The sequence below is a fragment of the Bos indicus genome, chromosome 5 (assembly GCF_029378745.1).
Source record: "Bos indicus isolate NIAB-ARS_2022 breed Sahiwal x Tharparkar chromosome 5, NIAB-ARS_B.indTharparkar_mat_pri_1.0, whole genome shotgun sequence".
NCBI lineage: Eukaryota > Metazoa > Chordata > Mammalia > Artiodactyla > Bovidae > Bos > Bos indicus.
In genome coordinates this window covers 6550622-6622710 of record NC_091764.1, presented here as the reverse complement: position 1 = coordinate 6622710, position 72089 = coordinate 6550622, and the positions used below count along the sequence as shown (strand labels likewise).

At 42.6% G+C, this 72089-nt stretch overlaps 1 protein-coding gene and 1 non-coding gene across 2 annotated transcripts; both read left to right on the top strand.

Moving 5' to 3' along the window:
• Positions 1-18274: 18274 nt before the first annotated feature.
• E2F7 (E2F transcription factor 7) lies at positions 18275-58752 on the top strand. The gene is made up of 13 exons (XM_019960211.2): positions 18275-18507; positions 19203-19292; positions 27440-27715; positions 29114-29282; positions 33553-33843; positions 35023-35181; positions 36640-36774; positions 44510-44695; positions 45153-45219; positions 47376-47883; positions 49996-50251; positions 51798-52219; positions 55866-58752. Exons 2-13 carry the CDS (start codon positions 19203-19205, stop codon positions 56034-56036), a joined length of 2730 nt encoding a protein of 909 aa, XP_019815770.2. The 5' UTR covers positions 18275-18507; the 3' UTR covers positions 56037-58752.
• Positions 58753-62333: 3581 nt separating this feature from the next.
• Positions 62334-62440, top strand: LOC139183394 (U6 spliceosomal RNA). The gene has a single exon (XR_011566982.1). It is a non-coding gene; the product is annotated as a U6 spliceosomal RNA (small nuclear RNA).
• The last annotated feature ends 9649 nt before the right edge of the window (positions 62441-72089 follow it).

Genomic DNA, 72089 nt, shown 5'->3' with positions numbered 1-72089 from the left:
AAAACAAGACCCCTATATATGTTGTCTACAAGAGACCCACCTTAAAACAGGGAATACATACAGACTGAAAGTGAAGGGCTGGAAAACGATATTCCACGCAAATAGAGGCCAAAAAAAAGCAGGAGTAGCAATACTCATATCAGATAAAATGATTTTAAAATAAAGGCTGTGAAAAGAGACAAAGAAGGACACTACATAATGATCAAAGGATCAATCCAAGAAGAAGATATAACAATTATAAATATATATGCACCCAACATAGGAGCACCACAATATGTAAGACAAATGCTAACAAGTATGAAAGGGGAAATTAACAATAACACAATAGTGGGAGGCTTTAATACCCCACTCACACCTATGGATAGATCAACTAAACAGAAAATTAACAAGGAAACACAAACTTTAAATGATACAATAGACCAGTTAGACCTAATTGATATCTATAGGACATTTCATCCCAAAACAATGAATTCACCTTTTTCTCAAGTGCACACAGAACCTTCTCCAGGATAGATTACATCCTGGGCCATAAATCTAGCCTTGGTAAATTCAAAAAGTTGAAATCATTCCAAGCATCTTTTCTGACCACAATGCAGTAATATTAGATCTCAATTACAGGAGAAAAACTATTAAAAATTCCAACATATGAAGGCTGAACAACACGCTGCTGAATAAGCAACAAATCACAGAAGAAAATAAAAAGGAAATCAAAATTTGCATAGAAACGAATGAAAATGAAAACACAACAACCCAAAACATGTGGGACACTGTAAAAGCATTGCTAAGGGGAAAGTTCATAGCAATACAGGCATACCTCAAGAAACAAGAAAAAAGTCAAATAAATAACCTAACTCTACACCTAACGCAACTAGAAAAGGAAGAAATGAAGAACCCCAGGGTTAGTAGAAGGAAAGAAATCTTTAAAATTAGGGCAGAAATAAATGCAAAAGAAACAAAAGAGACCATAGCAAAAATCAACAAAGCCAAAAGCTGGTTCTTTGAAAGGATAAATAAAACTGATAAACCATTAGCCAGACTCATCAAGAAACAAAGGGAGAAAAATCAAATCAATAAAATTAGAAATGAAAATGGAGAGATCACAACAGACAACACAGAAGTACAAAGGATCATAAGAGACTACTATCAGCAACTATATGCCAATAAAATGGACAACTTGGAAGAAATGGACAAATTCTTAGAAAAGTACAACTTTCCAAAACTGAACCAGAAGAAATAGAAAATCTTAACAGACCTATCACAAGCACGGAAATTGAAACTGTAATCAGAAATCTTCCAGCAAACAAAAGCCCAGGTCCAGATGGCTTCACAGCTGAATTCTACCAAAAATTTAGAGAAGAGCTAACACCTATCCTACTCAAACTCTTCCAGAAAATTGCAGAGGAAGGTAAACTTCCAAACTCATTTTATGAGGCCACCATCACCCTAATATCAAAACCTGAAAAAGATGCCACAAAAAAAGAAAACTACAGGACAATATCACTGATGAACATAGATGCAAAACTCCTTAACGAAATTCTAGCAATCAGAATCCAACAACACATTAAAAAGATCATACACCATGACCAAGTGGGCTTTATCCCAGGGATGGAAGGATTCTTCAATATCCGCAGATCAATCAATGTAATACACCACATTAACAAATTGAAAAATAAAAGCCATATGATTATCTCAATAGATGCAGAGAAAGCCTTTGACAAAATTCAACCTCCATTTATGATAAAAACTCTCCAGAAAGCAGGAATAGAAGGAACATACCTCAACATAATAAAACCTATATATGACAAACCCACAGCAAACATTATCCTCAATGGTGAAAAATTGAAAGCATTTCCTCTAAAGTCAGGAACAAGACAAGGGTGCCCACTTTCACCACTACTATTCAACATAGTTTTGGAAGTTTTGGCCACAGCAATCAGAGCAGAAAAAGAAATAAAAGGAATCCAAATTGGAAAAGAAGAAGTAAAATTCTCACTGTTTGCAGATGACATGATCCTCTACATAGGAAACCCTAAAAACTCCACCAGAAAATTACTAGGGCTAATCAACGAATATGGTAAAGTTGCAGGATATAAAATCAACACACAGAAATCCCTTGCATTTCTATACACTAATAATGAGAAAATAGAAAGAGAAATTAAGGAAACAATTCCATCCACCATTGCAACGAAAAGAATAAAATACTTAGGAATATATCTACCTAAAGAAACTAAAGACCTATACAGAGAAAACTATAAAACACTGGTGAAATAAATCAGAGGACACTAATAGATGGAGAAATATACCATGTTCATGGATCGGCAGAATCAATATAGTGAAAATGAGTATGCTACCCAAAGCCATCTGTAGATTCAATGCAATCCCTATCAAGCTACCAATGGTATTTTTCACAGAGCTAGAACAAATAATTTCACAATTTGTATGGAAATACAAAAAACCTCGAATAGCCAAAGCAATCTTGAGAAAGAAGAATGGAACTGGAGGAATCAACCTACCTGACTTCAGGCTCTACTACAAAGCCACAGTCATCAAGAGAGTATGGTACTGGCACAAAGACAGAAATATAGATCAATGGAACAAAATAGAAAGCCCAGGATAAATCCATGCACCTATGGACACCTCCTCTTTGACAAAGGAGGCAAGAATATACAATGGAGAAAAGACAATCTCTTTAACAAGTGGTGCTGGGAAAACTGGTCAACTACTGGTAAAAGAATGAAACTAGAACACTTTCTAACACCATACACAAAAATAAACTTAAAATGGATTAAAGATCTAAACGTAAGACCAGAAACTATAAAACTCCTAGAGGAAAACATAGGCAAAACACTCTCCGACATAAATCACAGCAGGATTCTCTATGACCCACCTCCCAGAATATTGTAAATAAAAGCAAAAATAAACAAATGGGACCTAATTAACCTTAAAAGCTTCTGCACAAAAAAGGAAACTATAAGCAAGGTGAAAAGACAGCCTTCAGAATGGGAGAAAATAATAGTAAATGAAGCAACTGACAAAGAACTAATCTCAAAAATATACAAGCAACTCCTACAGCTCAACTCCAGAGAAATAAATGACCCAATCAAAAAATGGGCCAAAGAACTAAATAGACATTTCTCCAAAGAAGACGTACAGATGGCTAACAAACACATGAAAAGATGCTCAACATCACTCATTATCAGAGAAATGCAAATCAAAACCACTATGAGGTACCATTTCATGCCAGTCAAAATGGCTGTGAACCAAAAGTCTACAAGCAATAAATGCTGGAGAGGGTGTGGAGAAAGGGGAAGCCTCTTACACTTTTGGTGGGAATGCAAACTAGTACAGCCACTATGAGAATAGTGTGGAGATTGCTTAAAAAACTGGAAATGGAACTGCCTTATGACCCAGCAATCCCACTGCTGGGCATACACACTGAGGAAACCAGAATTGAAGGAGACACATGTACCCCAATGTTCATCACAGCACTGTTTATAATAGCCAGGACATGGAAGCCACCTAGATGTCCATCAGCAGATGAATGGATAAGAAATCTGTGATACATACACACAATGGAGTATTACTCAGCCATTAAAAAAATACATTTGAATCAGTTCTAATGAGGTGAATGAAACTGGAGCCGATTATACAGAGTGAAGTAAACCAGAAAGAAAAACACCAATACAGTATACTAACGCATATATATGGAATTTAGAAAGATGGTAACAATAACCCTGTATGAGAGACAGCAAAAGAGACACAGGTATACAGAATAGTCTTTTGGACTCTGTGGGAGAGGGAGAGGGTGGGAGGATTTGGGAGAATGGCATTGAAACATGTATAATATCATATAAGAAACAAATCGCCAGTCCAGGTTTGATGCAGGATACAGGATGCTTGGGGCTGGTGCACTGGGATGACCCAGAGGGAGGGTACAGGGAGGGAGGAGGGAGAGGGGTTCAGGATGGGGAACACATGTACACCCGTGGCGGATTCATGTTGATGTGTGGCAAAACCAATACAATATTGTAAAGTAAGTAGCCTCCAATTAAAATAAATAAAATTTTTTTTAAAAAGGAATGTAAAAAGTATTTTTTTTAATTTTAAAAAAAGTTAAAAATAGAACTATATAATAGAGCAATTCCACTTTGGGGTACATATTTAAATGGATTGAAATCAGCATCTCCATGTGTTATTTAGGACCTCGGGGATATATGTATACTAATAGTCATAGAAGCATTATTCACAATAGCTAAAATTAAAATGCTGGGCTGGAAGAAGCACAAGTGGAAATCAAGATTGCCAGGAGAAATACCAATAACCTCAGATATGCAGATGACAACACCCTTATGGAAGAAAGTGAAGAGGAACTAAAAAGCCTCTTGATGAAAGTAAAAGAGGAGAGTGAAAAAGTTGGCTTAAAGCTCAACATTCAGAAAACTAAGATCATCTTAGTTTATGATCATCTTAGTTTATGATGCTTAGTCAAAAGCATCTGGTCCCATCACTTCATGGGAAATAGATGGGGAAACATTGGAAACAGTGTCAGACTATTTTTCTGGGCTCCAAAATCACTGCAGATGGTGATTGTAGCCATGAAATTAAATGATGCTTACTCCTTGGAAAGAAAGTTCTGACCAACCTAGATAGCATATTCAAAAACAAAGACATTACTTTGCCAACAAAGGTCTGTCTAGTCTAGGCTATGGTTTTTCCAGTGGTCATGTATGCATACGAGAGTTGGACTATGAAGAAAGCTGAGTGCCGAAGAATTGATGCTTTTGAGCTGTGGTGTTGGAGAAGACTCTTGAGAGTCCCTTGGACTGCAAGGAGATCCAACCAGTCCATTCTGAAGGAGATCAGTCCTGGGTGTTCTTTGGAAGGACTGATGCTAAAAGCTGAAACTCCAATACTTTGACCACCTCATGCAAAGAGTTGACTCATTGGAAAAGACTCTGATGCTAGGAGGGGTTGGGGGCAGGAGGAGAAGGGGCCGACAGAGGATGAGATGGCTGGATGGCATCACCGACTCGATGGACATGAGTTTGGGTGAACTCTGGGAGTTGGTGATGCACAGGGAGGCCTGGCGTGCTGCAATTCATGGGGTCTCAAAGAGTCAAAGGCGACTGAGTGACTGAAGTGAACTAAACTGAAAATTAAAAGTTATTCAGACCATAGATAACTGAATAAGAAAAATGTGATATATGCATGTATTGGAATATTATTTAGCCTTAAAAACATAGAAAATTCTGACACATGCCTCAATATGGATGAACCTTAAGGACATTATGCTCCATAAAATATGCTAATCACAAAAAGACAAATGTTGTATGATTCCACTTATATGAGATACTTACAGTAGTCAAAACCATAGAGACAGAAAGTAGAACAGTGGTTGCTAAGAGACAAAAGAAGAGGGGAATGGGAAGCTATCATTTAATGGGTATAGAATTTCAGTTTTGCAAGATTTAGAGTTCTGGATACAGGTGGTGGCAATGGTAGCATAAAAATATGAATGTTCTTAATAATGACTGAATGGGTTTACTGAAAATGGTTAAGATAATCATTTTTATGTTGTGTGTATTTTGCCACATCAAAGTTTTTTAATTATTTCAGGAAGCTGACACACTGTGAGAAAGGAAGAAAATGAAAAAGAAACAAAATACATGACATGTCAATATGTGGAATGTTCCAGAGAAAAATAAAACAGGGAAGAAAGATAGGGAATGCTGGGGGTGGCATGTAGGTGGTTGTCGTGGTCAGGGAAGACTTCATCAAGGAGGCGATGTCTGAGCAACGACCCTGTGTCACAGAGGGCTGGCTGTCCACAAGCATTTGCATTCTCTGTATTAGAGCAGAACTGTTGTATGAGGTGACCTCTGAGCCAGGATGACATTTTCCAGGTCCTCTCACAACCGGACACAGCCATGTAACTAATTCTCATCAATGGAATTTGAGGAGATGAGCTTTCTCTTACCTCTAAGCTGAGATTTTATGAATCTGAAGTGGCTCCTCCACTGTCTCTTTCCCTCCCTGCCAACTGATACACAAGAATCTAAAGCTTTAGAACAGGGCTGTCCAAGAGAAATAGAATATGAGACATATATGTTATTTTAAATTTTCTAGTAGCTACACTAATATACATATTATTCCTTTCCCTGGTAGCTCAGAGGGTAAAGCATCTGCCTGCAGTGCGGGAGACCTGAGTTCGATTCCTGGTTCGGGAAGATCCCCTGGAGAAGAGAATGGCAACCCACTCCAGTATTCTTGCCTGGAGAATCCCATGGACAGAGGATCCTGGTAGGCTACTGTCCAGGGGGTCACAAAGAGTCGGACACGACTGAGTGACTTCAGTTTCTTTCACTTTCTTACACAACATATGTATTTTAGCTTTGTGTAGTGGCAGTATCATAGCCAAGCAAGTTTATCCAAGATGTGATTATTGCTATTATAAATGGGTAAAATTCATTTCAAGAATGCATTTTTGAGCCTACATGTGCATGCGTGTGTGCTCAGTTGCATCCAACTCTTTGCAATCCTATGGACTGCAGCCTGCCAGACTCCTTTATCCATGCATGGGATTTTCCAGGCAAGAGTACTGGAGTGGGGTGCCATTGCCTGGGAGGTCTGTTTTTGAGCCCAGTGGGGCTCAAATAGAGAGGAGGTTACGCAGATCTTTGGTGGCCGGAGGGCGGTCTGTGGCAGAAACATCTAGCTGCCCCAGGAGTCCTTACTCCATGTTCACTGCATTAGATTCTTGCTGGGACATGCTACAGAGCCAGTGATTATCATCACAGCTCGCCTTGAATCCAGTGTGGCCCTGTCACTAACTGTTCTCCCAAGAGAAGCTGAGTACCAGTGATGCTTGCCATGTCCACTGTCTGATCTTCCTTCTACTATGGAGAAACAGAGGCCTCAGGGGCCTGACCAAAGACACTGTAGAGTCACACAGGGAAGGAGCCTACGCCCCCGAGTTGCCACTTACAGGAAAGTCACCTGCCATTCAGGCACCATTTTCAGCTGTTTCAGGAATGGGAGGTAGACTTGTGCTTTGGTAAAGGCACTGTAAATTGAAGGTTTCTTTGCTATAGTTGCAAACAGAACCCTAATTAACATGCTCCTGATAGAAGTGAAGGAGAGATGTAAGCAGCTCTCTGGGCAAAGAGCATTCCAGGCAGAGGGAGCAGTCAATGCACAGCCCTTGGGCAACAGAAGAAGTGTGTCCAGGGATCAACCAGGAGCAAAGTGTGGCCAAAGACAAGCAATAAGGGGAAGGTGATAAGATCAGAGCCATAAAGAGAAGCCAGATCCTCAGGACCTTGTCGGCCATTGTAAGGACTTTGGCTTTTACCCTGAATGCGTTGGGGAGCCACTGACGTGTTCAGAGTCAATGAGGAAGGCATGCCCTGACATTTCAGCCTGGATCACTATAGTGGGTGCTTAGGAAAAAAGTCCAGAGGGACAACAAATAGAGAGATCCATTAAAATGATTGAGGGAGGAGGTGAAGTTGGTTAGGAATCAGGAAGTGGTAGCGGAGGTGGGAAGCAGTGTTTGGATTCTGAGTATGTGTTTAAGGTAATGCCAAACGCTCCTTGTCTGAAATTGAGGCATAAATGATATTTATGCTTCCGGCTGGCTCATGCCAGACAACTATATATGCATGGAGAGCAGAAATTGGCTCTTGGCAGCTCATCAAGTACTTGGTGTCCTCTGTAGTGAAAAGGGCTCTTCCAATGCATAACCACATTATTGTTTCATTACAGGTATTAATAATTGATGTGTAAAAAACCAACAAAACTAACCGGAGTTCTTAGGAATGCTTTCTGAGCTACTCAGCCCATTAAAAACTTTTCATTGGGATTTAATGCTATTAAAATATATTCACCCTCAGTGCCATCATTAATATAAACTATGAAACTGTCATCAACCTGAGAGACAAGATTGCTTGGGGTTCTTTCCAACAGCCAGCTATGATTGTTATGAGACAAACAAACATGGCAAGCTACTTGAAACAGGAAAACTATCAAGACATCAGTCTGATAGCCATGAAATTCAGTGAAGCTTTACTCACGGACTGTATGGAGGGTTATTACCCTCTCTTACTTCTAATGATGAGAGCAAAATTAATTTTTATTACTATTGTACACATTTTAATCCATATCTTTTCCTTTTAAAACCTATATAATTTCCATCATTATACATGTGGTCTTCCTCACTAGCAATATTCTCTGCTTTCCTCTCTCTATAATATGTTCTCAGTTAAGCCTCAGCTGAGTTTGTCATTTTTTACTCCTTTAGAAGTGTCACTGGAAAAAAGGTAATCCTTTTACATAGCTGTATTGTTCTTCAATTAGCAACTTCACCTGGTTTAGGTTGACACTAAGGCAGAAATTTCTTAATATTTGTAATTTAAAAGAACATCACAAGATTAGAAAAGATTTAGGGAAAGAGCAAACACAAATTGCCCTGAGGATACTGTATATTGTGTCACTGTAATTGCAAACATCAATAAAACGTTTAACCATGAGACAAGAAATCGGTAAAATGGAAAAAAAAAATTCCATAGTAAATTTCAAAAGCTTGAGAAAATAATAGAAGTGGCCACATGGGAACATTTAAACAGTAAGAAATCCAGTAAACTGGGTATTGGAAACAGGTAGGAGTCTCCCTTGAGTCAAAAGGATAGGCAGGATTATAATTAAGAGACCAGTTTACTAAACAAGTGTAAGGCCTCCATTACTGTTCAGTCGCTAAGTCGTGTCTGACTCTCTGTGACTCCATGCACTACAGCACACCAAGCTTCCCTGTCCTTTACCACCTCTCAGAGTTTGCTCAAACTCATGTCCATCAGGGGAGAAATAAATGCAACAAAACAGTAGACATTATTTCAAAAAAAAAAAACCACATGATGAATAAGAATACATTCTCATTTTACTTAAACTACATAAAGTGTAAGATAAAATAAGAAAACTATGCTTTCTTACAAATAAGGACCTACAACTTTAAAAAACTGACATTAAACAAAAGAAACAATGATTTAGCACTCCTTTGCTCAAAACACAATCGCTTTTGATGGGACTTTTATAACAAACAACATGTAAAGAGGAGAGAAAGAGAACTTAATTAAGGCAATTATGGCATCATTAAAATGTAGACCAAAAGAATATGTGCTAATTTGCAGGACCTTCTGGGTTCCTGTGCTAGATGGTATCATTCTCTATAATGGGTGCAGCCAAATATAAGAACAAAACAAAAGTCTGTTCTACCATCACAGAAACAGCTGTTTATTTGATAGGCATGCTCTTTCTAGAGATTTCACCCACTACAGACTTTATTCATATATTTTAAATCTTCGACAAGAATAATAATCCAGGGATCCCGAATAATTCTATGAAGTTGGTCATACAAGCCTCTGTTTTCTCACACTCCTTTCTGAAACCTTCTCCCTTCATCAGGAGGCTCTTCCTCTTCCTACCCCGTTAGGAATGTAGAGCCACCTCCATTCAAGCTTTCTTCCTTGGAGGAAGGGACAACTCCTGTCCCCACTCTTACCTGATTCCACTCATATCTGTCCCTCTCAACTATGCCTGTCCTGAGTTCTCCCTCCTTACTGTGTACAAGTCTTACTGTACACAGACACTCTGATCAATTTCTCTGAGTGTAATGAGGCCATGAATACACACCCAAGAACTGACCCTCATAATCTGTGACTAGAGGAGGAAAGAGGAGCATTTGGGAAATTATTCAACCAAAGAGACCAAAATTTGACCCAGTCACAGCATCTCAGCCATTGGAGGGGGCAAGCAACTATATATAACAAAGTGCTTTTATAGATCTACTTCCCAGATCGGGGCCCCAGCCCAGGCCCCAAGACAATGCTTAGGAATAAGGATAAGAAGTGAAAAGTAACCACCAGGAGAGATTGTTCTCTGACTCCCTATCTTGGCACAGAAATGAACTTTGCTTGGGGGGTTGGTGAGAAGACGGTACAAGAAGGGGGCCAAACCCATCTCCCATCCTCTGTGGCAACAGCACCAGCAAAGATCCATATCTGGTTTTACTTGCTGGTGGCAGCAGCAGTAGCTGGCGCCTTTGACAGAGGACATGGTGGCATCATAGAGCATCCTTGACTTCATGGGTACCAACAGCTTCATTAGCCAGAGTAGCCAAGCTACATGGAGATATCTGGCATCACACAACCCCAGTGGGGGTAGAAAGAAATCAACATATGGCAGTAGAGGCCCTGGGTGTCAGGGAGGTGGGAAGGACTTGAGAGTATGTGTGACGAGGCGCCCCGAATTCAATGGGGAGGCAAAAGTGAGTCTCAGAACAAGGCTAGAAGGTTTAGTGTTTTATAGAAGGTATTATAGAGAAACAACATTTTGTACTTTAAGGTTAACATGATTTTTACCCCCAGGTATGATCTGAGGATAAATGTCTTAACATGATACACAAGTGATGTTAGTTAAGTGATTACTCTTTCCAGGAACAGTTTGCATTTCAAGAGGGATTTCTTGTAGACAAAACCTTAATATTTGTATACCCACACTTCCCCCAGTTGTTAACGGGACTCATGGGCTAATGTACCTCCACTTAGGCTCAATAATCTACTCGTCAAGTTTGTTCTAAGGCTGAAGGTTCCTGCATAGGATGAGGTGGTTAGGTTAGGGAAAGCTGATATTTTAAGTATTTCAAGTTTCCAGTTCCTGAGCCCCTCACCCCAAACTCTTCTTTCTACTTCATAATGAAAACATTTTCATTTGGTCCTACAGAGTATTATTAATGAAAAAGTACTATTAAAATTATGCTATTAGGGAGCATAATATATTTATTATATTCTATATAAACTGTGGAAAATTCTGAAAGAGATGGGAATACCAGACCACCTGATCTGCCTCTTGAGAAATTTGTATGCAGGTCAGGAAGCAACAGTTAGAACTGGACATGGAACAACAGACTGGTTCCAAATAGGAAAAGGAGTTCGTCAAGGCTGTATATTGTCACCCTGTTTATTTAACTTATATGCAGAGTACATCATGAGAAACGCTGGACTGGAAGAAACACAAGCTGGAATCAAGATTGCCAGGAGAAATATCAATCACCTCAGATATGCAGATGACACCACCCTTATGGCAGAAAGTGAAGAGGAACTCAAAAGCCTCTTGATGAAAGTGAAAGTGGAGAGTGAAAAAGTTGGCTTAAAGCTCAACATTCAGAAAACGAAGATCATGGCATCCGGTCCCATCACTTCATGGGAAATAGATGGGGAAACAGTGGAAACAGTGTCAGACTTTATTTTTCTGGGCTCCAAAATCACTGCAGATGGTGACTGCAGCCATAAAATTAAAAGACGCTTACTCCTTGGAAAGAAAGTTATGACCAACCTAGATACCATATTCAAAAGCAGAGACATTACTTTGCCAACAAAGGTTCGTCTAGTCAAGGCTATGGTTTTGCCTGTGGTCATGTATGGATGTGAGAGTTGGACTGTGAAGAAGGCTGAGCGCCAAAGAATTGATGCTTTTGAACTGTGGTGCTGGAGAAGACTCTTGAGAGTCCCTTGGACTGCAAGGAGATCCAACCAGTCCATTCTGAAGGAGATCAGTCCTGAGTGTTCTTTGGAAGGAATGATGCTAAAGCTGAAACTCCAGTACTTTGGCCACCTCATGCGAATTGAATCATTGGAAAAGACTCTGATGCTGCGAGGGATTGGGGGCAGGAGGAGAAGGGGACGACTGAGGATGAGATGGCTGGATGCCATCACTGACTTGATGGACGTGAGTCTGAGTGAACTCCAGGAGATGGTGTTGGACAGGGAGGCCTGGCATGCTGCGATTCATGGGGTCGCAAAGAGTCGGACACGACTGAGCGACTGATCTGATCTGATCTGATCTGGTATTATATATTTATTAAATTATGTAATTTTATAAGTATGATTTATAAAGTATATTATAAATATAAATTATAAAATATATATTTATAGAAATAAACTTATATAAAATAATCTTATTTTAACTTGTATATAAAGTTCAGTTCAGTTCAGTTCAGTCGCTCAGTCGTGTCCGACTCTTTGCAACCCCATGAATCACAACATTACATTTAGCCAATTTAAGCTTAGAAAAATGACAACGAACATCAGTCCTTGGCCTGATATTTTTTAACATTCTCATTATTCGCGTATATATGTACATAATGTAATATAACAAGTAGAGAAATGTGCCCACTATCACCAAATATGGAAACTAAAAAGTGACTTCAGCAAACATTCTTACATATCCACACTAAGTGATTAGGTGTCAGTGGCAACAGTTTTAAGAGAATATCCTCAGCATCCAATAAATACCTAGAATGACAGGAATGGACGACTCTCAAAGACCCTCCAAATCAGACTGGCAATTTTAAAGAGAAAATTAAGGCTAGGTAGGCAATATCTTTTGTTTCATGGCCAAGCTTAATCTGGAACCTATGCTCCTCCACAACTCAAAGTGTGTTCTTTCCCTTCTAGCTAAGGCTCTGGAGATTAACAGGACACCTACCCCCATTTCATTCAGAATCTGGTTTCCAGGCTAGTGGTCAATCCCCACTCTTACCCAGCAAACACTGTGGTTCCCCCCAAACAACCACACCCAAACCTGGAGCATAAAAGTAGCATTGCATAAAGAGGTGACCTACTATACACTCTCCAGGACCACGGTATTCCCAGACTCACCCAGCTCAGCTCAAAATCCATCCTATATGTTGTGGGCTGAAATGTTTGTTATAGCACAACCCATGCACAATCCTTGCCTAAAACATACACAAGTGCAAACAAACACACACACACACAATGTGTTAAATTTTAATTACATGAGGATGCAAGTCACACAATCTTTAAGCAAACTGACTGCTCAATAGTGCGAAGGATGACAAGGACTCTGTAAAGATAAAGAATTAATTTCCTCTGTTCCCTGTGGAACATGTAAGCACAGTTTAGGCACCTCTCTTTGGATAGCTGGACATCTGGATGTCGTGAGATGGGAGCCATAATTGCCCTTTGGTATTAATATGATCTTTTTAAAAAAATTGCTACTAAGGTCATGAGCAGGAACCAATCATGAACTGATTCTCCTTCTGACATTGCTTATGGTCAGCCAAGAGTAAATTTTCTGCCTTCTCTGAACCACAAGCAGTTAGAGAAGCAAATGTAACACATTCCCAGACCCAGGAATATCTAAAGACAAAGCACATTTTAAATGGTAGCCCTCAGTTTAAGAAGAACCATTAAACCGATCCACTCAGACACCTCAGAATTGCCAGGATGTGAAGTCAAGGTCCCTCTGTTATCCATGTGGTGAAAAATCAGTTTTTAATTCCCTTCTGTGACTGAACGTTTGCAAACGGATGTTACAAGATGACTGTGCTTGCAGTAGTGGAAGGAAAGGAAAATATCAGAGGAAGCTGACATATTAACTGGACAATTCATACTAAATGACATGTATTGTATCTCACCACAGTATATTTTCCCTGCAAAGTGTGACCAATTGAGATTGGGAACCCCAAAAGGGCAAAAGACCATCTGCAAGTTTGAAAAATCACGCAGTATCTTATATACGGAAGAATGTCAGTCATCTGCTGTGTTATCTTCCGATCACAGCCCCTGCTGCTCATTCGTCTATTAATTTCCACCCGCCCATCAGATTTCTCATTTACAACCTCAACTCCTTCTGAAAACCAGTGATGACATAGCCATACTCTTCAGAGACAGTACTCCAACACACTTACTTATACTGATGCTTTCAAGTCCCAGAATTTATAAATAATCTGTCAGTCACTCAGTTACTCAGTTGAAGCTAACAGTGGCTGGGAACTCAACTAGGGCATCAAGAATATGTGACTTCTTTCTGCCTTCACTGATGGAGCCTGAGGATCCATTTCTGAAATCACTGAGTCAGAAGCATCCAAAGGAGTCAATGAATAACCATACAATTAGCATATACAAAGAACATGACACTAGGAACTGAAAAAACATGTAATACCCAGGTCCAATTCCAGATCAAGTAAACTAGAAATCTCTTGAGTGTGTGGTTCAGATATAGGTTTTTGGGTTTTTTTTGTTGTTGTTGTTTTTTTTTGATTGGAGGATAACTACAATATTGTAATGGTTTTTGCCATACATCAACATGAATCGGCCACAGGTATCCAGTGTCCCCCCATCCTGAATTCCCTCCCACCTCCCTCCCCACCCTATCCCTCTAGGTTGTCCCAGAGCATCAGTTTTGGGTGCCCTGCTTCACGCATCAAACTCTCACTGGACATCTTATTTTACATATGGTAATATGTATGTATGTTTCAACGCTATTCTCTCAAATCATAACACCTTCTCTTTCTCACACTGAGTCCAAAAGTCTGACAAGAGACCGACCTCAAACCTAGGAACACATACAGACTGAAAGTGAGGGCCTGGAAAAAGGTATAAGTTCTTTTTAAAAAAATCTCTCCAGGTGATTTTAAAGCACAGACAGGATTGAGAACCACAGGCTTAACACAATACAGGACCCCGAGGCCTGTGGCCACAAAAGTGCACAGAGCACAGTTTCCACTTTGTCAGCTGGGAGAGGCATTGTGGAGCCCCAAGCCACCATGTAAGTCTAGCTAGCTTGAATCACCATGCTGTGAGGAAGATCAAGCCCCACGGAGAAGTCACATATTCTCGATGCCCTGCCTGAGGGCCCAGCCACTATCAGCTTCAGCTGAGTAACTGAGTGGCAGATTACTTATGAATTCTGGGAAGTGAAAACATCAATATAAATAAATGTGTTGGAAAACTGTCTCTGAAGTTGCTCATCAAACATTCATTTTCTAGTTTTCCTCTAAATCACTCTTGTTTAAGCAATTAATGAAATTACAAGTGTTTGAAGCCACATACTGAGTTTTTCATGTTTTGAATAGAGATTACATCCCTGGTGGCTCAGAGGTTAAAGCGTCTGCCTGGAATGTGGGAGACCCGGGCTCGATCCCTGGGTCGGGAAGATCCCCTTGGAGAAGGAAATGGCAACCCACTCCAGTACTCTTGCCTAGAGAATCCCATGGAGGGAGGAGTCTAGTAGGCCACAGTCCATGGGGTTGCAAAGAGTTGGACAGGACTGAGCGATTTCACTTTCACTTTCACTTTTCACTTTAATTGAAATAGGTGGATAAAATATTCAGAAAATGCTACGAGAAGGTCTACAACATAAAGCTGCCTAACTTCAAAGAGACAATACAGTATTATTTTGAAATATCAGAGAAATGAATAAACTATAACCATTGGAATGGTGATCTAGAAGGCTGAATGGGGGTCCCCCCAAAAAAGGCATGCATGCATGCTTGCTGCTAAGTCACCTCAGTCGTGTCCTACACTGTGCGACCCCATAAACGGCAGCCTACCAGGCTCCCCCATCCCCGGGATTCTCCAGGCAAGAACACTGGAGTGGGTTGCCATTTCCTTCTCCAATGCGTGAAAGTGAAAACTGAAAGTGAACTCTCTCAGTTGTGTCTGACTCTTAGCGACCCCATGGACTGCAGCCTACCAGGCTCCTCCGCCCATGGGATTTTCCAGGCAAGAGTGCTGGAGTGGGGTGCCATTTCCTCCTCCAGGGGATCTTCCCAACCCAAGAATTGAACCCATGTCTCTTGCATCTCCTGCACTGCAGGCATTTTTTAACGCTACACCACTAATCCCTGCAATCCGTGAATATTGCCTTATTTGGAAAGGTCTTTGCAGACATTAGTAAGGCTCTTAAGATGAAGTCATTCCAGATGATACAGATAGGACCTAAATCCAGTGACAAGTATCCTTATAAGGGGCACATAGGAGAGATTAAAGACGGACAAGGAGGAGGCACTGTGACCACTGAGGCAGAGATCTGAGCAAGAAAGCCATACGTTAGTCAGGATTGCTTATGGCCACCAGAAACTGGAAGAGGGGAGGAAGAGATTCTCCACTATAGTATCAGAGGGAGTGTGGCCCTGTCAACAACTAGATTTCAGAATTCTGGCCTCCAGAATTGTGAGAAAATAAATCTGTGGTTTACCACCCAGGGTGCAGTAATTAGTTACAATAGCTACAGGAAACTAATATAGTTGTAAAACAACATTTATTCATCTAACTTTCTGCTTCCACTACAATGGCAAAATTTAATAAACTGCAATTTTATTCTTTGTATTTGTCCTTATGCTTCTACCTACAAGACAGACTTCAGTTTAAAATACCATTTCTATTATAAAAGTGTCAAATGTTTATTACATTATTATTTTCGTTTATGTTTAATGTTTCCCATGCATTTTTTTTTTGTCTTTTTAATGTATGATCTAGCAGTGATTTTCACTCTGTATTTACCAGCAATCTTTTTTTTAAGATTTGTTTTTTAATGTGGACCATTTAAGTCTTTATTGAATTTGTTACTATAACACTTCTGTTTTGGTTTTTCAAAGACAATGCATGTGGGATCTTAGCTCCCCAACCAGGGATCCAACTCACACCCTCCGCACTGAAAGGTGAAGTCTTAACCACTGGACCACCAGGGATGTCCCCCTGGTGTACAAAGGTAAGCACTGATTGAGCATTCTGAACTCTGCAGATAGTTTGTTTAAAACATATATATATATACACACAGGTATATATATATATATATATATATACACACACATACACACATATAGGCGGCTTCCAGTTCTCAGTGGTAAAGAATCCACCCACAGTGCAGGAGACTTGCAGGAGAGATGGTTCTATCCCAGAGTTGGAAAGATCCCCTGGAGTAGGAAACGGCGACCGGCTCCAGTATTCTTGCCTGGGAAAAAAAACCATGGACAGAGGAGCCTGGAAGGCTACAGTCGATGAGGTTGCAAAGAGTCGGACACAACTGAGCAACTGAACAGCAATACATACATATATATATATGTGTGTGTGTGTGTGTATGTGTGTGTATATATATATACATACATATATATACTTGGTACATAAAGGATAATAATGAGAATGATATCTGTGCTAGAAAGTATATTGTTTGTAGGAAAATGTCTGTAGACATGGTTTAAAGCCTGGCAAATTTCCAACAGTGGAACGTTCTACAAAATGACAGTAACCCTCAACACTGTCAAGGTCATCTAAAATGAGCAAAGTATGAGAAATTGTCAAAGCCAGGAGGCACCTATGGAGACATGAAGACTAAATGTAACGCTGTATCCTGGAACAGAAAAAAAGGACATTGGATAAAAATTATGGAAAACTGAATGATTGCTTTAGTTAAGAATAATATAGCAATATTGGTTCATTAACTTAACAAACGTGCTATACAAATTTTAAGATGTTAACCAATAGATGAAACCGGGTGCCCCCCGTATGGGAATTCCCTGTACTATCTTCTCAATGTTTCTGTAAATTTAAAGCTGCTCTTAACAGTCACGCCTATTAATACACACACACACACACACGCACACACGCACACACACAGCTCTATCAACATTCGTATTTTAAGTAAGAAACTAAGGTTGAAGGAAGTGAAATATTTCATACAAATCAGCAATGTTGAGGAAATTTCCTCGATTGTTTCCCAGAATACTAGTGAGTTCTTTAATAAGGCTAATTATTGGCGATATTCTGAAAAGGGAACAACACCAATAAACTTTCCTGGACTTGCAAAGGAGAAAGAAAAAGCAGCTGGTCCTGCTGGCAGTCGAGTTTCCAGGGCTAACTGGCGTGCCATCTGCTCGCCGCAGCAGAGCGTGGTAACATGGTTCACGTGTCACTCCAGCGATCGCGTTAGAAGTCGGCCTCAACAAGCCTGGACAATTTCGCGGCCACGCAGGTTGCCGGAGGAGGGGGTGGCGGCGGCAGCAGCATCCAGAGTGTGTGTATCGTTTTCCCAAACTCCATCTGCTCCCTCGTCCCCGGGCTGTGCCCGCGGTCTGCCCGCGCGGCCAGCCGAGGGACGGGCGGGTATTTTGGGCACAACAAAAGAACGTTCGTCCTCCTCCCCACGCCGCCCCCGCCCTCGCTTCCCGCGGCCTCCCGGGCGCGCGTGCCCGGGAGGAATCAGCTCCCGGGCCCGAGGTTTCCAGGTACCCGGAAGGGGAGGGGGCGATGCGGCCACAATTGGGCGGGTGAGGCCGAAACGCGCGCCCAGGAGCGCCAAGACGCGGAGGGCGGCGAGCCCGGGCCGTGCCGCCGCGCGATTGGCCGGGGCCGGCCCGCCGGCCGCCGCTGATTGGCGGATGCTCGAATTCGGTCTCTAGGCGCCAGAGGAGGTGTTTTAGCCGGGACCGCGGTCCGGAGCTGGAGTCGCGCTCGGCGGGCTGGGACGCTGGCGCTCCGCGGACGCCACGGGGTCCCCGCTAGCGAAGGGTGCTCGGAGCGGGGAGCTGCTCGCCTAGCTTTGCCCGCCCGATGTCGCCGTCCGGTTGCTGATCGAGTCCCCCAGCTGATCCCGCTCCACTGTGGGGCTGCGGAGGTCCCGGGAGAGGCAGGAAGGCTCCTTCGCAGAGTGGGAGTAAGTAGCGCTGGCAGGGAGGCGGGAATTGGGGGGAAAGGGGGCCCTCCGGCTCCGGCTACCAGTCTGCCACCCCTCCCCTCCCCGACTGGCGGGGAATCGAGGCATCGCTGCCTCTGGACCAGGCGAGCGTGGGGTGTCTGGGCTCCAGCTCGCCCTCCGGTCGGGCGGTAAAAGAGGACCTGCCCTACCTCACGAGCTGGGGGTTTCGTTGCAAGAGTTTATCTTTGGGGTCTGCTCGGAAGCCTGGGAAGGGACTGCGCTAGGCACTGAGTGGGTTTGGTCTAGCGATCAGGTTTCCTTCCCCCCATTCAAACCCCCGTCAAAGCCGAATTCCTCCCAGTTCTTTGCGCCAAAATTAACTGACCTAGGAGACCCTGTACTTTCTGACAGATTTCCCCTACACCCTCTTGACTTGAAACTTCATTTTGTCTTGTTACTTTTCATTAAAAATGACTATTTTTATCGTGTTTTTTTTTTTCTTCTTACCAATTTCAGTCATTGCTAAGCACAACTTTGAGTGTTTGTGTTCATTCATGTGCGTTTTACAGACTTGGGGTAGCCACCACCCCGGAAATTCCCAGGATGAGTTTAGGGAGGGGAAGTTCATGTTCATGAGCAAGTAATAGATATTTCTGTTGACGGAAAGAATATCCAACTGTAAAGTCATTTTCTAATGTAACTGTATGTTACAGATGGAGGTAAACTGTCTAACACTAAAAGACCTGATCAGCAGGCCGCCCAGACTAGATTTTGCAATTGAAGATGGGGAAAATGCACAAAAGGTAAGTGAACTTAAATACCTTAAACTCTATCATATTTAGGATGGTAATGTCTAATTCAGTTAAGGATTCCAGCATCCCACTTGTGTTTGTCTTATAATAATCTTGGTGAACATTTTAGAACTATGCTTTTTTTCTAATGGAGGAGACATCCAACCATTATCCTTCAGTTTCTCAGTCATTGAGTAGTGGAAAGAGGCTAGGTTACATGTAATGCTGAAGTAAATTTATATGAATCAAAGATATGCTAGACACTGCAGTCAAAAGATTGTAGTGTCTACAGTTATCAAGAGTAGAATTAATGCAAATGAACTCACAAAACAGGCCTACAGACTTCCAATAGGAGCTTATGGTTGGGGGTGTAGGGAGAAGGAAGTGTTTAGGGAGTTTGGGATGGACGTGTACATAGTGTTATATTTAAAACAGATAAGCAACAAGGACCTACTGTGTAGTACAGGGGACTCTGCTCAATGTTATGTGGCAGCCTGGCTGGGAGAGGAGTTTGGGGGAAAATGGATACATGTGTATGTATGGCTGAGTCCCTTTGCTGTTCATCTGAAAACTATCACAGCATTGTTAATCAGCTATACCCCAATACAAAATTTAAAAAAAAAGTAGAATTAGCTAATGCTGGTCAGAAATGTTAAGTCTCAGTTCCCAGGAAAACTCTATGTGCTAGATTATTAAAGTATAGAGAGATGTTCTTCATACTGACGAGCCAGCTCCTAGAGGCTGTTCCATCTTCCCAAGAGCATGAGCAGTGCCTCCCGATAAAGTGACTGAGTTCCCCAAGACTGAATATTTTGCAGTGCCCCTGCTGGTTTTGCACTGAGGCCTCCCTTGTGGTTTTGCATGCCTTGTAATTTGTGAATCAGTGGCGCTGTGTTCAAGAAACATGACGAAGTAACCAACCATAGCAGTGTCTAAATAGGACTCGCGTCATCACAATGCCCTTGCCAGCCGGTGCCCTACTGAAAAGGTGGAAGAGCTTGTTAGTAATGAACACCTAAGCATTTTTAGGCAGAGGCAAGTAGATATGACATAGCCAGGTTTAGAAATTTTAAATATCAATTTGAGCACAGCCACATCCTCAGGCATTGAACTTCTCTCAGTCCCTGAGCTTAATTTTAGGCTTAGCGTGCATCCTGAAACTGCCTGCCTGCAAAGCACCTGTTATATGGGCCTTTGAAGAATACTTGACAACCATTAATTTTGGATACATGTGAAATTATATGCTTTTTCACGTATGATTTCCACCACCACCCCCCACCCCAGGATTTGATTTATTTTTGTTGGGAAAAGAAGTATACCAAAACATTAGTGTTTTTAAAGAGGACTTTAAAAAAATTCCATTTGCCATATGAGAGTGGCAATGCCCAGACTTTATATATTCAGAGTTTTGGTTTTGCAAGTTTCAGAGCAAAACTTTTTGTTTTCCTTCCTAATTTGGATGGAACAGCCTTGAAAGAATGTGTATACCTTTAAGTAAGTAAGTAAGTGTTAGTCACTCAGTTGTGTCTGACTCTTTGCAACCCGATGGACTGTAGCCCGCCAGGCTCCTCTGTGGGATTCTCCAGGCAAGAATACTGGAATGGGTTGCCATTCCCTTCTCCAGGAGCGCTTCCTGACCCAGGGAACAAACCTGGGTCGCCTGCACTGCAGGCAGATTCTTCACGTCTGAGCCACCAGTGAAGCCGTGTGTATACCTTTACATAGAGACAGAGCCAAGGGGCAAGAAAAGGCAAACCTGGTATCCACTTCTTTCCTCCCAAGTGGATGACTTTTTATTAAGTGCTTTCAACAAGCATGCTTCTCCTATTCTAGCCCAGTAAGTACTGTGCCTGGCTGAGCTTTCATATTTTAGTGGGTATAGAGAAAACTCCAAATGACTCCACAGAGATTTAGGAAAGTGACTAAAATATTTGAAATAGAATGCAGGGCTTATTTCACCTGTCAAAGAGATGGCAAAGGAAGAGATGAGCATCCAGGAGATGCTCGAAGGGGCTTTCATCTCTCTTTTCACCTTGCTGTAAAGTAAAGGAAAGAGGATTTCTGGGGATGCTGAGGATGTGGGATTTGGAGTCAGATCTGGATTTGAGTTCCTGTTCTACCATTTGTTAGCTCCGTAAGCTTGAATAAATTTATTTATTCAGTTTTTCGACAAATATTTATGTTCCAGTTGCTGGGGATACAGTGTTTTAATAAATCTCCTAGCTTCCCTAAGCCTATTTTTTATTTTATGAATTGGAATTAGTAAGTAGACTCTCTCCTCAGGATGTCTATAACCCAACAACCCATACTGTTCACCCTTACTCAATTGAACTGACAGCCCAAAGATAAATATGATGCAGGCCTGGCCCTCAATTATCTGAGAGATGTTTCAAGGGCTCAGATATTAACTCACCAACTAGCCTGTGATTTGTTAAGTGCTATAGGAGTGGGAACCAATTGCCCCAGCAGAACAGAAGAGTAAGAAAGAAATTCATGGGGAGTCTAGAGAAAGTTGGAAAGCTTCACGGGGGAGCTAATACTTGGGCTGAGGACTTCAGCTTGTAAGGGAACAAGAGGAATAAGATGGACTTTGTAGGCAGAAGAATCATATGAGTCTATGTGGTGTGGACATTCAAGAAATGTTCAAAATTTCCAGAGTGGCCAGAAGCTAGTGGTACTTCCTGAAACCCTCTGGTGGGTGCCTGGAACAGTGTCCTGTGGGTCAGTCAGCATGTAGAGGACTTATCTTTCTTGACTGTCTGATCTTCATCAGTCAAGGTCTATAGTACTCTATTAGGCATGCATATTTCTTACCACTCACGGGAAAACTTTTCTTTAAAATGTAAAGTTTACTGTGCCCAAGTCGTGAGATTATAAACAAGACTCTCCTTTTCAGTTGTCTGTACTGCATTTAGGAATGACAAAAGTAGAAAAAGGATGATTTGGGATGAAAGAGTGGACAGTAAAGATTGAGCTTCGGGAGGGCTATGTGAAGGAGATAACACTCGAGCTAGGTCTTGAAGGAATGAATGGTAAGACTTAGGCAAGTGGAAAGGAAGGATACTCATAAAGAAGTGGAAGCTAACATAGTAAATTTGGGAACCTCACCTAGACTTAGTGGGCATGGGTTTTCTTTGAAGGTCATTCATCTTTTGCATGCTAAGTTGCTTCAACTGTATCCAACTCTTTGCAACCCTATGAACTATAGCCCACTGGGCTTCTCTTGCCATGGGATTTTCCAGGCAAGAATACTGCAGTGGGTTACCATGCCCTCCTCTAGGGGATCTTCCCAACCCAGGGATCAAGCTCACGTCTTTTGGGAGTGGTTAAAGAAAGAAGGCGAGTTCAACTCGAAGCATTTATTTATACCCGTGTGCTTATAGGTAAATAAATAAATATGTGCAAGAGGCAGTTGGTTGCCTGATTTGGGAATTCATGGAAGGTTCTAGCCAGATACAAACTTGGGAATTATCAAATGCATGTTGGTTTTAAAGCTGTGAGTGGGTGAGCTGCTCCGGAGAGCAAACAGGGAAGTGTGGAGAGCTGAGGTTTCTAAGAGCAGAAAATGAGGAGCCTATGAAGGAGGCTGAGAAGGAACAGTCACAAACAGAAAGAGAACCAAGAGAGAAAAAGTGCTAGCTCAGAAAGACTGAGAGTTTTATAAAGCAGATAGTCAACAGTCTTAACCGCAGCAGTGAGCTCAAATGTGGTGTTTTGCCATTGACTTGTCAACTAAGATGTGATCTACGTGAGAGCAGTAGATCAGAGCAGACTGGTGGTTTGAGGAACCCCCAGGAGACGGGCAGGGGGAAGTCCTGGCTGTGGATTACTCATTCTGGAAAGTGTGCTCTGAAGGGGAGGAGAGTGTCGATGACTAAGAGACACCTGCGGATGTGCCTGTCATATTTGCGATGAGTAGGGTGAAAGATGAGGATGAAAGAGTAGGGTGGGTTTCAGCGTGACGGTGTGCGCAGCGGCTCAGGTGTGATAAGATGCAGGGCAGGTTTGAAGAAACACGGGGGAACTGTTTGGGCAAAATGTGGGACATGCATGAAGTGGGACTGGAAAAGAGGTTGGCACAGTATCACTAGGGGCCTTGAACGGGCTGCTGCCGATGTCCTCTTTAAAGTAACGTGATCAAGGCTGCATCTGAGAGAGAAGCAAGATTAGAACCCAGATCTCCTGATGACCAGGTCCTTTCTATGGCAGCTCAGTCATAATGCTGGTGTAGTAAATAATAATGACGATAAACATTTGTACAGCACTTGACAGATTACAAAGCACTTGCGCCCTCAGTATCTGGCCTGATCCTCACAGCAACTGCATGGCAGGTAAGCCAAGGTGCCTCACCTGCATTGCACACAAGAACTGAAGAATCTGTTTCCCGGGTGCTCTCTTCAGGACCGCTCTCACTGAAGAGGCCATTTCCAGGATGTGGCAGCTTCTTCCTGGCAAGCAGATCTGACATGGAGATTAGCGGTCAGGTGGTGTATCAGGGAGTGCCCTGGGGACAGTGCCCATTTAAGGGACAAAAAAGCAGCAAAATGAGACAGCGGGTGAAGTGGAGCAGTTGATCAGTCTCAGCGGAAGTCGGGTTCACCCTGAGGGAAGCTCTGGGATGACCCCCCTCCTCCGGAGTGGTTCTGAGTCTGGGCAAGAGGACCCGGCTTCTCCATGTCAGTGTGGCCTATCCCAGCCCCTGAGGATAGTACTGGTCTCTCAGGAAGGGGCATGTCCTGGACGAGTCAGTCCACTTCAGCCAAAGCATGAAGATGCTTACTGCTGGCATTAGTCCAGCAGCTGGGGAGATGAGGCATTCATTCTTCAAGAGAGCTGGGTACACCCCAGTATCTACCACATGGCTGGGCAGCCTTGCTGGAAAGCCTTGGAGATAGGTACTTTGATCTGAACCCTTTATATTATAGATCTGGAAACTTGAGTCCAGACAAAACCAACACTTTGTCCAGTATCAAAAAATAAAGTGGAGTCCAAAACCAGGTTTCTCAATCCAGTCCCTTCCTCCACCTTCCACAGTGTCAGGATTTGGGGATAGACAGACGGATGGAACACGGTGGATTAGGTTACAGCTGACTTTCTGCCCACCTGAAACCGCAAAACAATTTTCTGTTTTATTTTCTGTTGATGTAGAGGTATGGTAAGGATCGTAACCTACCACGTGACCTGACTCCCCTCGTACTTACCCAGGGATTGAACTTGGGTCTCCAGCATTGCAGGCAGATTCTTTACCATCTGAGCCACCAGGGAAGCCCCAAGTATTACTTAAACTGTAGTGAAAATACATCAAAGTGCTAGAGGAAATAATTGATCTGAATTGCTCCTCAGTAGGGAAAAGTAGGAGGAGCTCAATGTTCCTCGGAAGACAGCTACCACGGAGGCAGTGGAGAAGGAAGAATCTCTGCACCTCTGCAAGCCTGGGCCACACCTCCACCATGGGGAGACCTTTGGAAATAACTCAATAATCAAAGCCCGTTGTTCCTTTTGCACCTACGAGGGGCAAGGCATTGTGCCAAAAATAGTGAAGAATGAGACATGTGGAAGTAGCTCCCTGACCTCCAGAGGTGCACAGTCTCATTAATGAGACAAGACATAGGCCCAGGAAGTTAAATAGCAATACGATGTGCTTTGTTCTATTAGCTCTGAGCTTAAGGATGGATAGTAATAAAGAACGGGAAAGTAGGGGGAGAGAATAGCTAATTTGTATTGAGTGCTCAGTATATGCCAGGAACTATTGTCATAACTGGAGATCAGTATTTTTATGAACTTCGTTTTCAGTTGAGAGAATTAAAATACAGTGAGGAGAAGGAAGTTGCCTGCACTCACCCTGCTGATGAGCTGGCCCTACCAGCCTGCATGCAGAACTGCTCCCCATGCCACCTCTCCATAGATGCTTGTGGGGATCAGTGGCCTGCTGGGTACCCTGGAGCTGCGAAAAAGATAACTCCATCCCAATTCATACTCCAGACAAGCTTATTTCTAGACGTAGAATTTCGGAAACTGGGACACAGAAATTCGGAAAATGCTATCAGCTATTTCTTGCCCTACCCGTGACTTTTATACTGAGTGAGTTTGTATGTGACCTCAGGCAAGGTACCCTCTGTGTGCCTCAGTTTCTTCATCTGTCGGCTTGAAAAATAATAGTACCCAGGTTAGAGGATTAGATGAGGAGTTAGTGGTGTAAAGCGCATGAAACAGGACTTCCCTGGTGGTCCAGTGGTTACGAATGCACCTGCCAATGCCAGGGACGTGGGTTCGATCCCTGGTCCGGGACGATTCCACAGGCCACAGGGCAGATGAACCTGTGCACCACGCTGCCAAGGCCACCTGCTTAGAGCCTGTGTTCTACTGCAGGAGAGGCCACTGCACTGCGAAGCCCACTCGCTGCAACTAGAGAAAGCCCGTGCATAAGAACAAAGAGACAGCGCAGCCAAAAAAAAAACGTGCACGGAACAGGTATTGTCTGTAGCACATAATATGCATCAGTACTTTCGCTTGAGAGTTCCCCTGTAGAGAATTCATCAGAATTGCACACTAGTAGGGACTTGTTAAGAGATCTGAGGAGATACAGGCTGGATGCTTACTGCTGCAGTGGTATGAGAAATTGTCACCCCCATCTCCACTCCCTTCCTAGGACAGAACTCACTCACCATGGCTAGCTGGCAGCTTCCACTGATCCAAGGAACAAGAGATGGCCTGCTACCACGAATTCCAGTTTCTCCCAAACAATTCTGTTTTCCCTTTTCACGTGTTGCTCATTTATAGGAAAACGCTTTTTTAAAACCACTTCTCAGCCAAGATCCAAGCATCCAATAAGCTATAGAGTGATACTGTGTGCAGGAATATCAAATATGCAACTCACCCACCTTGCTAATTACGTCAGGCACAATTGCCTGGAGGTGAATTCAGCTATGGGAAGAGCAGAATCTTTTCTGAAAGGTTTTGAATGGCAAATCTTATTCTGCAGGAAAGAAATTTGTTTCAGAAACTAACTTGTAGTTTCAAATGTGAGTTCTGTGTACTCAGTCCTTTTTCTTAATGGATTAATGGACCCATCGTTAATCTTTTCTTATAATTAGCTAAGACATTTTATTTAAAGTATGGTCTGGGGGAAGGTGCTAGTCCACAAACTTCTCTTAAGCTGCAAAAAATCAATACCAGAACTTGAGAGTTTAGCATTTAGAAACCTCTATAGTAATTGGATCTTGCCCCTATAACATCTAAGCCTGTGACCAGTGGTCTCTTCTTGTTGGACAAGCTATAAATTGGGTTGAGTGGCAAACTCAAGGGGAGAGTCACGTGATGGGAGTTGCATGTGGGTCCTATGAAGGAAGACCACGTATCAGGCTGCGGGAGTTTGGAAGTGAAAGGCACTGGTCCTTCAGCAAGGGTAGTTTGAGAAGCACCACTCTAGGGGAGGGACCATACATTGCTGGGTGGTTTGAAATATGGCCTTCTGTGGATGCCCTTCCATTAACTGCTGTGTTAGCACTGGTGAACATTGAACAAAAACATAATCACTCTTCACTAGTTAGTGCAAACTTGTGAATAGTGTTTAAAAAATATGTCACTTAGAAGCAGTATGGATTCAACCCACATTGGCTGTTATTATCACCCCCGACTATTACAAACATCCACCAGTGATAGATACACTCATGCCTTCTTTCACAGAGATGCCATGAAAAATCGCCAGTCCAGGTTTGATGCATGATACTGGATGCTCAGGGCTGGTGCACTGGGATGACCCAGAGGGATGGGATGGGGCGGGAGGTGGGAGGGGGGTTCAGGATGAGGAACACATGTACACTCGTGGCGGATTCAAGTCAATGTATGGCAAAACCAATACAATGTTGTAAAGTAAAATTAATTAATTAATTTTAAAAAATAAATAAAAACTGATAAACTATAAAAAAAAAAGTTTAAAAGGAGTAGCCAGTTATAATCAGTTTCTCATTGGAGCTGCCTTTTGATTCCCATAGATCCTTCTGTTTATTTTCTTTTATCCTATCCTGGTATTTTTCAGCCCTGAACGTATGGTCTGTTTGCAGTTTATTGTCTTAGTGAATAATGGGAACAAGTTGCACTCTTACCTGATACCTGCCCTTTCTCATTTTTGCTAAAAGGTCTTTTTTTTTTTTAACTAGGAAAATATATTTGTTGATCTCTCAAGGATGGCCCCAAAGACGCCAATAAAAAATGAGCCAATTGACTTATCGAAGCAAAAAATCTTCACTCCAGAAAGAAATCCCATCACTCCGGTTAAGCTTGTTGACAGACAGCAGGTGGAACCATGGACGCCCACCGCTAACCTCAAGATCCTCATTAGCGCTGCCAGCCCAGACATAAGAGACCGAGAGAAGAAAAAAGAACTGTTCAGGCCCCTTGAGAACAAGGATGATGTGTTTACAGACTCTCTGCAGGTATACAGGCTGTGCTCCTAAGGGCTTTCATAGAATGGAAAATTTTTAACTTAATTATTAAAATGTCACAGAACTGTCAACTTTTTGGTTGTTATTGAGTTGAAAACACCATTCCACTTACTCCTTTTATTTATTTACAGCTGAAGTGGGACTCTCATTCTCTGTCTCATTTTTCATACTGAACGTTTTTGTTTTCTTCAGTTTTTTTTTTCTCTCTTTACCAGTATGTGTTTTTTAATGATAATTTTTAAGCCATGATATTAATTTTATGATAATTAAAATTATTGTTTTAATTATTTTAGTTATTAATAACAATGATATTAATTTATTATTTAAATTTTAATAATTTTGATTTAATGAAGAAATTCGGGTTTTTTAATGCTGCCATGAATTATAATTTTCACTCTGATTTAATAATAATCTAAATATTTGTGATTTGGGAAATTTTATCATTCTCCCATGTATGTTTAGTTCACTGGTGTAGTGCTTTAACATTAAGTCATCTTTAAATTACCTGTCCTGTGGGAACCAGAGCTCTTGAGCAAGCAGCATAGGTATACTTTTTTTAAAAAGTCTTTCTTGGGACTTAAATTGAGCCTTTTTCAAATGTGGTTGATAAGACAAGGGCACTCGTTTAATATGCTTAAAATAAGAATGAGTTAGGACGAGTAAGATTTAGCTGTCCTTAGCAGCTCCAGTCTGCCAGCTCTTGGTAAATTGTGAAACATAAGAGCTTGGTGACACAATGTAGGCAAGTCTGTCGCAGATTTTCATGTTAACAGGGATTACGGGGGGCTTAGGGAAAGATAGATTCTGATACATCAGGTCTGAGGGGAGGCCTGGGGTTTCTACAGCTCTTAACAGGCTCCTGCTGATGCAGATCTACAGCCTGATGAGCACACCAGTAGCAAGGGTGTAGCAGCCTGTAAATTATCGCATTGTTCATTCTTTAATTTAATCAGTAGACTCAGCCTCAGGGCTTCCCTGGTGGCTCAGATGGTAAAGAATCTACCTGCAATACAGGAGACCTGGGTTTGATCCCTGGGTCGGGAAGATCCTCTGAAGACGGGAATGGGAACCCACTCCAGTGTTCTTGCCTGGAGAATTCCACAGACAGAGTAGCCTGGTGGGCTGCAGTCCATGGGGTTGCAGAGTCAGACACGACGGAGCAACCAACACACACACAGAGACTCAGCCTCAAGTCACAAAGGAGGAAGAGTTCAGTTCAGAAAAGCAGTAGGTAAAAGGCTGAGAAAAAAGGTTAGGAAGAGTATTCTAACTAGAATCTGGGGTGGTAAGGATGAGGATGCTGCCCTCAACTCACCATGCCACCCACGCAGTCTCTCCTTCAGGACGTTAGCCGTGACATCTCCCGCCTCCCCTGTCTGCCCTCTGTAGCTTGATGCTGTGGATGACAGTGCTGTGGATGAGTTTGAAAAGCAAAGGCCAAGCAGAAAGCAGAAAAGCTTAGGACTCCTGTGCCAGAAGTTTCTCGCTCGCTACCCAAGTTACCCTCTGTCAACTGAGAAAACTACCATCTCCCTGGATGAAGTTGCTGTCAGTCTCGGTATGTATCATGGGGTCACCTGTCTCCAGTCACGGTGGGAAATCGATTCCTCGGGTGAGCCAAAGGCTTCAGATCACCTCCTCTACTAAGTGCAGAGCAGGCCCTCCAAAAGAGTGAGGACAGAGGAGCAGGTAGAGCTTTTCTTGTGTCATAATCATTACGCATAGAATTCCAGGGAGCTTTCCAGGCCTGAGGGTCAAACAAATATTTGGTTTCTTTAACCTCAAAAACTGTGTTTGCAAAAGACTCACGTTACAAATTAATAGCTAATACCTTAATTCTATCTTATTTCAGACAGACTCAAAAGATTTTTAGAAATATCCTGCTGTTTATTTTTTTTTAATGCTTCTAAGAGTTCAGAACTGCTGTTATTTCTGTTACAAAGCCAAATTTGAAAGCAAGAGAGTTAGGTTTGAAGCCCTGTACTGTGACCTTCACAGCAAGTCTGCCCAACTAGAAAAAGCACATCTGGATATAATTCAAACAGCTAAGCCTTGTAACAAAGAGGAATACATCCGTTCACATGGCGTGACCGTATGTCATGTACAGTGGCGTCTGGGCTATAAATATGCAGGCAACTGGTCCGAGTAGAGACTCCTAGTGGACATGGATTGCAGTTAGTTTCACAAGGAACATACTGTTGACAGTGAATAAGTAGAAATCACAATGATTTAAAGATGTCAGAGTGTCACCTTAACAAATTAGGACAATTTACATATAGGAAAAGGAAAAAAAGTCTCAAAGAAGTCAACCCAGTAGGCTTTATGAGCCTGGAGGAGGGCATGGCCACCCACTGCAGGATTCTTGCCTGGAGAATCCCATGGACAGAGGAGCCTGGGAGGTCCTTCAGGTCACAAAGAGTCAGACACAACTGAAGCAACCTAACATGCACGCATGCAAGGCTTTATGATAGATTATATTTTTAGTTGGTTTATTAGTTCTGTATCTTCCCATAGCCCAAAGAATGTGACTCAGTTGATCCTTGCCAATCTAAATTATTCAAACGGATGGTTAAAAAGATTTGCTGGAAATTGAAGTAATGAGGAGCCAGTGGTTGTGATTAGAAGACCATGGGTTTGACTTTGGGTAAGAGAGAACTGGATTTGAAGCCCAGGTTTCTAATGTATAGGCTGAGAGAGATTTAAAAAGTTAATTAATCTTTTCTCAGTCATAGCATAGAAACCATAGCACCTCCCTTACAGAAGCTTAGAAAAGTTACAGATCATGTCAGTAACATGCCCAGCTCAGGGCCTGGCTTAGTAACTTATTGCTCCATGGAACTGTTTCTACTCAGCTGTTATGAGAGGTTCCCCTTGCCCACTTCCATGATTCTCAAGCTGTCCTGTCAACCTGTACAGCCAGGAAGAGGAAGCAGAGGGCTTTGACAGGGAAGCTGTTTTAGAACCCAGGAATAGCATACAGTATTCTGGCTTTGGTAGCAATGAAATGAGATGTGAGCCAGCTGGACAGAAGCTTGGTGTAGACATAGCTGAGGCACTGGGTCCTAGAAACTAGTCCGAAGAGGCTGAGGGTAAAAGAACAGATCATACAATGTCTTTCTCATTGGGGTTCCTCTATACACCCATCCTTTATCAAGAGATCTTGCTGATATCAAAGCAGAAGAAAAAAGATTAGATGTTGGAAGGCTGCCTTACAGGTCCCAGGGAGGACAGGGCTGTAGGTCTCCTGTATAACCATCTAGAGCAGAATGCCAAGGCTTTTGCAAAAACTTCCTACTGTGTCATGATTTCCCAGGCCTGCCAAATGAACTTTCCATCTCTTCATGTGAGATAAGACGGGGTCCCTTCCTAGAAGCTATGTCCAGGGTAACCATCTCCTTGATTGAATCTAAACTCCTGGCTCTATCCCAGGTCACAAGCTGTAAGACCAGATTTTAACCAAGGATCTGCAGAGCATTCAAATTGCATTGTTTCCCAGTTTCTGGTCTCATGTAGATTTGATACTGATATTACAGGTAAGAAGTTAAAGAACTGGGAATGACTTTAGTAAATGGAAAATTACACAGCCTAGGAAAATTTACTGGGCCGAGATGCTCTTGATGAGCTCTGTGGGGCCTAAGGGAAGCGTGGTAACAATGAGTAAATGCTCAAGGGCATAACCAACACCATGACTAGGATGAATAGGATCGCCTTGAAGACAGAAGAAAAAGAAGGTCAGAGAATCTTCCTGACAGAGCAACCTGCAGGACTTGAGGCCTGTGAAATGGGACTTTTAGATGTGCCCAGCCAGTGGACAGTTAAACTCAATCCAGGTTGCAAAAGTGAGTGAGCAGTCAGGCAGCACACCTATTATTGTGCATGCCAAGCGGCATCTTATTGTCTTAAGTGGTCCGAATCGTCCTTTTAATTCTTATTTCTTCCTTTATTTCTTGGGATGTCTAGCCACTAGATGGAGACTTAATGGCTCCTATCTAATACAAAATAACAAAACAGTCGGGCATATGGCTGGCCCTGGGATATCTCAGTTGCATTCACATGACATTTCTAATGGGAAGGTTTATGGCGAGTTATGCTCTAAACGAGATGTGTTAATATATGGAAACAGACTGGAACCAGGGCCCAGGCAGATCTGGACAAGGGGCTGCTGACTGCTCCTGCCAGCACCTTCCAGCAGGCATCTGGCAGCAGAGCCAGAGCTTCTGGAGAGTGAAGAGCCTTTCTGGGTCATGAGCCTAAATGTTCTGATTGACTGTGAAATGCCTCTTCAAGCGGGGATAGCACTTCCTCTCAGCTCCACAGTATTCTTGTAATCTGGTCTATTTCTCGTGTTAAGTCTTTGGAAAGCCAAGAGCTGCATACACTGAGTCTGCTCTGATTATACAACAGCTGTTGGCAAGCGAAGGGGAAGAAGGCATTTTTGTTGCTGGGCCCTTTTGCTTGGAGATGCCTGGCAGCATTTGTTACGGATACTTAGGCGAGAGCAAGAAGGGCCAGTGAGTCCCAAAAGCCTAAGTGTCTATTGCATAACAGGATGAGACACAGATGCGAGGTTTAAAAAATCTGTTTCTACTGTCACCTTGAATGCCAGCAGGAATTTTAGGTATCTCCCACACCACACAGAAAGTACTTACAAAATCATATACAAAGAGCAGATAAATTCACACCTATCAGAATCCCTTTAAGTTTATTGTTGCACTGAATCCTCCTCATTTTATGAGATAAATACCCAGGCACAGAAAGAGTAAGTAACTACCCAGACTCACCCAACTAGTAAGGGATAGTGCAGGGATTCCAGTCCAGGCAGTCTGACCCTGAAGACCCCACACTTAACCCATGAAAATATTTTTAGTAAATTCAATAGACTGCTCATAATCCTGGCTCTTTAGGGAGTGTGGCATAAGTGGGCAGGGAATCCATGAACTGGACGGTCAGCCTGTGCAGGACTTCCTGTGCTTTACTGACGGGCTGTGTGGCAGGACATGGTGCGTGAGAGCACAGGGAGAATTGTCCGTGGCTGTGACGAGCACACGGAGGTCTGTGTGCTCCAGCCCTGGCCCTCGCTTCCTCCTGCAACCTGAGAAGGGTGCCCAAGCTCTTGACTCCTAAGTTTCCAGCCCAAAATAGGAAAGAATATTTACCATCTGTTTTCCCTACTGGCCATTACAAGAATTAACAGGACAATTTTTTCACATCGTTCAAACTCCGGGAAGGAGAGTATGGTCCGATAATGAGGTTACAGTTATTGGACACAGCTTTATAGTCTGTATACTTAGGACTAGCTACAAGTCAAAATCAACCGTCCAATCTTCATCAAGCCTTTATTACTGTGATGCAGATTGCTCAATCCCACCAGTTTTAACATGTTGAAATGTTCATGTGGTTTGCCTAACAGGTTCAAAGAAAAGTTGCTCTACTATTTATGTAATACAGATGGAACTATCATCCATCTCAAGGTGGATGTTCACCCTAGATCTTATCAAGAGTTGGATCCCAAGAAGAAAAAAGAAAAATAATTTCTGTTGCTTGCATTCTCATAGGATGAATTTGTTGAGCAATTATATTTGCTGGGCAAAGCATCACACAGAATAGTTCACAGACAAGGCCCAAGCCTTCATGGACTTTATACTCTTAAGTGTTCTTCGGGGCTTCCCTGGTGGTCCAGTGGTTAAGATTCTGCCCTTCCACTGCAGGGGGCCTAGGTTTGATCCCAGATCGGGGAAGTTCAGCCTGCCATGCAGTGCTACCAAAAAAAAAAAAATTAGAAAAATGTTCTTCAGCATGACAATGGTCGGCTTCTATTTTTCAAACAGGCGTTGAAAGGAGACGCATCTATGACATTGTAAACGTGCTGGAGTCACTGCATCTGGTCAGCCGGGTGGCCAAGAATCAGTACAGCTGGCATGGTAGGCACAGCCTGCCGAAAACCCTAAGGAACCTCCAGAGATTAGGAGAAAAGCAGAAATACGAGGAGCAGATGGCACACCTCCAGCAGAAAGAGCTCAACCCGATAGATCATAAATCCGGAGAACGCAGAAGAGATGGTTGTCCCGATTCCCAAGATCCACAGTTACTGGATTTCCCTGAACCAGACTGTCCCTCCTGTGAGTCCCCTGGGCCCACACCGGTCTCTTCTGAAGATGGGGAGGGCCAGATGGGCCACCCTGGAGGCATGTGGCCTCCCGGTCTCCCTCATGAAGATGGGCAGACAGATGGCTCCCACCTGGGCTGCCCACTCCACCTCATGGGAAACCTGTGTAGCGGCGGTCTCACTTGGTATCTGGTGTGTTTGGATCATAGGTGGCGAATGGCCTTCCAGTTTCAGACTGACAGTCCCACGCTGCTTCCTCTTTGTGAGCCTTTAAGGAAAATTTACTTGGAAAGAATTTCTGTCTTCAAAAGATTCTATTTGTTCAATTGTATATTGGAGTGGATGACTTAGAAAAGAACCCAATTTGCAGAAAATGCTGATTAGGAAGACAGATAGCCTTTCGTTTGATACTGAATTTTTTTTTACTTATATTGTATTGCATTGTTCTTCCCTTTCCTAGCTCCTATGTATGCTGTCCCTCTTTGATCTTTATTCTCACCCTAATCCTCCTTGCTAAGATGATAAAGTGCAAATATTCCTTATGTTTCACTTGCAAATATAAGAAATAGATATGGACGGGTGGGCCTGACTTTCATTCCATTCACTACCTCATGCCTTTAATTTCACCCTCTGAACCAGTCTTTATCCGAATAACCAGAGGAGACAGCCATCTATCGGGGATGATTTGCCTGTCATCTATGGCAACACACATCTAAGCAGTGTCTCTTACTTACTTATTGTTTATTTCTTTACTTATTTCCAAAATGCAGTGGAAGAGGTGAGCACCTCCTATGTGGATGGTGTATTCTAGTTCTTGTGGGCTCAGAGAAATACAAGTGGAGTCCTTGCCTTTGAGGGAAGAGCTGATGTTCTGAAAACAGTTCCAGATCCCCACTCTATCCTTTCACTCTTCTACTTTAATCTTTTCCAAAATTGCTTCATAGATTCTATTCAGTGGAGTGTGAGTGTAAAGCATTGCAGAATTTATACCAACTATAGAATAATTTTAGGACCCCCCAAAAAATCTATCTTATTTCTTTATGAACCATCTTTTTGTGATGTGTGGCCAAGTGGTGATCAAAAGTGATCTTTCCATCTGCTGATAGAGTTAGATAGGACTGGCAAAGTACAAGTACAGTCTTTCTTGTGGTAGATTATATGTTTTGATGCTTTCGTTTCATTCCCTTTGTAGCATCTGCAAACAGTCGGAAAGACAAGTCTCTGAAAATTATGAGCCAGAAGTTTGTCATGCTGTTCCTGGTCTCCAAAACCAAGATTGTTACTCTTGATGTGGCTGCCAAAATACTGATAGAGGAAAGCCAAGATATACCAGACCATAGTAAATTTAAAAGTAAGCATCTTCACTTAAATCCACTTAGCAGCACAGAAAGGGTGGGGTTTCACATGATGTTTGCAGCCTTGGAGATAATTTTTTTTTAAATTATTTTGTTGAGATGTGCACTCCTTCTTGCCTTCTTTAAGCTTCTTGGTGCTGTAAGAGGTAAGCTGATCACATACTAGAATTCCTGTGAAAGTTCTGCCTGATGCCTTTTCCTCGGCAGAGTGGTTGCTGGAGGCAGAATGGCATCCCACACATGCAGGTCAGGGAGGGTGTGAGAGGCTTTGAATTTCTCTTTGGTATCGCTGCATCCCAGATGGAATGTCTGAGTTTTCTCTCCCTTTTCTCCTCACCCCCCGCATACTCTTCTGATGTGGACATGAAAGTTGTCTACAGGTAAGAACCAGAAGAACAGCAGGGGAGGGGAGGGGGGCGCGGTGGGACGTGGATGCTGGACAAGAGAGTGTTTCGAGTTTCACACCCAGAACATCTTCCTCTTCCTTCAAGCCTGGGTCCTGAGCCAGAGGCCCTGGCTGCTGGTAGCTCATTCAAGCCCTGGAAACCCTGAATTCAGCATTTGCTAGCTTTTGTTTGTTTCCAGCTGGAAGTATAGCCACCCTGTGGGAGAAATGGCTAGATAAAATCCAGTTCTATCAGGATTGGGAAGAATATTGCATCTGGAGTGAAAGCTTGATGATTCAGGCCCATAATCAGAGCCCTTGGCTTATCCTAGCCCTGAATTCAAGTGGCTTTCCTCCCTGTAAGTTGACTTCTTGGATAGAGCTTACTTTGTGGGCATCGTCCTGCCCACCTAATGTGTTACCGCCCACCCCTCTGAATTTCTCCTCCAGTGCATGTGTTTTCAAATGTCTCTCCCTGGACCTCTCAGACTCACGGAATGCCCACCCAGCCCTCCCCCACTGGGTGTCCACCAGGGTTAGAGCCGAGGCGCTGACTGTCTTCAGCAGTCATACCTCGTGACCTCGAGCCCTGGACAGTCTGTGTGCCCGGCAATGCAGCCTCGCCGGAAGCTCCAGGGAACCCCTGTCACTGTCACAGCCCAGCTGCCTGGGAGAGCAGGTGCCACCGTGTCTTGCAGGGAGAGACTCCAGGCAAGCTTCTGACAAGCCGTGGATCAGAATGACATTTCCTACACCTTTAATTACAGCCCGTTTGCCTCCCTCGGTGTTTTTGCAATCACAGTGATCCCAGCTTGTCACCAGGTGCCTCTGGTACGAAGCGTGAAGCTGTGAAAGCAGAAGGACACACTGACCTTCGCTGAGTGAGATGATCAGACACTGAAATCCTTAGTGATTTCACGCGGGAGTCACTGGCCTCTCATGCTCCCCCACTGCTCTCTGCTGGAGGCTTCTTTGGTGGCTGAGAAAGTGACCCATCACACAAACTAAAAGGTCGTGACGTCCCGGACCGAAGTATGGTGTGACCACAGTTGTTTTTTATGTCTTCAAGCAAAGGTACGACGCCTCTATGACATAGCCAATGTGCTGACCAGCTTGATGCTGATAAAGAAAGTGCACGTCACGGAAGATCGAGGCCGGAAACCTGCCTTCAAGTGGATCGGCCCTGTGGATTTCAGCTCCACAGGTAAGCGCTGTTGCTCGGGACCATCTGATGTATAACCCCCAGTTGCTTTTTCAAAGCGTACACCTACCACACTGCGAGATTAATCTTCCCCTTCATCTCCCATCACCCACGTCACATTCAAAATTAGACTCGTGCCGCCAGTCTGGGAACAGTGAGCCTTAGCCTACAAGTGGTTGTGCTGGCGGCTCACACACAGAGAGCTTAGAACCTGGCAGTTTCTGAAGCTATTAAATTACAGCTCGTTGGGTTTTTTTTAATTTCATTCCAAAGTTCCTGGAAGTTTGGGCCTAAGGATTAAAAATAATGCTTCATTTTAACAAGTTTTTTTTTTTTTTAAATGACACTTTTTATGATCTCTGGTTGTTCTGCATTAGCAGAATAAAACATTGTTTTTCTTTGAAATTCCAGATAATGTAAAAATTATATAAGTTACTGTCACAAAACTCATAGGTGGTAAGATGACACTTAAACATAGGATGGATGTAATGAACACCTTTTCTGTAATTTATTTAAAAAGTCACAAATGTCATAATTTTACTAAATTAGAGCAAAAGAGGGTATTATCTTCTACTTATTTTACAGGTAGTATTTGTGCAACTGGGGACTGGATCTTTCTGTACCAGCTACATATGTATAGCCATACTGCCAGGAAAAAAGCCATTAAAGTTATTTTTAAATTGCCCTTCCAATTTTAGTCTTAGTAGTATAAATTCTCACACTTAGCCCAGGCTTATAAAAGATATAGCTCTCTACCTCACTTCGTAACACATTATTCACTTAGAAACTAGATGAAGCCACTTAGAACCAAGTATGATTAACTCAGCAAGTCCTTACTGCATGTGAACTATGCAGGCAGTTCATTCTATTGCACTGAGCAGGTGATGCATTTTTCACAAATTGAACATTTGTGGCAACTGTGTGTTATCAGATGATGCTTAGTATTTTTTAGCAATGATGTGTCTTTTAACTTAGGTGTGTACATTATTTAGATATGACGCTATTGCACAACACAGTATAGCATAAACCTACCTTTTATATGCACTGGAAAACAAAAAAGTTCATGTGACTCATTTTATTGCAGTGGCCTAGAACCAAACCCACAATATCTCTGAGGGTTGCCTTTAGTAACACCGAGGAAAACCCAAAGAGACATTTATGATAGAGTCCCTGCCAGTATGAAATGTACAACTTTGCCACTTTCTACTCCTGTTTTTGGCTTATCCTTGGGTTTTCACCAGTGAAGCTCTCTTCCCCGTTTCAACATAAAATATTCTACTCAGCCTTCAGTCTGGCTCACATGTCAGCTCTTGCATGAAGTTTTCCCCAGTCACCCCAAGCAAGAAGTATCTCATCGGAAGGACTGTAATTTAGTATCTTGCCATTATACCTGGGGATGATATCATGGTATTGTCCCTGCTGTACACATTTGAGGCAGACACAGTTTTTATTCGCCTTTAATTAAACTCTAGCATCCAGACCAGTGCCTTATCTACTTCAGTTGGTTAATGAGCTTCTACTGAAGGTGTATAATTAATATACCTTTGAAAATCAGAGAACTCTTAAGCACTGCATATGATAATACTGGCTCTGTAGGAATTCAGAGATGATATGGATTAAGTTCTGATGGACTGTTAGGTTTTGGACGGATGGAGAGCTTTTTTTTTCAGTTGAAGGAACAGATACCTAAGAACAGATCTGGCTTGTGTCAGAGAACTCAGGCATCCTGACTTAAGTGGAGGACCTAGGATAGGAATAATGAGAAGTAAAGTGTGATCATTTGGGACCACATTTTGGAAGGCCTCAAAAGTTAGCCAAGAAATCGGTACTAGTGGGCAGAAGTGACAAGGGGTCTTTAGATAAAGAGATTGAAAGAGAGGAGGGATTCAAAGTTGGTGGTGTCACTGAGGAAAACAAGATAGCCAGAGAAGTGAGCTGGTGTTGAGAAGTCGAGGAGTTTGTGGATTTATGTAACCAGTGGGTCGGCCCCTGGGAGCGCTCTGATGTGTCATGGGAGAGGGGACTTGGCACTAGGTCAGGAACCTCAAATTGCACTTTCTTCCTCTATCCTTCAGAAACCTGGTCCTCCTTCTATATTCCCTATTTCCATTACTGACAGCACAATTGTCACGAGCCCAACAATTAAACTTGGAACATCAAGTTACCTTTGATTTCTTAATTCACTCCCCTTCACTCCTCAATTAGCAATCCACCTCTTTACTCTTTTCCTTCCCCACCATAAGGACCTTTCCTTCCTTTTAACAGCTTTATTGCAGTATCATGACATTCAATAAACAGCACAGTGGTTAAAGTTATAGTTTGATAAGTTCTGCATCATAAGCCTCAGTGAATAATCACTGCAACCAAGGTAGTTAACCCATCACCCTCCAAAGCCTCCTTCTGTTCCTTTGAATACCTCCCTCCCTTTCCCCACTCCCAGCAACCAGTGATCTGCTTTCCTTCACTCGAGACGTGTATCTTCTGAAATGTCTAATAAGTGAATCAAACACAGTCAGTGCTTATTATTGGCAGATTCCGTATTTGCGAATTTACCAACTCATGAAAATTTATTTGAAACTCCAGAATCAATACCCACAGCATTTTCTGAGTCATTCACAGATTGCAGAGTGGCAAAAGCTTTCATTTGCCATGGCGTGTGCTCCCAGCTGAGGTCAGACAAGGCAACCTTGTTGTTTCCCACACTTGTTTCTTTTGACTCACACTGTAAACAAGCATCCTTTTCATGGTCTTTTTAGTGCTGCGTTTTCACGTTTTTGTGGTTTGTGTTGGTGATCTTGCTGTTTGAAATTGTCCACAAGTGTCATACTGAAATGCCGTCTAGTGTTTCTAAGTGCATGAAGGCTGTGCTGTGTCTTACAGAGAAAATACACGCGTTAGAGGAACTTTGGAGAAGGCAATGGCACCCCACTCCAGTACTCTTGCCTGGAAAATCCTATGGACGGAGGAGCCTGGAAGGCTGCAGTCCATGGGGTCGCTGAGGGTCGGACACGACTGAGCGGCTTCACTTGCACTTTTCATTTTCATGCATTGAGGAAATGGCAACCCACTCCAGTGTTCTTGCCTGGAGAATCCCAGGGACGGGGGAGCCTGGTGGGCTGCCGTCTATGGGGTCGCACAGAGTCGGACACGACTGAAGCAACTTAGCAGAGGAACTTGGTTCCGGCATGAGTTCCAGTGATTTTGACTGAGTGCAGCGCTAATGGATCAACAAGATGTTCTAAATGTGTCTTAAACAGACTCATGAAACAGGGTTATGTACTAATCAGTTTATAAAATGTTTTGACCAGAGACTTGCAGAAAACTAACCCTGTATTTCCTTTGGGAGTGATGGTTCAGTATTGACTAATTTCAGTGTTCACGGTGACTTTATCGAGCTTTACCACAAATAATGACAATCAGCTGTAGTGTGAGTACTCTTTTTATCAGACTTCTTTGATTCAGCATAATTATTTTGAGATTAATTGCATGGTAGTGTGTATCAATGGTGTATTCCTTTTTATTGCTGAGGAGTATTCACTGTATGGATATACTATTCTCTTTTTTTTTATTTTTTTTATATTTTATTTTTTAATGGATATACTATTCTTTATTCATGCACTTAAAAGTGGACTTTTGAATTATTTTCAATCTAGAGCTATTACAAACAGCTGACTCGTTGGAAAAGACCCTGATGCTGGGAAGGCTGGCGGGTAGGAGGAGAAGGGGGTGACAGAGGAGGAGATGGTTGGATGACATCAGTGACTCGGTGGACATGAGTTTGAGCAAACCCCAGGAGACAGTCAAGGACAGGGAAGCCTGGCGTGCTGCAGTTCGTGGGTGGCAGAGTCAGACACGACTGAGTGACTGAACAACAGCAAACAAAGCTGCAGTGGCTATTCATGTACATGTCTTTATATGCAAATATGCTTTCATTTCTCTTGATTCATATCTAGGAGAATAGGTGCATCACACGATAGGTGGATGTTTAAGGTTTTAAGAAACTCCCAAGCTGTTTTCCAAAGTAGCTGTAACATTTTACGTTCCCACCAGTGGTATATGAGAGCTCTAGGTCAGCCTTGGTTCTAGCTGTTCCAATGGGTGTGTAGAGGCATCACTTGTTTTACTTCGTGTTTCCCCCCGGTGCCGTTCAATCCAACCATCTTGGTATCATTTGTCTTCTTTTGATGGGCTTTCTTTAACACTTCTTAGAGTGCAGGTCAGCCAGTGGTGAAATCTTCCAGTTGTTGTATGTCTAAGAACGTCTTTATCTCACCTGTGTTTTTGAAAAATATTTCCCTTGGGTAAGGATTCTAGGTTGGAGGTTTTTTTCCTTTTGGTACTTTAAAGAACTGCTTCCACTGTCTTCAAGCTTGCATTGTTTGTGACAGGAACTCTCCCATCATCCTGTTCTTCCACATGTAATGTGTCTTCTTTTTTCTCGGTTACTTTTCATATTTCTTTATGACTGGTTTTAAACAATTTGATCATGCGTGGGTTGTTACAGTTTTCTCGGTGTCTCTTACTTCGATTTGTCGCGCTTCATTGGATCTCTGGATTTAAACTTTTCATCAAGTTTGGTGAATTTTTGGTCATTATTTCTCCTTTCCCCTTCTGTCCTTTGGCAACTCTAGTTACACTCATGTTTGGCTGTTTGAAGTGGTCCGACAGTTCATTGATGTTTTGTTCATTTCTTTGTCTCTTTTCTGTCACTTCGGATAGTGTTTATTGCTCTTTAAGTTCACAGTTTTTTTCTGCATGCATGAATTTTTTTCTAAACTGCCATGCATTCCACCCATGGTGTTTTTCCACCTTCAGCATTGTAGTTTTAATTGCTAGAAGTTTGACTTGGACCTGTATAAATTATTTTAAATGTTCTGTTTTGTGGCTGTGCTGGGTCTTCACTGCAGAGCACAGGCTTCTCACTGCAACGGCTTCTTGTTCCAGAACGTGGGCTCTAGGGTACGCAGGCTCGGTAGTTGTGGCACATAGGCTCAGTTGCTCTGTGGCCTGTGGGATCTTCAGGGCTCTAACCAGTGTCTCTAGCATTGCAAGGTGGGATTTTAACCACTGGACCACCAGGGAATCCTGGGCCTTTGTAGTTTTGATGTCTCCACTTAACATGTTCAATTTCTTGAGTTCACGGAATACAATCATAATATCTATTTTAATGTGCTTGTCTACTAATTCTATCATCTATGTCACTTTGAGGTCCATTTCAACTAATTTTTCTGCTCATTGTGGGTTATAATTCCCTGCTTCTTTGTGTATAATGTAATTTTTGACTGTATGCCATGCGTGTGTGCTAAGTTACTTCAGTCGTGTCCCAACTCTGCGCAACCCTGTGGACTGCACCCACTGGGCTCCTCTGTCCATGGGATTCTCTAGGCAAGAGTACATGCCCTCCTCCAGGGGACCTTCCCAACCCCAGGATGGAACATGCATCTTCTATGCCTCCTGCATTGGCAGGTTGGTTCGTTACCCTCAAGCCACCTGGGAAGCCCAATTGTATGCCATTATATGTACACTGAGAATTATAAATTGTTATGTGCTAAATAATTCTCTCTTCCTAAAAATGTTCTTGAGCTTTGTTCTCTGATACAGCAAAGTTACTTGGAAACAGTTATCCTTTCGGCTCTTGCTTTTAACCTTTGTTAGGCAGAATGGCACCCCACTCCAGTACTCTTGCCTGGAAAATCCCATGGATGGAGGAGCCTGGTGGGTTGCAGTCCATGGGGTCGCTAAGAGTCAGACACAACTGAGCGACTTCACTTTCACTTTTCACTTTCATGCATTGCAGAAGGAAATGGCAACCCACTCCAGTACTCTTGCCTGGAGAATCCCAAGGACGGGGGAGCCTGGTGGGCTGCCGTCTCTGGGGTTGCACAGTCGGACACAGCTGAAGCTACTTAGCAGCAGCAGCAGGCAGAACCCACCCTATCAGCAATTAGTCTTGAGTACACTGTCCCCACTACTGAGGCAACACCCTCTTTAGCATTCTAACCAAAGACCATGAAGTATGAGATTTTTTTCCCACTGCATCTATTGGCAGTCAGCACTGTTCTCAGCCCTGTCTGAGTGCAGACACTGTTCTGTCTACTCCTTTTGAGGGCTCTTTCCTTGGCCTTGGGGAGTTTCCGCCCATGCATGAGTACTCCACTGAATACAGTCAGCCCTTTGACTCTCTGTAGGTTCCATATCTGTAGAGTCAACCAATGATGGATCGAAAGTATTTTTTTAAAAATACAGAAAGTTCCAGAAATCAGAACTCAAAATTTGCTGCACACTGGCAGCTACTGAGATAGCATTTACATTGTATTAGGTACTACAGTAATCTAGAGATGATTTAGTATATAGTGCCTACAAAAGTTTACTCAGTATCTACACAGGATTAAATCTATGCCATTTTATGTAGGAGTCTTGAGCATCTTAGGTGAGATGCTCAACTATCCATGTGGGGACTGGAAACCGATCTCCTGTGACTGCTGAAGGGCAGCTCTACCAAGGAGGACCCTCTGAGACCTCCAGCATTCCTTCTGCTTGGCTGTGCTCTTCAGTACCCTGCCCCACCAGTGCTAGCTGCCTTGACTTTCCAGGTCCCCCAGCTGCATCCCCAGACCTGCAGGCTCTGCCTAGAGCTCCTTCTCTGCCCCTTAGCCTGGAAGTGTTGCCCAGGCAATAAGCTGGGCTAATCAGAGCCTCTTTTCAGGCCCTGTCTCTAATGGATCACCATCCTTCGTGGCCTAGTGTCCAGCATCTTGAGAACCATTGTTTTATATACTTAGTTCAGTATTTTATTTCTTTCAGGAAGGAGGGTAAATAATACTGTCTTGACCCACTTTCTTCTAGTTGATTCTATAACTTCTGATTTTCTAAAGAGAGAATTTGTTGGGGTTTTATTACAAGAAAAAGAAAACCGTAGGTGGTTTTCTTTTTCAATATTTGCGTATTTTAGAAAAATGGAAGTCTAGCTGGGCCTTTCAGTTTATTAAATCCGTCTTACAATTAAAATGTGCATCCCTTGAACTTAAAAAAGATAGCACAGATGAGCAGGGTAGGCATGACTATCTGAACAATGGTAAGTATTTCTTTATAGAACATAGACCTGGTTCTATATAGAGATTTCTGTCCTGATTTCACAGAGGCTTATTTAAGCATAAAATTGGCCTCAAGGCCCAGTCTTCTAATACCCTCACTGTTCTGCAGCATTTCAACCATGAGGTGTCTGCTGACCTTATGCCTTTGGTCACTTAGTAACTGAGCTTCCTGCTGCATAGGAAAGAAATAATAAAGCATAATAATAGGAAATAGAGATTCTTATACTCATTGCCCTGGGACTGTGGCATAAGAGGCCAATCTCAATTAATGTTAAAATCTCTAAATATTCATGTTGGGCTGAGTACGATTGGGTTTTCCTTCGATATCTCTGCCCAAAGAAAGCATCTGAAATGTCAGGTGCATTCTAATTTGGGTTACAGAACATCCTGCTCTACTTTTATTGCAGTTTAGATAATTTTAGAATATATATGGATTCAGTCTTTAAAGTCACTAACTTATTTAAAAGATTAGTACACTGAAAGAAATTGGGGTTTGAGACAGGGTTCATGAAATTCCTTTGTTTTCATTTTTAATTTATAGGTAGCTCCATTTTGAGAGGTTCTCAAAGCCATATCTTAAAAAGGCTGAAATTACCCTGAATTATAGCTGTATAACAACACTACCAGTTGTCTTATTTATTTAGATGATGATCTCGTGGATGTTTCTACACCTGTCCTACCAGAATTGAAAAAAGAAATATATGGCCACGTTCAGTTCTGTGCAAAACAGAAGCTTGCTCGACACAGCTCTTTTAACTCAGAGCAGGCTTCCGAGAGGACACAGAGGAAAGTGAACTCAGAACCCAGCAGCCCTTACAGACAAAAACAAGGTATCTGCCTTTACTTACCCACAGCGTCTATCAGTCACCATGTAATGGTAGCCCTGCCCGTGCAGTGACGTTTTAGTGAGCTGACTGTAGGCTCTGCATGAGATGGTGAGTTCACAGGGTATACACATGGCCCTCAGCCTGAAATTGATTCTCGTTGGCCTTGAAGATTGAAGATTACTTGGTTTGCCATGGTTGACCTGTTTGATGCATCTCAGCAATTCACCAGATTTATAAAGCAATACTAGCTTTGTTTTGTTTTCTTACTAATTTTTAATGAGACCTACATTCACCACTTAGAGCTAGCTTCTGGACATGTCTCTCTCTGAATCAAAACCAGGATGGATTTGAGATAGTCTTATAATCCTTGAGCTGTGAATAATGAACCCTGCTGTATATAACTGCTGTTATAAGTCCCTTGCTGTATTTGGTAGAACTTTGTTTTCCTTTTTCGGATTAGGAGTCTACTCCTTGGAAATTGGAAGTCTGGCAGCTGTCTCCAGACAGAAAATGGAAGACAACTCAGAGTAAGTAGTTTCTGTCCTAGTTTTAACTGTGACTGAATTCAAATGCCACCCATCGAAAGGTAAAGTGTAGCAGTCCTGCTCAAAAATCAGCCATTTGTTTATTAAGGATTTTGTAAGTTTCCCCCTTGTGCCCAACACTGTGCAGGATTTGGCATCTGGGACCCAAAATTGAAAATTTTTATGAAAAATGTATCCCCTAGGCTATGAAAGCTTACAAGGAAAAATAAAAAGACAAGTCACTACTAATGTGACAGAGAAATGACATATCATAGTCCCATGAATCACTTTGTCATTATCCTAACTAATGTCATTTATGAACTACCGGGTACTATTCTTAAAGTTTTATGTATATTATCTTATCTAATTACAACAACAACCTTTTGATGTTGGTACTATTATCCTAATTTACAGGGAGGCAGCTGACATCCTGAGAGATTAAGTAACTCGCCCAAAGTCACAGAGTTAATAAGTGAAAGAACCTACACTATCTGAATCAGATTTGGGGTTTGATTTTGAAGGAAATCACATATTATCAGAGGAAACAGAGGAAATGCTGGAGAGAGAACAGAAAAGGTTTATAATGACAGACAAGGGAGGAAAAAAAACTGTTGAGCCCGAGTCAGGGAGTGGATGGGAAGTAAGCCATAGTGATTTGTCCAAATAAGATAGAAGAAGAGCTTGGGGTGTTGGAGGTGAGTAGGTCAAGTTGGCAGAATGCTCTGAAAGCCAAGGCGTAGAGTTTAGATTTATCAAATGGACAGTAAAGGGTTCCTGTAGATTCACTGGAGACCATTCAGGCTGCTTTGAGCAGGTAGGGTTGGAATTAGAGAAGGACTGCAGATTAGGACATCGCAGAATAGAGCATTCCCAGTCTTTCTGCTCTGCTGTGGTGCCAGTCCAAGCCGTGTCAGCTGGCGATGGAAAGAAATGCAAATCAGTATAAGACAGTGAGTCAGCACAACTTAATTTGAACGTGTGCTGTGCTGTGCTTAGTCACTCAGTCATATCTGACTCTTTGTGACCCCATGGACTGCAGCCCGTCAGACTCCTCTGTCCATGGGGATTCTCCAGGCAAGAATACTGGAGTGGGTTGCCATGCCCTCCTCCAGGAGATCTTCCCAACCCAGGGATCGAACCCATGTCTCCTGAACTGCAGATTCCTTACCATCTGAGCCACCAGGGAAGCCCAAGAACACTTGAGTGGGTAGGCTGTCCCTTCTCCAGGAGAGCTTGCCAACCCAGGAATCGAATGGCATGTCCTGCATTGCAGGCAGATTCTTTAGCAGCTGAGCTCACCAGGAAGCCCAATGTGAATGTGTGCTGTTTGAAAATTCTGTAGTAATACAGAGTGGAATGGGACGAGAATGACAGAGAATAATTCTGTAAATACATTTACTTCCCCGCTCGCTGATTACTTCATTTATCTCACAGTGAACGTGAGGTAAACAAGATGTGCCCTTTAAATCAGCATCTGGCCTCGTCTCTGTTATCTGCCCGGCATCTCTCAGGGACTCCATGTGCAGACCCCACTGGGTGGCCTTCCGTAATTGGATGAGCCTCTGGGCTCAAGTGTTCCTCCCTCATGGTCGGAGAGGGGGCTAAGAGTAGCTCCTGTTAAAGAATGATGTAAAATTGTTACCATATTCTGCTGGTCATTATAGCATCTGTGTGCCTGGGAAGGGGTACTTGCTGGCCAGCCAATGACTACTGGCTGTGGGAGAGGTGGAGGGGAGCCTCTGAAAGCCCCTATCCTGTTGCAAAGCATCCATCCAGGTATAATACGTGGTTGTCTGCTTCTGGGGTTAGCTCATGATCTCAGGGAGCCCACTTTAATAGTGGGCGTGGGGGACTTCCCTGGTGGTCTAGTGGTTGAGAGTCTGCCTTGCATTGCAGAGTACGAGGGTTCAATCCCTACTCGGGGAAGTAAGATCCTACTAAGATCTTACATGTCGGGGAGCAACTAAACCTGCAAACCACAGCCTGGAGAGACCGCAACTAAGATCCAATGCAGCCAAATTAATAAAAAAAAATTTTTAAGTAGCAGGAGTGAGCAGTGTTCCCTCAGTCCTGCTTTGGCTCATCTCTCTAGGAAAGCAGAGCTGGAGGTCAGTAGACTGTGGTGACTGCATGGCCCCACTCTGTTCCTTTTGTTACAGGACGGTAGCTTTTGCCAGTCAGAACATGATGCCTCTGCCGAGCAGCCTGGACCCTGCAGCTCCTCTCCCCAGCTCATCCGTTGACTCAGAATACCGTGTTAGCCCCTTGTGCCACCAAGCCCTCTCTGCGGCCCAAACAGACTTGAAGGCCTTGCCTGCCCAGAACGGTCTGAACGGCCAAGGAGGCATTTCCCTGGCCTCCATGGCGCTGGATGTGGAGCACCAGCCGCAGCCCTTGGCGGCTGCCCAGCCCCTGCTATACGTGCCTCCCGCCCCTCTGTTCATGCTGTGCGGGGGCCTGCAGGAGGGACTGTCTCCAGGGTCGGGCTCAGGATCAGGGAGCGTCGGCGGAGGCTCCGAGGTCACCGCAGCAGAGCAGCCCCCCATGCCCTCAGGTCAGAAGCGCCTGAGCAAGGAGAGGAGGCTGCAGGAGGAGGAGGAGGAGCCAGCCACCAAGAGACAGTGCAGGGACCACGAGGACGGTCCCCTCTCCCTTGTCATGCCCAAGGTGAGTGGGCAGCGCGTGTGCCGACTGACGGCCTGTTGACCCGGTTTCTTCCTAACTGAGATGCGCAAATAGACACAAGCTACTGAGTCTGCAATAGGACGTGGTGCCTGTATCAGTTTTATAATTAAGCCCAGGCCTGCCTCTTCCAAGTAACCTTTCCATAAAGTTCAGTTCAGTTGCTCGGTCGTGTGTCTGACTCTTTGTGACCCCATGGACTGCAGCACCCCAGGCTTCCCTGACCATCACCAACTCCCAGAGCTTGTTCATATCCATTGAGTTGGTGATGCTATCCAACCGTCTCATCCTCTGTTGTCCCCTTCTCCCGCCTTCGATCTTTCCCAGCATCAGGGTCTTTTCAAATGAGTCAGTTCTTCGCATCAGGTGGCCAAGGTATTGGAGTTTCAGCTTCAGCATCAGTCTTTCCAATGACTATTCAGGGCTGATCTCCTTTAGGATGGACTGGTTTGATCTCCCTGCAGTCCAAGGGACTCTCAAGAGTCTTCTCCAACACCACAGTTCAAAAGCATCAATTCTTCAGTGCTCAGCTTTCTTTATAGTCCAACTCTCACATCCATACATGACTACTGGAAAAACCTCTGTCAGCAAAGTAATGTCTCTGCTTTTTAATATGCTATCTAGGTTGGCCCAGAGAAGGCAATGGCATCCCACTCCAGTACTCTTGCCTGGAAAATCCATGGACGGAGGAGCCTGATAGGCTGTAGTCCATGGGGTCGCTAAGAGTCGGACACAACTGAGCAACTTCCCTTTCACTTTCCACTTTCATGCATTGGAAAAGGAAATGGCAACCCACTCCAGTGTTCTTGCCTGGAGAATCTCAGGGACGGAGGAGCCTGGTGGGCTGCCATCTATGGGGTTGCACAGGGTCGGACACGACTGACGTGACTTAGCAGCATCCAGGTTGGTCATAGCTTTTCATCCAAAGAGCAAGCATCTTTTAATTTCATGAGTGCAGTCATCACCTGCATGATTTTGGAGCCCCCAGAAATAGTCTCCCGCATTGCAGTTAGATTCTTTACCAGCTGAGCCACAAGGGAAATCCAAGAATACTGGAGTGGGTAGCCTATTCTTTCTCCAGCGGATCTTCCCAACCCAGAAATCAAACCAGAGTCTCCTGCATTGTGGGCGGATTCTTTACCAACTGAGCTATCAGGGAAGCCCTGGCCATAAAGTAGTCCTGTAATAAAAGTAATTTTTAGAAAAATCACACTTAGCATAAAATGCTAAAAAGTATAAAGAAAAACAAAAAAGAGGCATTCACTGTTAACACGTTTGTATATCCTTTCCCAGTCTGTTTTGCCTTATTTTTTTTAACATGTCAATGAAATAAGCTCTACTCCAGGGTGCCCCTGAGGTCCAGGTCAGGAACGGGGTGCCACTGGCTCTGTGTCTGCATCAGTGCGCATGCCACTGCTCAGAGAGCCCATCTTTCTAGAATAAAAGAACAAAACTCTGAGCTGTCTGCATCCCCTGCTTAGTGGCCTTTTGGAGGCTAATGCGATATGACCAGTAAAACTCTCAGAGAGCAGAAGCACTGTCATCACAGCCATTTGTAGGAAGTCAGCGAAGCACACTTCATGGACATCAGTCCCTTATTTAAGACCCTTCCTCCTCTATGCATTCCTCTTGCCAGAATGAATTTTCCTAGTTTTGTGTATAGCCTGTGGCTGCAGAACAGCAGGGAAAGACTGACTGGTATGTGTATATATGTGTTTCTCAGATAAACAGGATGGCTTTGGGTCAGCCCTGCAATTCTTATCCAGCCCCTAAAGCCTACTGCATCAACACGCTTTGTGTATCCCAACTCAGTAATTTATTTCACCTTCTAAACACCATGCTCCCTTACTCATCATTAAAATCTCCCATCATTTCTATGCTTCAGAAATCTTAAGCCTACAGAAGCCCATGTCATGACATTGACCTTCAGACCATTCCTCTAATTACACCAGAAATGACAGACATACACAAATCACGGGGCACACAGTGGTGCCTGACCTTTTCATTTTATGGGTTAGCTATTTGGAGAAAACTGTTGTTATGATTCACTGCTGGGAATTTGATTTGCTTTTCTATTCCTGGTTGGGTTGTGCTTAGAAACCTTCAGACTCTGCAGACATCGCCTCTCCCAAGACCTCAGAAAACAGGGCATCTGCACCCCATGAAGACATTCACATGAACGGGCAACTTTCTGCTGCAAAAGCAGTTTCGGGAAAGGCTACCACGAACGGCTTTGTCTCTTCCGAGTGGGGAAACCCTTGTAGTAATACAGAGATAGAAAAGCCTTCGGAGGAAAACGAAAGCACCAAAGGGCCGTCTCCACTGCAGTATCTCTATGTGCAGCCTCCAGCAGGTAAGAGGTGTCACGCCTTCCAGTCCTTTGGGTGCTCGGATTATACATTGCACGTTTGCATTTTTCTTTACATCATGTGACCACACTGATGTCTTGAGGAGCAGTCTCTGAGTCATTTCACTCCAGCCCCTGGCTTTCTCCATCAATGAAATGAAGATGGAGCCTGCTTGCACTTTCACCAACCTCTCAGATAATGAGAAAGTAATTAGGGCAGGTAATTTATTTTTAATGCATTCAACTTTCCTTGGTAAAAAAAAAAAAAAAAAAGCACAAATATTCAAATGACATTTCTGTTTTTATCATTCAGCTGAGTCTGGCATCGGTTCAGTTTCGCAGTATGAACCCCTTGGCCACCACGTGCGGCTCACGTGCCGGCCACTTACATATCCCGAAGTGCTGGCGTGCCCTTGTGGTCGAGTGCCAGGACTGCAGTGAGGGGGCTGGACATTAAGACCACTTCTGATCTGTGCGAACTTAAGTATCTAGCCCTCCTGAATTGGTAAAACAGCAATAATAAGAGCACCTGCTTCTTGGGGGTGCTATGAAAACAAGATTAAATTTAATAAGCTAATACATCTGGAGCACTTAGAATAATAGTGCCTGACACTTAGAAGACTCAGTAAATACTCTCTTTTGAAATAAAGCTGAAATATAACAGTTACCTAATTTTTTAAATATGCACTGTGTACATGAAGCTGCTCTTGATACAAAGAGACTTAAAGTTATTTTCTTCAGTTTCTTGTTCCTGTCACAGGTTAGGTGGGTATCCCTTATTATTCGTGATCTAGAACACATTCTTTATTCCTTCAGCCAATATTTTGTGAGAGCTTCACGTAAGCATGATAGTGTTACTGATACCTTAATAAACAAAAAACAGACCTAGCTTCTTCAGAATGAAAATGTTAGTCCAGCAGCTTTTTCTGGGCCATGGGTCCTTGGACACTATGCAGAAGCCTGTGGACTCCTCCTTAGGTTGTTTACAAATGCAGAAAATTAAATACATAGGATTACAAAGGAGGCAAATTACGTCAAAATCCAGCTAGGAGAATCATTTTAAATTATAGTAATAAGATCTGCCAAGCCTCTCATAACTTGTGGGGAGCTTTAGACTCAAGAAACCCACCATCAAGGTAAGATTATATGAATTCACCTGTGCTTTTTACTAGTGACAGTGTCAAGGTACTGTTCATTTGGCTGTGATTTGTTGCCTGTGATCTTAATTGAGGGAAATATAAATTTCAGTTAGAAGTTGATCAAAAGAAAGATATTATTTTCCTCATCCAAGTTCACTTTTCTCCTCAGTTTGGGTTCAGTGGAGCTCATGCTAACAAACTCTCCTGGGAGACGTGAGCATCCACCAAATTTTCACACGAGTAAAGGTGTCAAGGAAGTGAGGGGGTGCTGGAAGAGCACAGAGTGGGTGGCCTGGTCTGGAGGTGGATAATTAATTTACTGTGGGCTCCCATTTTAAAAGGCCCTGAACGTGGGTGCTTGGATGGCATCTTCGCTTTGCACTGACTTCCACCTTGCTCTGCTTGTGTTGCAGGATTAAATGGTCTCAGTGTGCTCCTACCTAGCAGTCAGAACCCTCATGCTGTGGGACTGCCTGTGGGCCCGCTGCCCTCACTCAGCATTCAGTACATGGTCTTGCCCTCGCCAACTCTCAGTGGTTTTCCTGTTCTCTGCTCCCCCACAATGCCCGGGCCAGTGTCCTCTGCTCCCAGCCCTCTCCCAAACGTGGGACCTGTGAATTTTGGCTTGCCTGGCCTCGGATCAACAGCTCATCTTCTCATCGGCCCTGCCGCCATGGTTAATCCAAAGTCGTCCACACTCCCCTCCACAGACCCTCAGCTTCAGGGTCCATGCTCACTTCACCTGAGTCCGGTGATGTCAAGGTCCCATGGCAGCGTCCAGCCTGGATCCCCTGCTTATGGAAGTCTCCCAGCCGCCACGGTAAAACTACAACAGGTGAGTCCTAAGGGTTCCCGTTGGCCTGGCACGTGGACAGCGCATCGAGCCGTGATGGGGTTTGCCTGCATCGAATCAGGCTTCCCAGGAGGTGCTAGTAGGTAAGAAGCCACCTGTCAGTACAGGAGATGTGAGAGGCACAGGTTCAGTCCCTGGGTGGGGAAGATCCCCTGGAGGAAGAAATGGCAACCTGCTCCAGTATTCTTGCCTGGGAAATTCCATGGACGGAGGAGCCTGCCAGGCTACAGTCCATGTGGTCGCAAAGAGTCAGACACGACTGAAGCCACTTAGCACAAACACAATCAGACTTCAGTCAAACCACTTTCCGACAGGGATCCAACACCAGATTCTAGCTAGTGTCCACTCTAGACCCGGAGGCATCTGCTCATTTCATTAAGTAGTGAGACTCAAGAGATCCTGTGCTTTGAAAGCAAAAATAGTTTTAGAATCAGGAGGGACTTCATCGTTCAGGGGGATTTTTGATGCATGCTGACTATACAGATGATTTTTCCAAGCTTATTTTTCATTTCATTAGGTCAATCAAGGAGACCATCCTGAATTTTAGTTGTGCAGCTAAAGAAATAGTCAAGGGAAATGAAAGTCTTAATACTAGCTCAAAGATTGTTAGCATCTATCATTTCTTAAAATGCATTGTTTAGGAGGCAGTGGATATATTAATACATATGGGAAAGACTAGAGCTCTCTTCAAGAAAATCAGAGATACCAAAGGAATATTTCATGCAAAGATGGGCTCGATAAAGGACAGAAATGGTATGGACCTAACAGAAACAGAAGATGTTAAGAAGAGATGGCAAGAATACACAGAAGAACTGTACAAAAAAGATCTTTATGACCCAGATAATCACAATGGTGTGATCACTGACCTAGAGCCAGACATCCTGGAATGTGAAGTCAAGTGGGCCTTAGGAAGCATCACTACGAACAAAGCTAGTGGAGGTGATGGGATTCCAGTTGAGCTATTTCAAATCCTAAAGGATGATGCTGTGAAAGTGCTGCACTCAACATGCCAGCACATTTGGAAAACTCAGCAGTGGCCACAGGACTGGAAAAGGTCAGTTTTCATTCCAATCCCAAAGAAAGGCAATGCCAAAGAATGCTCAAACTACCGCACAATTGCACTCATCTCACACGCTAGTAAAGCAATGCTCAAAATTCTCCAAGCCAGGCTTCAGCAATATGTGAACCGTGAACTTCCTGATGTTCAAGCTGGTTTTAGAAAAGGCAGAGGAACCAGAGATCAAATTGCCAACATCCACTGGATCATGGAAAAAGCAAGAGAGTTCCAGAAAAACATCTATTTCTGCTTTATTGACTATGCCAAAGCCTTTGACTGTGTGGATCACAATAAACTGTGGGAAATTCTGAAAGAGATGGGAATACCAGACCACCTGATCTGCCTGCCTCTTGAGAAATTTGTATGCAGGTCAGGAAGCAACAGTTAGAACTGGACATGGAACAACAGACTGGTTCCAAATAGGAAAAGGAGCACGTCAAGGCTGTATATTGTCACCCTGTTTATTTAACTTATATGCAGAGTACATCATGAGAAACGCTGGACTGGAAGAAACACAAGCTGGAATCAAGATTGCCCGGAGAAATATCAATCACCTCAGATATGCAGATGACACCACCCTTATAGCAGAAAGTGAAGAGGAACTAAAAAGCCTCTTGATGAAGGTGAAAGTGGAGAGTGAAAAAGTTGGCTTAAAGCTCAACATTCAGGAAACGAAGATCATGGCATCCGATCCCATCATTTCATGGGGAATAGATGGGGAAACAGTGGAAACAGTGTCAGACTTTATCTTTCTGGGCTCCAAAATCACTGCAGATGGTGACTGCAGCCATGAAATTAAAAGACGCTTACTCCTTGGAAGGAAAGTTATGACCAACCTAGATACCATATTCAAAAGCAGAGACATTACTTTGCCAACAAAGGTTCATCTAGTCAAGGCTATGGTTTTGCCTGTGGTCATGTATGGATGTGAAAGTTGGACTGTGAAGAAGGCTGAGCACCGAAGAATTGATGCTTTTGAACTGTGGTGTTGGAGAAGACTCTTGAGAGTCCCTTGGACTGCAAGGAGATCCAACCAGTCCATTCTGAAGGAGATCAGCCCTGGGATTTCTTTGGAACGAATGATGCTAAAGCTGAAACTCCAGTACTTTGGCCACCTCATGCAAAGAGTTGACTCATTGGAAAAGACTCTGATGCTGGGAGGGATTGGGGGCAAGAGGAGAAGGGGACGACAGAGGATGAGATGGCTGGATGGCATCACTGACTCGAAGGACGTGAGTCTGAGTGAACTCCGGGAGTTGGTGATGGACAGGGAGGCCTGGCGTGTTGTGATTCATGGGGTCGCAAAGAGTCGGACATGACTGAGCGACTGATCTGATCTGATCTGATTGTTACCATGATGTGTGTGTGGGAGTATGTGTGTGTATATACACACACACACACCCCCACACACCCACATACTCACAAAATATACACAGATGTACATATGTAAATGTCTGTAATCAGTATAAATTAATCAGTACTTTATTCACTCCCCCAACTCTATCCGTAGTTCAGTCAATAAGCATTTGTTGAATTACTATTATGCATTAGGCATTGTTCAGAATAATTACCTTCTCTCCCAGAGAAAGGGTTATGCTATGGCTACAACTATTTTTAGACAATTAATCCGAATCTCAAAAGTTTGCTAGACATTGAAGTAAACGTGTTTTTAAACAAGGTGATTATAACATACCATATGCATTTTGATGATCGGTTATGTGTTAGGCACTGACCTAGGCAGTAAAGATACTGGTAAACAAGATAATGGTTCCTGCCCTTTTCGGGCATGTTAAAGGGGTAAATGTTTAACATGAGAAGATAAATATTAGCAAGTAAACAAAAAGAGCAAAGACATATACATGTACTACTCGCCAGGGATGGTCTGCCGCTGCTGCTGCTAAGTCACTTCAGTCGTGTCTGACTCTGTGCGACCCCATAGACAGCAGCCCACCAGGCTCCCCCATCCCGGGGATTCTCCAGCCAAGAACACTGGAGTGGGTTGCCATTTCCTTCTCCAATGCACGAAAGTGGAAAGTGAAAGTGAAGTCGCTCAGTCATGCCCAACTCTTAGCAACCCCATGGACTGCAGACCACCAGGCTCCTCCATCCATGGGATTTTCCAGGCAAGAGTACTGGAGTGGGGTGCCATTGCCTTCTCCGAGGGATGGTCTAAAGCACCTTAATAATATTCTCTCAGTTAAGTCTCACAGTCCTGTTAATTCGGTACTTTGGTCATCCCCGTCTTTGGTTGGATGAGAAAACTGAGGGACAGACCAGCTAAGTAATTTGCCCAAGGTCACACAGCTAGTTATGGCAGAGCCCAGACCCTGGCTCCAGCTGCTTGTGACCGCTTCGCTAGGCCACCTTCCTGCACACAAAGTAAATCCGCTAATTTCCAGCTGTGACGAGTGTTGTGAAGGAGACACGTTGGGTGAATGACAGAAAAGCCAAGGGGATGGAGCGCCTGCGCGGGGATCACAGCCACACGGGCCAGGAGGGGCTTCGGTTCAGAGACTCGAGGCAATGTAAGGTCACTTCTGTTTTTATTCACTTTTCTTTTTCCTATTTCAGTCTCCAGTTCCAGTGACCCCCAAGAGCATCCGGTGCACACACCAAGAGACGTTTTTCAAGACGCCTGGCAGCCTCGGGGACCCTGTCCTCAGGAGAAAAGAAAGGAATCAGTCACGAAGCTCCAGCTCAGCACAGAGGAGACTGGAAATCTCCAGCGGGGGCACTGACTAGCCTGATGCTTTGCCAAGCAGAGGTGAGGATCCAGGCGCCCGAATTTCTCTTTGTCGTGTCCTAATGCTGAACCGAAACCAGCATGCAAACCATCTGGTCTTCAGCATGCATGCTTCCTCTCCCCTGCATCCCCTGGTTCTAATGTTAACTGTCCATCCTCGTGAAGCGTCTGTATTCCTGCAAGTCATGTTCCTAATTGTGCATTTTATACCAGTTAGTGTCCAACTCTACGTGGTATCACGGTAGAAGCATCAGCTGACTTCTGTCATTTTCATTTAGGAATCACCTTATTGCTGGAAGGAAATCTGAATAGCCTCCTGGAACCTTGTGGTTTTCCTAAAGGGGAGGGGCGCGTCTAGCACTTAAGTGGGGTGAATGTTCTTGACGTGTATTCACTCACCCCGAGTAGATCTGTGGTGAGAGAAACTTCCTTTCTGCAGTTTAAAAAAGCTACTGCTTCCTTCGGCTTCATCAGGAAGCCAGCTTCAGTTGTGAATCCTATGGTATTATTTATTTTGTTCGTGAAGTGGGATTTAGTGCAAAAAAGTTTACAACGACAGCAAAACACATATTTTTCAGGGTATGACGACTTGAATGTTTGTACTTTTTTCCTAGAATTTGCCCTGCACTTACTTAACAACCTAGTAATAATGTGGATAAATATATATACATGACGGAATGTCAAGACCAAAATAACTGTGAATGACACACCTCGCTATGATGAACTGTGCTAACCCAACCTGGGCGTGAGGATTAAGATGAACTCTAGCAGCCAGATAGGTGCTGCTCGATAACTATGTGAACAGTGAGGTTTTACTGATCATTTGTTAAAAAACAAAAACAAAAAAACCTACCATGTTCAGTTCCCTTCACTACATGCCCTTGTGGTTTTTTATTTAAATGTTAACTGTAGAGTATCAGGTACGGGATGTCTTCTAGCTATTGCTTTTTATCGAATACATCAGGATGGTAGAAAGCAATTCTACAGAAAATTGAGACCTAGTTGGGATGTTTTAGTAGAATTCTGAAGAATGACAATGTAAAGGTTGACATAGGACAATGGGTGATATTTTTTTTTTTTTACTTTTTTTTCTTCATGATGGGACCAGTAAGAGGGAAAATAGACACATTATGTTTAGAATCCCAAAGTATTCAAACCAGAGTGATTTTTTCATAGAAGTTCTGCAAAACGAGAACAGAGAGTGCAGGGGATCGTTGTTCTAGCACAAATGCAATTCTAGAGACTTAATCATCATCTCTTTGTTGAACTGTGTTCCTTGAGGGTTTCATTAAGTAGCTGAACTAGATCTCTGCGTGCCTAGATGTGTTGATATTTACCTCAAGGTCTCTTCAGAACAGATGGCTTCCTCCCCACCCCACAACCCTGCCTCCCTCTCCCCCTTCATTTTCCCCTCCTTTCCTTCCTTCCCTCCTTCTTTTTTCCTTTCTCCTTCTTTAAACTTTTAAAATTTGGAATCTTGGTGTAGAATTTTATTTTTATTTTTGGACCCAAAATGTTATATGAAAGAATAAAAATATTAATTTAAGAGACTCTGGGAGTCTGATAGAGTAGCTTTATCCTTATCGCCCCCACGAGAGCATTGAAAACTTGAGGTAGGTAGCCAGATTAAATAACTTTGCTATTAATTAAAATTTTTATCAACACTAAACTTTTAAAGTTTACAAGATGGTTTTTTTCCCCCCCTTTTCACAGACTTCTCTAGAGTTAAACAGATCAAAAGTCCGGTTCTCATCTTCTTCTAGTCTAATTGTATGGTAATGATTACCCTAAAGAAATATGATAGATTTCCTATCGAAACAAAAATATGCCTCTTTCAAGTAGATTGTAAGACACACGGCATATAAATCCACACAGGATACATACATTTTAAATATATCATGCTTCAGACCGTCCACAAAGTATTTTCACTAGAGAGGGCTACATTTAGATGAAAATACAGACTGATTTTCCCCACTGTTCTTGGATACCTGCCACTTTAACTTCTTAATCCTTTTTTAATTCTGTTCTATAAACCTCAGAAGATTTACGGTTCTTGAGGAGTGTTAACAGACAAACCCATAAATGAGATTATGATTCTGTGACCATACTTAGCGATAGAAAAACCAAGAGCAGTTTCCTTTTGTATGCAGTACCCACTTCTTCATGCAGCTCCATGATGTGTAGAAATAATAATGCAGCGATCATTCTCTCAGAATATGAATCTGTTTGTTCCAGAGCAGCTGACGGTAGTGGAGCGGCTGAGCTAGACTTGGAAATTAGGGGTGGTGAAGAAGCCATGGTGGCAATCTTGAGTCTATCATTGTATAATTTCGTAAAAGAAAAAAAAAAAAAAAAAAAATGACTGTCCGTGATCCTGCTAAGGAAATGCAGCTTTGAGTCAGCACTGAGGGAGGTGTGTGTGCCCTACACTGTCCAGGGTTTGTGAAACCCTTTCATTCTGGTACGAGAGTTGGGGGTATAACTTTTATACTTGAATCTACCTACCAAGTTTACATTTCTCAATTCCTTTTTGTAAGGTGCTATTTCTGTATTTAAATAACTTTTTTTTTCCCAGTGTAAAGCTGCTTTCTGCTTTATTTTATTGCACTGCTAGTTTTGTGTAGCTATTTTATTGCTGCTTACTGCTTTTTTTTTTTTTTTTTTGTATTACGTAGCTCTGCTCTTTCTTCTAATAGCTATATTATCTATATAATTTTTTATTTTAGTTTTTTCTTTTAGCAAAGTATTAAGCTTTATAAAATATCAATAAAAATTAATTCATTTTAACAAGAGGTGTTGGTTGTATTTGTTGGTGAGCTTTCTGTAGATACTGATTTCATGGTAAAACCATTCACTATTACAAAATAGCCAACCAGACCTTCATAAACCCAAGTCAGCTCTTTTTCCTGAGCCCTTCTGGTGGTTCCCAAATGCCAAAACTTAGAGTAGCAGAATCATGTGGAAGCTTGGGCAGGCTGAGGGACTCTGCTGTTGAGGTTTTCATTTCTACCAGAGGTAGAATCACTGTGGGTTTGAAGTTTCCAGATGATGTAAGGCTTAACCAATATAAGAATCACCAGTGAGATCACCTCCCTGGCTTCTCATGATCTCTCTTAGGTTAAATGGTTCTTAGTCTAGCAAATGCTAACCCATTGTTCAAAGCCAGATTCCATGGTTACCCCTAGCTTTTAAATGAACCTCCAAGAGACTTACTCTGACTTTTCCTTAGCTTGTATTATCTCCAGAGCCAACTGGAGATTCCATTGCTGTCGGTCTCCTCTGCTAGATTGTCAGGCGCTGAGAAAAACAGCTTAGAAACTCCAGCCTCAGACCCAGCCCTTAGGGCTCTGAAAGTGAAGTCGCTTCAGTCGTGTCCGACTCTTCGCGACCCCATGGACTGCAGCCTACCAGGCTCCTCCATCCATGGGATTTTCCAGGCAAGAGTACTGGAGTGGGGTGCCATTGCCTTCTCCATAGGGCTCTGAAGAAGCCCCTAAACGGTGAACAGAGGAACCACAGGACCTGCCACAACAGGGCTTGTCCCTTCCAAGCCTTCAGGTAGATTCAGCTTGTGCCTGAGACCTCTTCCTTCCAACAAATCACTTGTGCCAGTCCTTAGCCTTCGTCTTACAGAGGTATCTAAAATAACCCGGACAGATCTGCTTCTGCAGACAGTCAGGATTAGGATTTTGCGTGAGTGCTCAGTCATGTCCAATACTTTGGGAACCCATGGACCATAGCCCGCCAGGCTCCTCAGTCCTTATAACTCTTCAGGCAAGAATAAAGTGGGTTGCCATTTCCTATTCCAGGGGATCTTCCCAACCCATGGGTCAAGCCCGTGTCTCCTGTACTGGCAGGCAGATTCTTTACCACTGAGACACCTGGGAAGCCCATTAGGATTTTACTAGCATCTATTTAGTGGCATGTTATGTTATAACAGTACTGCAGGCATCCACCAATATCTTGCATGTGCCCATCCTTGCTGTCTAACAATGTAAAGGGTATATTGAACAAGCAGAACTCATGGGATGATCGTGGAAGCAACTTGATTTTGTCTGCCAGTGTCCCTTTAGGCCTGGTCAATGGGGGTAAGACACATACACTTGTATGAAGGTAAAGTCAGGTGCTGAGGCCTCCCTGTTACTGTAAATAGTAGAAGTTCTATAATTTTAAGTTAAGACATTCTCGGTTCATGATGCAGAATGACCATTTAAAATTTCCGCTGCCTGGGCTCTCTGTAGCCTGGTCACCAATGACAATCCTTTGTCTCTTCTCTGCTGGGTGTCTCTCCTTTTCCAGTGAGCTGGCCTAGATTTCTATGCCCAGGAAGATAAAGCAGGGGTGGTGTGAGAGGTGATTATCAGTTTAGTCGCTCAGTCATGTCCAACTCTTTGCGGCCCCATGAACTGCAGCACGCCAGGCCTCCCTGTCCATCACCAACTCCTGGAGTCCACCCAAACCCATGTCCATCAAGTCGGTGATGCCATCCAACCATCTCACCCTCTGCCGTTCCCTTCTCCTCCTGCCCTCAATCTTTCCCAGCATCAGGGTCTTTTCCAATGAGTCAGCTCTTCGCATCAGGTGGCCAGAGTATTGGAGTTTCAGCTTCAACATCAGTCCCACCAGTGAACACCCAGGTGAAGGTGGCAGGTAAGCAGAGGTGATCAGGCCTCTCATATGGTGGGCCTGGTACGTGTTGGAGCTGTTTTACGTGAACAACTGCTCAGAAGCCTCTGCTTGGGAACACTTGCCAGAAGAAACTATCTTCCTCCAGCTGCTATTCTCTTTCAGTCGCTGGTTTTCCAACATATACTCCACAGAGCCTACTGGGCAGGATTTAGAACAGTCTATCTTCCAGTCTGCCACTAGCCCACATCCAGTGCCTGATTCTTGGCGGAAGGCTCAACCCAACTCACGTGGCCTCTCCCTCCCCACTGTAGCGTCAAGCCCACACCGATCCCCCAGGCCAGAATCATGAACCAGCACCCTGCTCAACTGCAGGCAAGAGCTGAAGTGAGCAGCACCCTGCCCTTGCCCTTAGTGGCTCCTGGGAGGCAGAGGCCAGGAACCACAGCATAACTCTCCACAAAATCCATTTCTATTTCCACTCAGCACTTTCAAGGCTCTTTCAAGATCTGGTGGGTCCAAGGTCTCATAGTGTGTAACTGGTTTGCAAAACCTCCTTTACTGGATTTACAGAACGCAACTGTAACTTGCTGCTGCATTCAAGCTCACCATTTAACATCCTGTTAAAACAGTTATAATCTTCCATTGTCCAAGATTTACATTTTCCTAGCTAAATGTTAGGGAATTTAATATCTCATCTTTAAGAAATTAATTTTTGATCACTGTTAATTTTTTAGTATTATGATCAGTTTGATGAGTTTGATGTTCTTTCTGTCCTGAAAACGCTACTCAAATAAAGAAATCATACCTGAAGCTACAATAGTTTTCTTTTAACTCTCTCATATCTAAATCCTTGTTTGTAAATAACACAATGGTAGCATTCAGTTTGATTGGCTCTTTTATATAAGCAGTCAGTCATTCCCCAACTGTGCCCTGAAGAACTCGACTGCTGATAGATATTAGGAGTCAAAAGTGGGTAACTTTGGTAAAACATTAAATATCTAATTTTTTAACTACAGGATTTATTAGAGACCAAAATTTGCAAGAGGAAATATATATGCAAATTGTTTAAACCTGGTTTGATAGCAGGATCATTTTTTTTCCTTAGAGCATTTTACAAGTATTAGGTTCAGCGGAAGTTACTTTGAGAAACAATGAATTAATCTACCAAATAACCCTCTAAAACTTAGTCTTCACTGAATAGAAAAAGGACATTAGTTTCTAAAATCAGAGACTATAGGTGCTTTATATCTGTATTCACAATGCCTGCCACAAAATGTGCACCTAATAAAAATGGGGGAAGAATACTGGGTGATGAGTTAGCACAAAAACAGTTGACCCTTGAATAATATGGGCGTTAAGCACGCTGACCCTCTATGCAGCTGAAAACCTCCATATAACTTAGAGTCTGCCCCTCACAGACTCCATGTTTGAGGTTCTTTCGTATCCTTGTTCTGCATCCACCAATTCAACCAACCCCATATCATGTAGTAATGCTACCTGAAATAGTACCACTGCAGTAGTACTATTGAAAAAAAACATGTGATAAGTTCAAACCATGTCGTTTAACAGTCAATGTACCACTGCAGTAGTACTATTGAAAAAAAAATATGTGATAAGTTCAAACCATGTCGTTTAACAGTCAATGATACATAATTTTTGAAAAACCTGTGCTCGCTTCGGCAGCACATATACTAAAATTGGAACGATACAGAGAACATTAGCATGGCCCCTGCGCAAGGATGACACGCAAATTCGTGAAGCGTTCCATATTTTAGGTTCGATGCACGGTACTGGATGCTTGGGGCTGGTGCACTGGGACGACCCAGAGGGAGGGTGGGGAGGGAGGAGGGAGGAGGGTTCAGGATGGGGAACTCGGGTATACCTGTGGCGGATTCATTTTGATATTTGGCAAAACTAATACAATATTGTAAAGTTTAAAAATAAAATAAAATTTTAAAAAAATAAAAAAGAAAAAAAAAGAAAAACCTTAGTTGCATGGTTCTATATACACGATCGTTATTTCATAAATCACTGTGGTCTACAGCTTGGGTTTTTTCAGTTGAGAAGAACGGCATCTATGATGCCAAAAGCAAGATTGTCACAGTGTAGTCAGTCTTCTGGTATCTACAGTGCCATCAGTGCTTAGAAAACTGACCACTGACAATCTTGCTTTTAACTATTAGTGGCATTCTATGCAACATTTTTTTTACTCTCAGCATCCCTTTCCAGTCCCCTTACAGCCTGGTCCCAACTTGACTCCCAAGCTATGCTAGCTATTGTTCACTGACCTTCAGCATTCAATGAACTCCTGAGTTCTTTATCACAGGGTCTGGGAACTACATTTTCCAGATCCCCAAGCTATCAGGTTCTAGATGTGATTCTGTCAATTAAATACACTCATGCAGGACTGGACTTCCCTGGTAGCTCAGCTGGTAAAGAATCCACCTGCAATGCAGGAGACCTACATTCAGTCTCTGGGTTGGAAAGATCCCTTGGAGGAGGGCATGGCAACCCACTCCAGTATTCTTGCCTGGAAAGTCCCATGGACAGAGGAGCCTGGCAGGCTACAGTCCATGGGTTTACAGAGAGTCAGATACGACAGTGACTAAGCACAAGCAGGATTAGGTAGAGAGAAAAGAAGCTGAGGTTGTTCCTCCTCTTACACTAGAGCAGCTCACGAACAGACTGCAGCAGACTGTTTTGTACCACCCATCATTCATTCTACTGTTAAGTCAAAGACTATGTGCCAGCAATAACGTTGGCACTGGTTTCATGCTGTCCCAGCCATCATGAGGAAACAGCATCCCCCAACCCCTGGGTGGCGGCTATGGTGGCATGATCTAGGCACTTCACAACAACCCCAGTCTTCATTTCCTTTGCTTCTAGCAATTTTGTAAGCACTCAATTCCCTCTTTTACAACCTTCCTACTAGAAATACCTAGAGTATTTTCTAATTTCCACATAAAACACAGCAGTCTTATCTCTGCCACTCCTCCCATCGCCCTCCACCCATCTTTTGTCAATCACGCCACGCTGAGGGCTCGTACTCTTCGTATCCTTCTCTGCATCTAGGCCTTTGCGCCAGACACAGTCTCTTCTTAAAATAGCCTCCTCCCAACCTCTTTTCTCTATCAGGCTCTATCATGCATCTTGCAACCTGAGTTTTTCCCACCTAGTGCCTAGCACTATGCCCAATGAATATGTGAATAAATCCTTATGTAATCCTTCAGCCAACCAAACTGAAGGATACATAACAGGGTACCCTAACTTTTCAAGGTTATTATATCTTAATATGCAAGGTTAACAAGAAAATAGTGAGTGCAATAAACAGCAGCTTCTCACCAGAATCAACATTTGATAGCTCTACCTATCCCACCAAAATCATGCTCATCATTTATTCACTGCATAAGCATTTACTGTGGCTCTTGCAAACAGCAATAGTCTTTGGAGGGAGGAGGTGGCATTTTTCCTTTTCCTCCCTCTCCTTATCTCTCTTTAATAATGGTAAAGAATTATAGAAATGTCAAGTTCACAAGTACCCTGAAAGTTTTCACATTCACTCTACTTTACAGAGAGGAAATAGAAGGGGCCTAAGGGACTCAGCCTGGGTTACACGCTACTTAACCACAAAGCTGAATGCAAGGCTCCCAGTAACCCAGTAACCCAGTAACCCAGTCCAGCAGCCTTGTTCTTGCCATGCCACTTAGCAAGTGAAGGCAAAATCTTTTCACAAAGTGTTAAAGGAGTCCATACAAACCTATCCAGTTTTCAGGATGCATGAACTTTACAGACTCACCAAACTTGAGTGAGAAGAAAGTTATGACTTTATTCCCCAAGCAGCCCTCTCTTTATACAACAAGCTGAAACTGTGCAAAGCAATCTTAGCATCTGACCTGCGTTTTGAGAAATGTATCTGACATAGACAGGTAGAGAAACAGAGGTGGGAAGAGGGCATTTGAGGTAGCAAAATGGCTGGCAGAAAGGCATGGAGACATACTTACAATTGTTCTGTGACCTTTAAAAATTTTTATCAAAATATTTAAAACTTTCTTACTGTTGACTATAAATATTTAAGGAAATGAAAAAGTAAAACCAATACTGATTCAGTATGTTCTTTAAAACTTTAGAAACATTGAGAGCTAAAGTGTTTTATTTCTTTACAATAAAAACTTATCAAGAATAGTTTGAACAGTGCTTAACTTCTTATCCCATAAATTACAGTGAATACTCGTCATTTTTCTATGTCTTGATGGATTATTATACTCCTTTCTAAGTTTGGATCAGCTTCCAAATTTCATCCTCTGCACTTTCAACTTCATGAAATATCTCTGTGAGGTCATTTAATAAGATGTTTTCGCAGGCATCACTCTCTCTGGAGGCATCTTTATCTTTTTCATCACAATCACTTTCCTCACTTACAGTGATAAATTCACCTTCATTACGCTCTTTTAACTGCGTATCTATAGTCTCTCAAATGGTGGCAGGGCCAGGATCCCACAATCAATTATTTCTTCCTAACTGTACTTATGTTCAGCTCAAATTTCATCTCCACCATTTCTGCGTTCCTTTTAATTTGCTTCACTTTCATCTTTGTTGGCCAATTCTTTCTTTCCAGTACTGACTTTATTAAAATGTCATGTGTGTACATCATTGGGAAACATAGACGAAACATGACTACATGTTTTTCTGTCTGCATGAGCAGACTTTGTGCATGAATGCTTGAAAGAAGTGGTGTGATTAGTCATTGGTCATGGTAGGATCTGTTATTTATGTAGTGATTTGTAGACTGAAATTGATAACAGTGAAACTGATACTTTAATGCAATTACTCACACCTAATATATCACATCAGAGTAATTGATATTTGAACCATGTTATCAGGGGACTGGAGTTATATAACTAAACCATGATAACTGCCATGTCTGCATACCAGAACTGTTTGTATTTATATTCTGTGATTTAAATTAATTTCTGTTTTATGGCTTAACGACTTAAACAAATGACATGATGCCATAAAACTCCTAGAAGGTATCACAGGCAAAACATTCTCTGACATAAATTATACCAGTATTTTTCTTAGGCCAGTCACCCATGGCAATAAAAATAAGAACAAAAATAAACAAATGGGGCTGAATCAAACTTACAAACTTTTGCACAGCAAGGGAAATCATAAACAAAAGGACAACCTACAGAATGGGAGAAAATATTTGCAAACGATGCAAATGACAAAGGCTTAATTTCCAAAATATACAAACAGCTCGTACAACTCAACAAGAAAACCAAACAACCCAACCAAAAAATGCGCAGAAGATCTAAATAGACATTTCTCCAAAGAAGACATACAGATGGCCAACAGCACATGAAAATACACTCAACATCACTAATTATCAGAGAAATGCAAATCTACAATGAAATACCAAAAATACGCCTCAAAACTGCAATGAATACCACCTCACACCAGTCAAAATGGTCCTTATAAAATTCTACAAATAACAAGTGCTGGAGAGGATGTGGAGAAAAGGGACTGTCCTACACCAGTGGGAGGAATGTAAGTCGGTGCAGCCACTGTGGGAACCAGTATGGAAGTTCCTCAAAAAACTAAAAGTAGAATTACCATATGATCCAGCAATCACATTCCTAGGCATACATCTGGGCAAAACTAATTCAAAAAAATACATGAACTCCTATGTTCACAGCAGCAGTATTCACAATATCCAAGACATGGAAATGATCTAAATGTCCATCAACAGATGAATAGATAAAGAAGATGTGGTGCATATATACAATGGAATACTACTCAGCTGTTAAAAAAAAAGGGAAATAATGCCATCTGCAGCAACATGGATGCGTCTAGAGACTATCACACTAAGAATGAGAAAGACAAACACCATATGCAATCACTTACATGTGGAATCTAAACTATCAAATGAAACTATCTACAAAACTTACTCACAGAACAGACTTGGGGTTGTTGAGCGGGGAGTCCTAGAGGGATGGCCTGGGAGTTTGGGGCTAGCAGATGCAAACTGTTATACATAAGATGGACAAACAACAAGCCCTACTGTACAGCACAGGGAGCTATATTCAAATCTTGTGATAAACCATAATGGAAAATAATATACAAAAGAACACATGTATATACATATATATATGTGTATATATATATAAACTGAATCACATTCTGCTGTACAGCAGAGATTAACATGACATTGTAAATCAACTATACTCTAACAAAAAATTAATTTCTATTTTAATCTTTCATTCTACCTATGGCAGAAATTAATCTCGGTCAATTCAGAATAATACCGGTCGATTCAGAACACTCTTCCCGACCCCAGCATACATTTCCTGCCACACTCTAGAAGCCGTATTTGTAGTGACATGTATTTAAAAACATAATTTGAACAGGCTTAAACAATAAAGGCCTGATTTGCTTATATCACTAAAAGCACAGAGGTAGGACCATGAGCCAAGCTCATTTTCCCTTCGGTTCCTTAGGTTCTGCCTTACTCCCTACTCCATATGTTAGTTTAATCCACGGGTGGCAGCAATTACATTTCCACTCAAGACAAATTCAAACCTTAAAATCTTCTGCACATCAAAGGAAACTATTAGCAAGGTGAAAAGACAGCCTTCAGAATGGGAGAAAATAATAGCAAATGAAGCAACCGACAAACAACTAATCTCAAAAATATACAAGCAACTCCTACAGCTCAACTCCAGAAAAATAAACGACCCAATCAAAAAATGGGCCAAAGAACTAAATAGACATTTCTCCAAAGAAGACATACAGATGGCTAACAAACACATGAAAAGATGCTCAACATCACTCATTATCAGAGAAATGCAAATCAAAACCACTATGAGGTACCATTTCATACCAGTCAGAATGGCTGCGATCCAAAAGTCCACAAATAATAAATGCTGGAGAGGGTGTGGAGAAAAGGGAACCCTCTTACACTGTTGGTGGGAATGCAAACTAGTACAGCCACTATGGAGAACAGTGTGGAGATTCCTTAAAAAACTGGAAATAGAACTGCCTTATGATCCAGCAATCCCACTGCTGGGCATACACACTGAGGAAACCAGAAGGGAAAGAGACACGTGTACCCCAATGTTCATCGCAGCACTGTTTATAATAGCCAGGACATGGAAGCAACCTAGATGTCCATCAGCAGATGAATGGATAAGAAAGCTGTGATACATATACACAATGGAGTATTACTCAGCCATTAAAAAGAATACATTTGAATCAGTTCTAATGAGGTGGATGAAACTGGAGCCTATTATACAGAGTGAAGTAAGCCAGAAGGAAAAACATAAATACAGTATACTAACGCATATATATGGAATTTAGAAAGATGGTAACAATAACCCGGTGTACGAGACAGCAAAAGAGACACTGATGTATAGAACAGTCTTATGGACTCTGTGGGAGAGGGAGAGGGTGGGAGGATTTGGGAGAATGGCATTGAAACATGTAAAATATCATGTAAGAAACGAGTTACCAGTCCAGGTTCGATGCACGATACTGGATGCTTGGGGCTAGTGCACTGGGACGACCCAGAGGGATGGTATGGGGAGGGAGGAGGGAGGAGGGTTCAGGATGGGGAACACATGTATACCTGTGGCGGATTCATTTTGATATTTGGCAAAACTAATACAATTATGTAAAGTTTAAAAATAAAATAAAATTAGGAAAAAAAAAAAATAAAGAGAAAAAACAACTTGTTGGAAATTCTTCCAAAGGAATAAAAAAGGGCTTTCTCAGAGTTTCTTCATAAAAATCTCTCTTCGATTCATATTGGTTCCAGTTGCATTACAAGCCCATTTCTTGACCAATTACTGGTGAGGGATAGAGGATTACCTTTATTCCGTTTAGTCCTATCTTTGGAACTGAAAGCTATGGGCTCTACAGGGGAGGAGTTGACACTTGAACAAATTGGGTTCTACTGGAATGGGAAAAGCAGGAAATAGATGCTGGCTGGCAACAGCAATTTCACTACAGCCCCACCTCCTCTCCCTGCAGTCACATGGCACCAGGGCGTCAGGAAGGACATATGGGTTCTCGGTCCTTATTTGTTCAAACTGACATCAGCCCAGGTGTAGACTTTCCCTTCCAGTCTTTGGTCCCTATTGCCCTTTTGACATCCGCTGTGCCTTCCTTGGGTCTAAGTCCAACCCACTGGCCTTCCCTGCTGAGTCTTTCTCATCTAACCTCATCTCTAAGTCTGCTGGTTCTCGGTCCCACGTTCACCACATCACTCACAGCCGCTAGGAAAGCCACTAGTCTCCTAGGATGATGATCTTTCATCTGCCTGGAGCACCATTTAGGGGCTTAGGAGAGTCTTGTGAAGCTGTCTCTGGTTCGCTCTGCCAAGATAGTTTCAGCTAAGGCTGGGTCACAGGGTCATTTTTTGTTGAGTCTGAACCTCTGGAGCTACCATTTGTAAAGCTTCAACTTAGTGTGCAAAAGTAATTAGCTTTTCAATCATTTAGAAGGCATAAATCTTAGAGAAACTCTTGTCTTAAAGGTAAAGATACATATAAAAGTGTTTTCATCATTCCACTATTTGTAACAGTAAAAAGCTATAAATGAACCAAAGCTGCAACAACATGGATAAAGAGTGATCTATTTGTATCCCATGCTACTATTGAATACTTTAAATAACCAGATCCATTTGCATCGACATAGAGACATCTAAAACATAAGGTTGAGTGGAAAACGTTGTAGAAAAATATATAAAATATATATAAAAACATATTTTAAAGCACTTTGTAATAAATACATGAAAGAATAGACACAAAGAAATGTTATTATACATTAGCATCATAATAGGGTTTTCTCAAAAGGTAGGGGTTTATAAAGGAAATGAGATAGGATTAGTGGAGTGGCTAGAGCTGCATCTATAATGTTTTCTTTCTTTTTTAACAAAGGGATCTGAGGTCAATATGGCAAATGTTAACAGCTGGTAATTCTAGGATATAAGTAGTCATGTCTTTCTTATATTAATCTCTGTACTTTTCTGTATGCTGGAAATATTTTATAATTTTAAAATTAAAACAGGTACTTTAATAATAATAGAAAACAATTACCGTGTGTTGACTATAAATCAGCGGTTCCTTGAACTGGGGTTTTATGGGTGTGAGGTTGTACTATGGGTCAGAATATCCGCTATTTCTTCCTAGAGGAAGTTTGTACTTCCTCACCATGTCAAACTCAGCAGAGGCCATGAACTTACTTTTTCTGAAGACATGTAGACAGAAGTGACACATGTCCCCAGAAGCCAGAGTTTTAAGAGAAGGCACGTGGTTTTCTATGCCTGTTTTTCCCTCTGCCAACAATCCAGCTGTCCCAGAGAGGCACTGCTCTGTCATGGTCTTAAGCAAGGAGCAGAAGCATATCCAACCTGCAATGAACACAGAGCATGAGCAGAAGTGAAGTTTGTTCTCATCACTGAGATTTGGACTTATTACCTCAGCCTAATTCAGGCTATCCTAACTGGCACAATTTAAAAGCACCTTAAGTGAGGCACCAACATAGTATAGGCTTTCAAAATCACTAACATTTCCTAGCATCATCTTTTTTCTTTTTTTCCAATTCAGAAGACAATCCAAAAAAAAAACAAAAAACTAAAAAAAAGAAGAAGAGTTATTTAAATTTAACATTTGGAAAATTTAACTATGCTCCCCTCAGCCCCTACTGCCATGGTCCTATTTAGTACCAGAGGGGAAGCTTCATCATAGTCTGGCTTTTGGAATAAACCAGTGATTTCAACCTGATATGCACAAAGACTTTGCAAGGGACAGGTATACACTCAAATAATTTAAAGAGAATATACTCCCCTTTTACCTTCGAATCCCATTTGTATTTACTGCCTAAGCTGATAATCTTGGTGATTTATAAAACTGAGAAACGTGATGGCCTGGGTCACCCCTGCTCAGCTGCAGTGCTGGTCTAACTGTGGGGTTAGGTCATGTTGTATTGCACTGTATTGTCAGAGTACTCTGTGTCTGTCTCCCCTTTCTCTCGTTAAAAAAAGAAGAGCACAAAATTATAAAGTAATTAGCCTCCAATTAAAATAAATCAGTTAATTTAAAAAAAGAAAAAGAAGAGCTTGGGGCACTCCCTGGGCCTAGTGGTTAGGACTCGGTGCATTCACTGCTGTGGCCCAGGTTCAAGCACTGGTTGGAGAACTAGGAGCCCATGAGCCACAACAGTTTTCCCCAAAAAAAAGAACTGAATGCCTACATAACTGAAGATTACAGAGGTACACTGTTTGGGATACAAATATCTATGGGACGTCCATCACAGGGACAATTTTAAATATTGACATCTGCGCTGAGAAAGTAAATGATTCTAATGACTGGATTTCTAACCCTTTTGCAGGTCAGGTAGCTTTCAATTGTTTTGCTCTTAATAGTTCTAAAGCAAAACTAAGACAGGTGCCCACTGATGATTAAAAATATGTATCTTGAAAGAGTACTAGGTTATATCTAGCAAGTGATTTAGAAACCATTCAAATAATTGAGTTACATTGAGTTAATAAAAGTTCTTCCAATCCTATTACTTCCTGTGAATGAAAGTTTGTTGAGGCTTAAAGCTAGAAAAAATGATAAATATAGAGAATATGAATATATGGACACTGACCTCTCTTTCTAGCAATGAATATTTATCATAGATAATTGAATTAATTTTTTAATCCCTATATATCTATGATGGATATTTCCAAATAAAACACTGCTTTTTAATTTTTAATAATTATTAATCAACACTTAAATTTTTAATCAATTGTAAAGGTAGAAAATGCAGATAACGAAAGCCGCTAGTCACATAAATATTTTGTTATATATAATGTTATATATATTCCTCTGTAACAAAAATAAGTATGTAAATTAGAATTTAAATATAACATTGTATACTTATACAAAAGATATATATGACAGAGGATAAGATGACTGGATGGCATCACTGACTCGATGGACGTGAGTCTCAGTGCACTCCGGGAGTTGGTGATGGACAGGGAGGCCTGGCGTGCTGCTATTCATGGGGTCGCAAAGAGTCGGACACGACCGAGCGACTGATCTGATCTGATCTGATCTATATATATCCTCCCCCTCCAGCCTGTTAGGCTCCCAGCATTGTCCACACGGTGGCAGCAGTGTCTGTGCAGAAGGATGGATTTCCGAATCTAGAGGACTTCTAAATCATTCCCATATTTCATTTGCAATTAACATATTAAATAAACAGTTTACATATTGCATTAGAACAGTAAAATGTCCACTGTGACTTCCCACTGCTGCATTGTAAAATATTTCATTAAATTTTCACTCATGAAGCAAATAAGCTATGGTTATAAATACCAGAGCTATGTAAATCTCTTTTCACCCACCTAATGCCCTGGGCATTAAATTAGGTTTTAA

What these genes read in the sequence shown, in the direction of transcription:
- E2F7 (XM_019960211.2), top strand. Translation starts at nt 19,203, where the DNA reads ATGGAGGTAAACTGTCTAACACTAAAAGACCTGATCAGCAGGCCGCCC. An exon ending in TGAAGTTGCTGTCAGTCTCG is followed by an intron (nt 29,283 to 33,552) that starts GTATGTATCATG and finishes TTTTTCAAACAG; the next exon opens with GCGTTGAAAGGAGACGCATC. An exon ending in TGAACCAGACTGTCCCTCCT is followed by an intron (nt 33,844 to 35,022) that starts GTGAGTCCCCTG and finishes TTCCCTTTGTAG; the next exon opens with CATCTGCAAACAGTCGGAAA.